General features: G+C 42.0%; 1 long non-coding RNA gene across 1 annotated transcript; it reads left to right on the forward strand.

Moving 5' to 3' along the window:
• The first annotated feature begins 27,098 nt into the window (after nt 1-27,098).
• LOC143773816 (uncharacterized) lies at nt 27,099-53,033 on the forward strand. The gene is made up of 3 exons (XR_013215380.1): nt 27,099-27,214; nt 50,221-50,311; nt 52,935-53,033. It is a non-coding gene; the product is annotated as an uncharacterized LOC143773816 (long non-coding RNA).
• The last annotated feature ends 19,056 nt before the right edge of the window (nt 53,034-72,089 follow it).

A 72,089-nucleotide genomic window follows, 5' to 3' on the forward strand; every position in this document is an offset into this window, starting at 1 on the left:
ATCTGGATGTGTTGTGAGAACTTTGAACCAACAAGTGTTTCACTACAGTTTATAACGCAGAGCCGTGAAAATAAAAAATATTTTTTTTCTCCACGAAAATGATATTTTAGCCCCCACGTTTTTATTTTCCCAAGGGTAACAGGACAAATTGGACCCCAAAAGTTGTTGTCTAACTTGTCCTGAGAACGCTGATACCCCATATGTTGGGGGGAACCACTGTTTGGGTGCACAGGAAGACTCGGAAGGGAAGGAGCACTGTTTTAGTTTTTCAAAGCAGAATTGGCTGGAATTGAGATTGGACGCCATGTCGCATTTGAAGAGCCCCTGATGTGCCTAAACAGTGGAAACTCCCCAATTCTAACTGAAACCCTAACCTCAACCCTAACCCCAGCCCTAACCCTAGCCCTAACCCCAACCCCAACCCTAACCCTAGCCCTAACCCTAGTCCTAACCCTAGCCCTAACCCTTACCCTAATGGGAAAATGGAAATAAATACATTTTTTAAAATTTTATTATTTTTCCCTAACTAAGGAGGTGATGAAGGGGCAATTGATTTAATTTTATAGCATTTTTTTGGTGGATTTTTATGGTTGGCAGCCATCACACACTAAAAGACGCTTTTTATTGCAAAAAATAGCTTTTGCATCACCACATTTTGAGAGCTATAATTTATCCATATTTTGGCCCACATGTGTCATGTGAGATCTTTTTTTTTGCGGGACGAGTTGTCGTTTTTATTGGTACCATTTTCGGGCACATTACATTTTTTGATCGCTTTTTATTCCGATTTTTGGGAGGCGGAATGAACAAAAACCAGCAATTCCTGAAATTCTTTTAGGGGGGGCGTTTATACCGTTCCACATGTAGTAAAATTGATAAAGCAGCTTTATTCTTCAGGTCAGTACGATTACAGCGATACCTCATTTATGTAATTTTTTTATGTTTTGCCGCTTTTACACAATAAAAACTATTTTATATAAAAAATAATTGTTTTTGCATCGCTTTATTCTGAGAGCTATAACTTTTTTATTTTTCTGCTGATGATGCTTTATGGCGGCTTTTTTTTGCGAGACAAGATGACGTTTTCAGCGGTATCATGGTTATTTATATTCGTCTTTTTGATTGCGTGTTATTCCACTTTTTGTTCGCCTGTATGATAATAAAGCGTTGTTTTTTGCCTTGTTTTTTATTTATTTTTTTGCGGTGTTCACTGAAGGGGTTAACTAGTGGGATAGTTTTATAGAGCGGGTCGTTACAGATGCGGCGATACCAAATATGTGTACTTTTATTGTTTTTGTTAATTTACATAAATAAATGGATTTACTGGGAATTTTTTTTTTCTTTTATTTGGGGATTTTTTTAATTTTTTTATGCATTCTATTTTTTATTTTTTTACTTTCTACTATTGTCCCAGGGTGGGAAATCACTGTATTAGATCAGATCGTTGATCTGACAGTGTGCCTAGCACTCTGTCAGATCAGCGATCTGACAGGCAAGTTCAGGTGGCTTTCCGGCACCTGCTCTCAGCATGTTATGACCCCAATGGCAGAGGGTCTCAGAAATAATTACTAAGTCTGCAAACACAAAAAACCAGCTCATAGGGCAGTGGTAACTGAGCTGACCATATATCTAATCCTAGCACCACAAATAGCAGCAGCCGGGGAACGTGCCTACGTTGGTTCTAGACGTCTCGCGCCAGCCGGAGAACTAACTAACCCTAGAAGGGAAAAGAAAGACCTTTCTTGCCTCCAGAGGAAAGACCCCAAAAGTTGGATACAAGCCCCCAACAAATAATAACGGTGAGGTAAGAGGAAAATACAAACGTAAGAATGAGCTAGGTATTTAGCAAAGAGAGGCCCACTAGCTAATAGCAGAATATAGTAAGATGACTTATATGGTCAGCAAAAACCCTATCAAAATATCCACGCTGGATATTCAAGAACCCCCGAACCATCTAACGGCCCGGGGGGAGAACACCAGCCCCCTAGAGCTTCCAGCAAGGTCAGGAATCACATTTAGTACAAGCTGGACAAAAAATGAGAGCAAGCAAATAACCAAAAAACAAAGAAGCAGGACTTAGCTTAATTTTGCACGAACCAGGACCAGCAGACAGGAGCAAACAGAAAGGATCTGATTACAACGATGCCAGGCACTGGACTAAGGATCCAGGAAGTTTATATAGCAACACCCCTGGACTAACGACCCAGGTGGGTGCCAAACTGAGGAAAGACAATCCCAGAGTCATATCACTAGTAACCACAAGAGGGAGCCAAAAAGTCTAATTCACAACACAGCAACTGTCAGCAGGCGCCGGCTAGCCAGGTCATTTCATGACCTGGAAGGAGTCCTGCGGCCATCTTGGATCCGGGGACTCCTTCTGGATCACTGGAGCAATGCGATCTCATCACATTGCTCCAGTGGGAAAGCGCAGGGAGCCCCGTCCCTGCGCGATCCTCCTCTATGCCGCTGTCACTACTGACACCGGCATCAGAGGGGTTAAATGCCTGCGATCGGCGCTAGCGCCGATTGTGGGCACTGCTGCGGGGTGTCAGCTGTCATATACACCCGCACCCGATCACCGCGGCGCTTAGCGCGAGACCGCGGTGATCGGTGCGCCATACTAGTACTGCGGCTGGCACAAATGCAGTGCCGTCAGCGCAGTACTAGTACGGTGCATGTCGCAAAGGGGTTAAACTCACAATTCTCAGATGACTCTAAAAGGTCCTGTATTATCATGTTAAGCCCATGATTTACTAAGAAATTTACTTTATCAGGTGCTGTGCTGTATTAGTAACATCACGCTTTACAAATATTTGGCCCATTAACTACACTCACTGCTTGCTTGATTTGTAATATGCAGAGAGGAAGAGGGCTTATAGGGAATCTGTCAGCAGAATTGTGCTCAGTAAACTACAGACAGTGTCAGGTTGTCTTGTGGTTGTTGTTTAATCTGTATTTGTAGTTTTCTGCTAATGAGGTTCTCGTGCTCCGCGGCGGCCTGTGGGGGTCTCTTTTTGTGGCTCTCTACTTAGATATTCTTCCTTATGGCTTATGACAGGTCACTGATCCATCCCAATTTTACATACTGCATCTACTATTGTGGGGTTATGAAAAAAAATTTAACTTCATCAAAATGGCGGTGCCTGCGCTGTAGCATGATACATGCCTATATGTATTTATGCTTTATACGCTTTAGGCCTATGCTATCGTGGGTTAATGCAAAAAGAACTGATAACCAAAATTAGGGTTGTTGTGTAACCTTAATGGAATGAAGCCTATAACATGACACACAATGTATATAATATAAACAATTCAAATTTTATTAACAAATTATATCACAAATCATTACATGATGAATAAAAAAGGAAAGAGGGAGGGAAAACAACCCAACAAAAAAATTCAAACCAAAAACATAAAAATTAGGGATAAAATGCACAGGAGATGGGTCAAAAAATGAAAATGTTAAAAATCACAATATGGTATCATCCAGCAACAGGTAAGTAAAATAGAAAATAAAATGCATATGTGTCTTAATAAAACCTGTAGTGGTACAGTCCAGACTCACGTAAGCCGATCTAAAATAACCCTCAAAATGAGTCAGCTTATCCCAAATAATTACAGTGTTATAATCAAGGAAAAAACTCTTCAATACAGATTTGATATAACAATTGTAGTAAAAATTATAAAGCGCTAAGTGCTTAAGAATATCCAATATATGGATGTTAGTGATAATAGCAAGGATAGGTAAACATGATGAGGCAAAAACAAAAAATTGTTGCATTTAAAGTGACACGTGCCTACCTATTGCAACTAACCAATAGTATATGTAAAGAGAGGTTTGTCATTGATAAATGAGAAGAATAATGAAAAGGAGGAGAAGACTGTAAATGATACTGACCCAGATGCTCACTGTGTGTGCCCAACGCGCGTTTCGCCTTATGCTTTGACGATGGAATTCAAGTGCCACCTATTGGAGATCACGTTACTTGAAGGTTTGAACACTGATTTTTCAGAAGTTCCCTCCAATAAGTTGTTTTTTTTTCATTTTTTTTTATTCTGGAGAGATCTAATAAATTATGCTAAAAGCCCTTTAAAAAAGTGATTCTTCAAGTTTTAGATAGACCAATGACAAACCAATAAAATAATCACATTTTAGAAAGATTTGTGGAAATTTATAGAATATAAAATGCGAGAACATGTAACTTTCATTGCACATTAATATCTGGTGATCAAATAAACTTCTTTATTTGTAGACCTTCCATGTATAAATATTTCATTGATGTTTCTACATTCAAAGATCTATCTACGGTTTACGTTTTATGAACTTACATTAACTATAATACATATTGCATTCTTCTATTCTTGGCTATTGGCGTTGCACACAAGCCTGCATCATTCATTGCTTTTATTGGTAATGTACACTATTGTGTTTAACAATACATGGGATGTATTACTAGGCCATTGTGATTTCCAGACTATTAAGTGTCAGGCTGATAAAATTGCAAATACCTCTGTTTACTTATGAAACAAATCACATTTAAGGCAGCATTTACTCAATTTCTCATATTGTAAAATGGACTTAAACTTTACTAGGAATCTTATACTGACAATACATTATGATGGTTCCTTAAATAACATCATATTTTGGACCATTAACTTTTCATTTCTATGTGGATTAAACCATTCAACCAGTGGACGTCATTAAAAAATGTCCACTTTGGAATGAAAAGATAATAACATGTTCTTGGCATAACTTAAGTCAAAATGTAAAAATGTCAAAATCACTGTACTCCAGCTTGTAAAATATAGATTATACCTATCTGTATAGCTCGTATGTCAAAACATAGAACAGGTATTTTAATGGACAGCACATGTCTACAAAAATGATTTTTGATGATAAAATAATGACATTTTTTAATACCATATAAAATTATAAAATGTATAGGTTTCAAAAAGTGTGAAACTAAATATTCAAAAATGAAAGGTGCATCTAAATGCAGATGAGCAGAATAGTAATGATCTTACTAGTTGAATCTCTTAGTGTTGGAATATTACAAAGAATGCACAATATCAATCTGTATAAATATATGTAAAGAGTAAGCATCATCTAAAATATTATCTTTCAGTATCTTGTGTATGTACATTACTTAACATAGCAACATAACATAGTTAGCAAGGCCGAAAAAATATATTTGTCCATCCAGTTCAGCCTATATTCCGTCAAAATAAATCCCCAGATCTATGTCCTTATAAAGAACCTAATAACTGTAAGATAAAATATTGTTACGCTCCAGGAAGACATCCAGGCCTCTCTTGAACCCCTCTACTTAGTTTGCCATCACCACCTCCTCAGGCAAGGAATTCCAGATTCTCACTGCCCTAACAGTAAAGAATCCTCTTCTATGTTGGTGGAAAAACCTTCTCTCCTCCAGGTGCAGAGAATGCCCCTTGTGACCGTCACCTTCCTTGGTATAAACCGATCCTCGGAGACATATTTGTATTGTCCCCTTATATACTTATACATGGTTATTAAATCGCCCCTCAGTCGTCTTTTTTCTGGACTAAATAATCCTAATTTTGCTAATCTCTCTGGGTATTGTAGTTCCCCCATACCCTTTGTTAATTTTGTTGCCCTCCTTTGTACTCACTTTAGTTCCATTATATCCTTCCTGAGCACCGGTTCCCAAAACTGTACACAGTACTCCATGTGCGGTCTACCCAGGGATTTGTACAGAGGCAGTATAATGCTCTCATCATGTGTATCCAGACATCTTTTAATGCACCCCTTGGTCCTGTTTGCCTTGGCAGCCGCTGCCTGGCACTGGCTGTTCCTTGTAAGTTTATCATTAACTAGGATCCCCAAGTCCTTCTCCATGTCAGATTTACCCAGTGGTTTCCCGTTCAGTGGGTAATGGGGAAATTGATTCCTTCTTCCCATGTGTATAACTTTACATTTATCATTGTTAAACTGCATCTTCCACCTCTCGGCCCAAGTTTCCAACTCATCCAGATCCATCTGTAGCAGAGTACTATCTTCTCTTGTATTGACTGCTTTACATAATTTTGTACCATCTGCAAATATTGATATATTACTGTGTAAACCTTCTGCCAGATCGTTAATAATAAATATGTTGGAGAACAGGTCCCAAAACCGACCCCTGCGGTACCCCACTGGTCACAGTGACCCAGTTAGAGAATATACCATTTAGAACCACCTTCTGTTTTCTATCACTAAGCCAGTTACTTACCCATTTCCCCCCAGACCCAGCATTCTCATTTTGTGTACCAACCTCTTGTGTGGCACGTTATCAAATCTTTTGGAAAAATCAAGATATACCACGTCCAATGACTCCCTTTGGCCCAGTCTATAGCTTACCTCTTCATAAAAACTGATGAATTGGTTTGACAGGAGCAATTCCTCATAAACCCATGCTGATATGGAGTTAAACAGTTATTCTCATTGCGATAATCCAGAATAACATCCTTCAGAAACCCTTCAAATATTTTACCAACAGTAGAGGTTAGACTTACAGGCCTATAATTTCCAGGTTCACTTTTAGAGCCCTTTTTGAATATTGGTGCTACATTTGCTATGCGCCAATCCTGCGGAACAGACCCCGTCGCTATAGAGTCTCTAAAAATAAGAAATAATGGTTTATCTATTACATTACTTAGTTCTCTTAGTACTCGTGGGTGTATGCCATCCGGACCCAGAGATTTATCTATTTTAATCTTATTTAGCCAGCTTCGCACCTCTTCTTGGTTTAGATTGGTGACCTTTAATATAGGGTTTTCTTTGTCTCTCGGCATTTCACCTAGCATTTTACTTTCTACCGTAAATACCGTGGAGAAGAAGGTGTTTAATATATTAGCTTTTTCCTAGTCATCTACAACCACTCTTTCCTCACAATTTTTTAAGGGGCCTACACTTTCACTTATGATTCTTTTACTATTGATATAGTTGAAGAACAGTTTGGGATTAGTTTTACTCTCCTTAGCAATGTGCTTCTCTGTTTCCTGTTTGGCAGCTTTAATTAGTTTTTTAGATAAAGTATTTTTCTCCCTATAGTTTTTTAGAGCTACAACGATGCCATCCTACTTTAGTAGATGAAATGTTTTCTTTTTATTGTTATTTGCCCCTCTCACTTCTTTGTTTAGCCACATTGGGCTTTTTCTATTTCTGGTCCTTTTATTCCCACAAGGTATAAACCGCTTACAGTGCCTATTTAGAAAGTTCTTAAATATTTCCCATGTATTATCTGTATTCTTATTTCTGAGGACACTGTCCCAGTCAACCAGATTAAGGGCATCTCTAAGCTGGTCAAACTTTGCCTTCCTAAAGTCCAGTGTTTTTGTGACTCCCTTACCAATGCATAGTATGTAGAGAGAATTTAAGATTTAGTCATTACTGCTATACCTTTAAAATTATCATAGGATTAAATATGCAAATTGCTTATTCAGAGAGGAAGAGGACTTGAACTCTAGCACCACCTGTTGGAAGTAGCAAGTAGTGGACAACCCCTTTGATGCATAACCAGAAAATACAGGCTGCTATTCAGCCAGTGATATTCTTAAGGGACCGAACTGGTATGAGATTAGAGATATTTTATCCCTATAAGTTGATTACACTGATGATAGATGGACATAAAATATGCAAATGACCTCCTTAGAGAGGAAGAGGACTTGAACTCTAGTGGCACCTATTAGAAGCAGCAATCCTAAAAGTCAATTACGAGCCATGCCATATGACTTAGGATAAAAGCTAAACCAGAATCTCAATTTGCAAACACAGTGTTTCGGGGTTCTGCCACTTATCAGTGCAAATTACAAGATCTTCTTGTGGAGAGTGACATGCATGGCATGCTAATAGTGGAGGCTCATAAGCCATGCAATCCTCCTCTGGGAAATTAAATATGAAAAAAGTCCTCCTTAGAGAAGACTAGGACTTGAATTCTACTGCCAACTATTGGAGGTAGCAATCCTAAAAGTCAATATTGAACCTTTAACGAGATTTGCTACTTCCAATAGGTGGCACTAGAGTTCAAGTTTTGGAACTGATTTTTAATCCTATAGAAATGGTATTAAATGACCTGAAGCCAACAGTTCATGGAAGAAAACCCACCATAAAAGAGTGGAAGCTGTTTGGCAGAGGAGACTGAGCTAAAATTCCTTCAAGACAATTTGTAATCAACATTTACTGTAAATGTTAAGATGCTGTTATTGCTGCAGAATGTGGTCACAACTGATGCTAAAAGTAAATTATCACATACTTTTCCCATTCAGATGTGATATTAGATTATTTTCCCTGTTTAAAAAGGTGACTACGTTTAAAATTTTTAATTTTTTTTTTTATGCAATAATATGGCAATTCTGAAGGGCTCACAAACTTTCAAGCAGTAATATTTCAGACATTACATGGCCTTCTCATACTAACTTTACATACATACCTTAAAGCTAGATAGGCATCAGTTCATGCACACATGCATTATACTTTGGAGGAATGTGAGGAATTATATCACTGCAAATACTGCATAAAATGGTATATGTTTTCTACTTTTGAATTACAACAATTGAGGTCACTTTTTGGGTCAGAAACTGGAATCCTAGGAAAATTATATCTAAGGCTAGGTTCACATTGCGTTGGTGGGTGGTCGCTAATGGACAGCATTGCACGGCAAAAATGTCGCAATTAATGCTGTGCAACGGGTCCGTTAGCGCACCCATTGACAGCAATGTAAATTTCGCCTGCAGCACATCGCTAGCGCATGCCTTTTTCGGCTCGCGATGTGCCGTCCCTCTGTAGCACGCCTCGGACGCTGCTTGCGCGCCCGAGGTCCGTTCCCTGCTCTCGCAGGTCGGGGATCTGCGAGAGCGGGGACGTTAGCATGACCCCTAAACACGGCCCCTACAAATACATTGCGTTAGCGCAATCCGCTTGGGAGGCTAGAAGCTGGCACAACTCGATCGGCTCTGCTACATAGCAGTGATCATCAGATTGCTTCTATGTAGCTGAAATGCAGGCTTGCTATGATCGCTGACCACAGGGTGGTGCTCACAGCAGGCCGGCATCAGTAACCATAGAGGTCTCAAGGACCTCTATGGTTACCATCCTGATGCATCGCCGACCCCCGATCATGTGATGGGGTCGGCGATGCGATAATTTGCGGCCGGAAGCGCCGGTTAAATGCCACTGTCAGTGTTTGACAGCAGCATTTAACTGGTTAATAGCGGCGGGTGCATCGCGATTTCACCCGCAGCTACTGCGGGCACATGTCAGCTGTTCAAAACAGCTGACATGTCCCGGCTTTGAGGTGGGCTCAGCGTTGGAGCCCACATCAAAGCAGGGGACCTGACCTCCGCAGTAATAGTACGGCAGAGGTCGGGAAGGGGTTAAAAAATATTTTACCTCACAAAATGTATCCTGTGCGATCTCCTGCTGTAATGTCAGTATTGTCTTTTGCTTCCTCCTCTGCCCAGGAGCTGTGGTATGTTCGGTACATGGTCAGACACAGACAATTTTTAAAATGAACTTTTGTTGGTGGGAAACCCCTTTAACCCCTTAATGACCACCAATACGTCTTTTAACTGACCTGAGATATAAGAGAATAGCCTCCCCATAAAGGTGACAATCCAGCAGCTGTTGGCTATACACTATAGCTGACAACTTTCTGCATCAGCCACGATCAGTGTTTGCACCATCCAAATCTGTTTAACCCCTTAGATGCTGCTGTCAATAGTGACTACATCAGTATAAATGGTTAACAGAGTGCGGGGGCTTCCTCTTTATCCAAACTGGTGCCCTCAGATCATGATTTTGTGGTCCTGATGTTTGCCATGGCAATTCATGACCAAATAGTGGCCTTAGAGTCTGACGGCTCTAGTAATCTGTTCAGAAGTTAGAGGCATTTAGGTGGTAAAAATACACATTTCCATTTCTGTCATACCACTTTGCATTAATTCCTGTAAAGCACCTGAAGGGTTAATAAACTACCTGACAGCAGTTTTCAATATGTCTAGGGGTGCTGTTTTTAAAATGGTATCATGTTTGGGGGTTTCTCAATATATGGGACCCCTAAAGTCACTTCAAACATGGATCGGTCCCTAAAAAAATAAATTTTGTAAGTTTCCTTGAAAAAAATGAAAAATTGCTGCTACATTTTTAAACCTCCTAAAATGCTAACAAAATAAAATACCATTTTACAAATGGTGCTGATGTAAAGCCAACATATGGGAAATGTTATTAATGGTTTGCTGTGGTATGACCATCTGGATTAAAGGGATAATCATTCAAATTTAGAAAATTGCTAATTTTTTAACATTTTTCTCAAACTTTTGATATTTTTTATAAATAAACACAAAACATATTGACCTAAATTTACCATTATCATAAAGTACAATGTTTCACGAAAAAACAATCTAAAAATCACTGGGATTTGTTGAAGCGTTGCAGAGTTATTACCACATAGAGTGACACTGGTGAGATTTCAAAAATTTGGCTCCGTCACTAAGGGGTTAAAAAGCAAATATCAATATCAATATGGCTCCTCCTAAAAAGTACACCAATGACAATGAAAGGAAAGCAGCAAAGGCACAACATCGAAGACAACAAAGGGCAAATAAGACTCTTGAAAGGGAACTGCATCGCTGGGACAAAAACAATGCATATAAGCGTAGGCGTCAAGCACATGAGTCCCCTGATGCAAATGTCATTAGATTATCACAGGATGCCATTAGGCAACAACAGCGCTGCATGCCTGCCCCCATCGTGACATTACCGCCCTCCTGATGTGATAGCATCGAGCCTCCATATAGTGTCTTTATAATCGTCAAAGCTAATATTTTACTATTTTTTCTGATTTGGGGATACAATTCCCCAAAAGAGGCAAATTATAAAATGTTCACTGCCTCTACAACCAGAAGAGAATGCAGGAGCCTACCCCAATCTGTTTATACATTGAACTCAATATAGGGACAGTATGGGGTACACTCCCCAGTTCACATGGTGGCTACGGGTGGACAGATTTTTATCTTTAAAAACTATGTCTATGCAGGGGATTTTGAGCTCTGTGTTAGAAAACTTTGCCTGGCATAAAGATGAACAGAGATATTAGTCAGGGTCGACTGTTGGGAAACCAAACTACTTGCTTTTTTCCCGAACACATTTTATAAGTACATATATCAAAGTTATGGTCTTTTCCCTCTACATTTTTAGTTTTGTTTGTGCCAAGAAAACTTCAATGTGGACTACAAGTCTGTTTTTTTTCCTTTTTTTGCTTTATTTTTGGCTGTATGATAGAGGGAAGGCTGCCCTAATTCATAGAGCGGCTTCCAATAAAAAAAAATATATACTGCGCAGAATTTGAAACAGCTTGCTATTAAGCAAATATACATATCGGGATCCAGCAGTATTAGTTTATTAGATGGAAAAATGCAATGCAAAAATGTTACAGTCAGATATGGAAAAAAAATTGTTGTGCTCTGAGGGATTATCAATTAATTTATCTCATGTAAGAGTCTATTGTAAAAAAAATAGCATTAAGATGTCTGTCGCTAATAGCTTTGGATAAGCTGCATCATATTACTGCTAGGTAAAGTAATTCCCAGAGAGTATACATTCAATAATATTCTAGTAAATCATTTGGCTTTAATGTCACTGCAATAAAAATAAGATGGGAGATGTAGACAGACTTTAGGGTTGTGAGAACATCTTCGTTACCGCAGAATATGTGTAAAATCTACCTTAAGCTTCTTTTCGATTGTAATAAATGAATGAGGAGCAATTTCAAATATTCCCTGCCTAATGCCGGATCATTAGTTTATGGAGCTGCTAAGTACCATTTACATGATTTTATGAAACCATCAAAGCAATCTTACATCTTTGAAATTGCTCTGACTAAATATGTTTCATGGCAACGTGTGAAGATGAAAGTTGTGTAGTGTGAAATGAAACCGCTTTATATGTAAGAGGCACAATCTCTGCTGCTCTTCAGATGTATACAACCCCCTACATCCACAGGTGACTTGGGAACATCTCTAAAAAGTAACATGGACTGGAGGCAAAAACAAAGTACTGTCTTTTCCTTTACAGATTGTTTAGTAGGTCACTGAGGTCATTAGGCAGTTTTATCTAGCAAAATTACAAAGTAGACATTTTAAATATCTTTATGTGCTTTTTGATGCAATCCATATCAGCCAAAATTAGGGATTACAGTTCAGTGACCATATTTTATTGTGTTAATCATAATAGGTTGATAAGCCAGATAAATAAAGGGATATCAATCTATTTATCTATCTATTATCTATATATATTATCTATTCTACCTATTCATTCTATTTATCTATCTATCTATCTATCTATCTATCATCTTTCTATCCATTATCTATCTGTCTATAGCTCTATCTATCTATCTATCTATCTATCTAGTAGAAAAAAATGGAACAGCACAAATCCTCTACTTATCTTCGGGTGCAAAGCCCAGACAACCCATCCATTGGTTGCTTTCAGTCCATATATTTCAAAAGCAGGCAGCACTCCATGTTCTTAAAGACAATATGCAGGTGTTTATTGAGCCCACATCTCCATGCAACGTTTCATCTCTGACTGAGTCTTTCAGGCTTGAGAAAGACTCAGTCAGAGCCGAAACGTTGCATGGAGATGTGGGCTCAATAAACACCTGCATATTGTCTTTAAGAACATGGAGTGCTGCCTGCTTTTGTGAGATCTATCTATGTATCTATCTATCTATCTATCTATCTATCTATCTATCTATCTATTGTCGTAGCTGTTTTCATTCTGACCCAAATGTCAGCTCCACGTGGAAAAAGATAGAACCGGAGGATAGAAGCCGCGCAGACCACAATAAAGGTAACAGAGTTACACACACACTCTGTTTATTAGCCTACGCGTTTCATGGCAAACAGGCCACTTCATCAGGGCATCAAGATTCATCAGTAAAACCAGGTATATATACCCACAAATACAATCAAAAAAACACAAAACATGTATAAGCCCCACCCTCTTATGACATCACTTCTGGTGGGAACACCCACTTTAGATCAAAAATTTGTAAATACACCCATAATATTGGATACAAAACATTAAAATACATTGAAACACAATGATCGATCTTTAAAACCATATATATTCATCAATAAATAATAAAAACAAATGTAAACATTTCTGGTATCCAGATAAACCAGGATTAGAACTCACGCTGGAAGAAACCTAAAAACTATCCTCCAGAGATTAAACCTCCGTCTTATACCACTAAACCACCAAGTGGTCTTAGGGGAGGTTTAAAAAAAGTCAGTGTGAGCTCACATGCCTAACAGTAATACAGCAGTTCTTACAACACGGACACACGTAGGAGACCCTCTAATCACTGGGTCTAATTGTGCTGAGTAGTAAGCTATTAGTCTCTGTTCCTCTCCAAGTTGCTGTGTCAGTATGCGGTAGCATGTCCTCCCTGCTCTGTTCAAAATAAGAAAAAATGGCTGATCATAGTTTGGAATGCCTAAGGCCGGGGCTTGACACAATGAGCAGCTTCAGAGAATAGAAGGAATCAATTGCTTTTTGATTGTAGGGGTTTGATGACAACCTGTCATAGAGTGGTTGCATCATTTGTGAAGCAGACCTTATCCAAGGCCTACAGTAGGTCACCAAACCTAGGAAAATACGTAGATGCTGGTGTGACCTGGGAAAAGGGAGATTTTGTATTGCCTGTTTTCTGTCTTCAGTCAGGTGTCTTGTACATTCAGCAATACAATGTCCTAAAAATGTCACCTTTTGTTTGTAATACTGTAATTTGTCACGTGAGACCTTGCAACCCTTCTCTGCCAAAAACACAGCAAGGAACCTATAGCTGTAGCAGGACGTCTGGTCCGGGCAGCAGAGCAAAAGGTCATCCACGTACTGCAATAGTACAGTCTGTGGATGAGGTGGTTGCCACTGCTCAAGAATCCCTGCCATCGCTGTTGAATAGATGGTTGGGGAGTTCTTTCCCCCTTTTGGGAGGACCGTCCAACAGTATTGTTTACCTTCGCAAGTAAAAGAGAAAAGATGCCGTCAGTCAGGGTGCAGGGGTATAGAAAAGAATGCATTTTGCCAAATTAATGACTGTGAAACATTTTGTGACCGTACGGTGTGTGTATTAGGGACAATTGAGATGACACTCACTGTAACATCATTAATGGCCTGTAAGTCCTGAACTATTCTGTGTCAGGGGAACCCTTGGGTCCTTTTTTCTTCTTAATGGGATACAAAAGGGTGTTGCTTTAACCAAAGAGGAGTGGTTCCTTCTTTTAATTTAATCAAAACAAGGGGAATGGGCAATCGACCCACATCCGATTTTCCCCTTGCCCAAACGGTGTCTGGCACCTGACTCTTTTTCCTGTCCTCAGACATTCTGGTGTCAGGCATTACCTTCACCACTCTTGGCATATACACCATTTGTGAAATATTACACAAGTGTTTATATAAATCAGACACTAATGTCCAAATACTATTTATACCCGTATTTGATTGGGTAGAGTACCTCTTAAGAAAACTAAATTTGATTCACAAAATATGTTACCAAAAGAAAATTATATATATGAAAATATATATATTTACGAAAGATACTGAGTCGTAAAATGGGAGAGCACAATGCCATAGGCCACAGCAAAGCACAAGCTTATTTTAAGAAGGTAGAAGCCCTATGTAAATCCATAACTAACAGTTCCAAATATAAAAAGAAGGGATTTGAAAACTACCAAATATCAATACCAGTTGCTTGCGATAAGGTATAGGAAGTGGAAAAGACAAATAAACAGTGATTATGGGTTGAGCCAATATAATGAATGGCTAAAAAAACTATATATCATATGAAGACAACCTAGAAATACACGGTAACTATACAATCTTGTGTAAGGAAACTACTAAACTGGCAAATGAATGGAATTAAGTGTAACTATAATAGGGCATGATTTACCTGTGGTATAATGTGCACGTGGAAGACCCTGACGTCCCTCTGCACCAAGTGTTTATATGAAAGGGGACTTGTGACTGTAATACCCTCAGGAGAGTACTGTATGATGGCCTAGCCAGTACTCATGGCTTTTGTCACTAACAATAAGTTTGTAAGCACTTCTTGGCTGTCTCGTGATTCTAGTCTTATTTGTTTAGTCATAGGACTTCAGTCGCTTGTCCTTCTACACTCACGCATTCCACAGTCTCGTCAGTAATCATGTCTGGCATTATCAAGTCTCACACACAGTTCCGGCTGCTCCAGTGTCAATCAAAAATTCTGTCTCTTTCCCTCCCGGCATTGGTATGGTGGCCATCAAGGACGGACCAGGTCCGGAGGGGACAATAACAGGGCACACATTTGTCACTGGGTTGTCAGTTTCCTAGTCTGGAGGTGAAGAAGGTGGAAGATTGGTCTGAGTGTCCATTTTCTCCACAATTCCAGCACTTTACGGTTTCTAAGTCTTTAGGCCTCTCATTACGTCTCTACTGTTTTCCTTGTACTCCAGCATACATGACACGTCGTCTTATTGTCCTAGTTTGTTCAACTCCTTTAGCAACTTTCAGGAGATCTTTTGGATCTACATTCCTCCATTCAGGTCTAGCTGTCTGTACTGCGTCTCGTAAGTCTTTGGTCATACCGTCAATGAATGTATTTACCAATACTTTAACATCAAGTGGGTTTACTGGACTGTACCCCATGTCTTCCCATTTAAGCTGTAACCGTCTAAAGTACATCTCTACACTCTCTCCTTTTGTCACATCCGTAAAAGTCTTAATTTGCATCTTAGTACGTCACCTTCTTTTGTGCTCACTAACTCCCTAGGCCTGCCCAGGTGGGTGCACTTATACGTCCATCATATTGTCTTTATCTGAAAAATGGGAAAGGTTGGTTCTTAGAGTCAGCCAATTGTTTTAGCGTAGCTAGCTAATCAGAGGGCCTCCAGGGATAATACTCCTGTATCTGCCTTACCCTACCTGATGTGGTTGGTTCTCTGGTGGTGGGGGTGACTAGATGACCGGTTGGGGGTGACATGACATGCTGGTCTACAGCTACTTCCCAAAAGGATTACTGTCAGCCTACTCCCAAAAGTTAATGTCCCCACTATCCACCAACCACAATCCTGTGTCAGCTTCTTATGTCACTACATGTGATCTTGTCTGGACAGGATTCAGTGTAATTCTCTTAGGTCGGGTTGTAGCACAGATCATACAAGTATTTCTCCAATCTGGGATTGTCTGACCAAAGTCCATCTGTCTTGTCTGGGTCTCTGGTTATACAAAGGTATAACAGTAGCAGTAATGTGTCAGTCATAGTCGGACTTTTAAGCATCAAAACATTCATAATACACCTTACTTCCGTCCTGCTGCACTCTCTCAGACACCATTTATTCATTTGCTATTTTCCTCCTTTGTCTGTGCCTTTTTGAACAACAAAACATCCACTCACTGGCATTTTTGCCTTTTTTCAATATTGGTTTTACATCTTTCACTGCTTCCTTTTTCAATCTGTATAGCGGATCCCATTGGGGCACTGACTGCACGCACACAGAACAAGTTGCCCATGGCTTCAACTTATTCCTCAGACAGCTCACCTTTATTCTGCAAATGCCCTTTTTAGTGTGCCTTACCATCTACGGGCGGCCACACGTAGCAAGTCAGAGCGAGTGTCAAGATTTAGCGGGAATGGTTACATCCACCTATTACCCGATAGACCTAAAGGATTTAACGGGGATGGTTCCATCCACCTATCACCCGGTAAATCAGCTGGCTAGCACAGCTCCATGGAATGGCAAGGTTCCATCCACCTAGCCGTGCAGTTGGCTACCTCCTCTGTTGATCCTCACTTTGCTATATCAATCACTCAACTTGAAGCAGGTGAATTCTTTACCAATCTTTTCAATCACTTACAAGTTTCCTCTAAAATAGGCACAATTCTTTTTCACTTTCAATTTCATACAGTACTTATTGCTTTAAACACAAATCTCTCAACGTGTACTAAACCAAAGACAGAGAAACTTAGAATGCAATACATGGCCCCCCTTCCTCTGACCCACAACGCAAAGGGGAGAAAACTCAAGCAAGTAGCGCAGGGGTGCACTACCCTCCTCCCATCTGGTATTTCGCGCTGATCAGAGCTTTGTGCCTCACACACACAGAAGCAGTTTACAAAACATTCATCCTCTCGGAATTAAAAACAATTTCTCTATACAGGCAAATCACTGCACAACTTGAAAAAGCTGATTCTGACCGCGTCCGGCCAAACCACATATAGACAAACATAGAAACCTATCCAGTGTCAAACCATATATAACACAGGTTTCACTGAATCTCAGATGTAAATTAAATGTACATTAACCCCTTCACCCCCAAGGGTGGTTTGCACGTTAATGACCGGGCCAATTTTTACAATTCTGACCACTGTCCCTTTATGAGGTTATAACTCTGGAACGCTTCAACGGATCTTGGCGATTCAGACATTGTTTTCTCGTGACATATTGTACTTCATGATAGTGGTAAAATTTCTTCGATATAACTTGCGTTTATTTGTGAAAAAAATGAATATTTGGCAAAAATTTTGAAAATTTTGCAATTTTCCAACTTTGAATTTGTATGCCCTTAAATCACAGACATATGTCACGCAAAATACTTAATAATTAACATTTCCCACATGTCTACTTTACATCAGCACAATTTTGGAACCAAAATTTTTTTTTGTGACGGAGTTATAAGGGTTAAAAGTTGACCAGCAATTTCTCATTTTTACAACACCATTTTTTTTTAGGGACCACATCTCATTTGAAGTCATTTTGAGGGGTCTATATGATAGAAAATACCCAAGTGTGACACCATTCTAAAAACTGCACCCCTCAAGGTACTCAAAACCACTTTCAAAAAGTTTATTAACCCTTCAGGTGTTTCACAGGAATTTTTGGAATGTTTAAATAAAAATGAACATTTAACTTTTTGTCACACAAAATTTATTTCAGCTCCAATTTGTTTTATTTTACCAAGGGTAACAGGAGAAAATAGACCCCAAAATTTGTTGTACAATTTGTCCTGAGTACGCTGATACCCCATATGTGGGGGTAAGCCACTGTTTGGGCGCATGGCAGAGCTCGGAAGGAAAGGAGCGCCATTTGACTTTTCAATGCAAAATTGACTGAAATTGAGATGGGACGCCATGTTGCATTTGGAGAGCCCCTGATGTGCCTAAACATTGAAACCCCCCACAAGTGACACCATTTTGGAAAGTAGACCCCCTAAGGATCTTATCTAGATGTGTGGTGAGCACTTTGACCCAACAAGTGCTTCACAGAAGTTTATAATGCAGAGCCGTAAAAATAAAAAATCATATTTTTTCACAAAAATGATCTTTTCGCCCCCAATTTTTTATTTTCCCAAGGGTAAGAGAAGAAATTGGACCAGAAAAATTGTTGTGCAATTTGTCCTGAGTACACTGATACCCCATATGTGGGTGTAAACCATTGTTTGGGCGCAGGGCAGAGCTCGGAAGGGAAGGAGCGCCATTTGACTTTTCAATGCAAAATTGACTGGAATTGAGATGGGACGCCATGTTGCGTTTGGAGAGCCCCTGATGTGCCTAAACATTGAAACCCTGTACAAGTGATACCATTTTGGAAAGTAGACCCCTTAAGGAACTTATCTAGATGTGTGTTGAGCACTTTGACCCAACAAGTGCTTCACAGAAGTTTATAATGCAGAGCCGTAAAAATAAAAAATCATATTTTTTCACAAAAATGATCTTTTCGCCCCCATTTTTTTATTTCCCCAAGGGTAAGAGAAGAAATTAGACCACAAAAGTTGTTGTGCAATTTGTCCTGAGTATGATGATACCCCATATGTGGGGGTAAACCACTGTTTGGGCGCATAGCAGAGCTCGGAAGGGAAGGAGCGCTATTTTACTTTTCAATGCAAAATTGACTGGAATTAAGATGGGATGCCATGTTGTGTTTGGAGAGCCCCTGATGTGCCTAAACATTAAAAACCCCCACAAGTGACACCATTTTGGAAAGTAGACCCCCTAAGGAACTTATCTAGATGTGTTTTGAGAGCTTTGAACCCCCAAGTGTTTCACTACAGTTTATAACGCAGAGCCGTGAAAATAAAAATTCTTTTTTTTTTCACAAAAATGATTTTTAGCCCCCAGTTTTGTATTTTCACAAGGGTATCAGGATAAATTGGACCCCAAAAGTTGTTGTCCAATTTGTCCTGAGTACGCTGATACCCCATATGTGGGGGGGAACCACTGTTTGGGCGCATGACAGAGCTCGGAAGGGAAGGAGCGCCATTTGGAATGCAGACTTAAATGGATTGGTCTGCAGGCGTCACGTTGCATTTGCAGAGCCCCTGATGTACCCAAACAGTACAAACCCCCCACAAGTGACCCCATATCGGAAACGAGACCCCCCAAGGAACTTATCTAGATGTGTTGTGAGAACTTTGAACCCCCAAGTGTTTCACTACAGTTTACAACGCAGAGCCGTGAAAATAAAAAATCTTTTTTTTCCCACAAAACTTATTTTTTGGCCCCCAGTTTTGTATTTTCCCAAGGGTAGCAGGAGAACTTGGACCCCAAAAGATGATGTCCAATTTGTTCTGAGTACGCTGATACCCCATATGTTGGGGTAAACCCCTGTTTGGGCACACGGGAGAGCTCTGAAGGGAAGGAGCACTGTTTTCCTTTTTCAACGCAGAATTGGCTGGAATTCAGATCGGATGCCATGTCCTGTTTGGAGAGCCCCTGATGTGCCTAAACAGTGGAAACCCCCCAATTATAACTGAAACCCTAATCCAAACACACCCCTTACCCTAATCCCAACAGTAACCCTAACCACTCCTCTAACCCAGACACACCCAACCCTATTCCCAACTGTAAATGTAATCCAAACCCTAACCCTAACTTTAGCCCCAACCCTAACTGTAGCCCCAACCCTAGCCCCAACCCTAGCAATAACCCTAGCCCTATCACTAGCCCTATCACTAGCCCTAACACTAGCCGTAACACTAGCCCTAACCCTAGCCCTAACCCTAACCCTAGCCCCAACCCTAGCCCCAACCCTAGCCCTAACCCTAACCCTAGCCCCAACCCTAGCCCCAACCCTAACCCTAGCCCTAACCCTTGCCCTAACCCTAACCCTAACCCTAACTCTAGTCCTAACTCTAGTCCTAACTCTAGTCCTAACTCTAGCCCTAACCCTAACCCTAATGGGAAAATGGAAATAAATACATTTTTTAATTTTTTAATTGTTCCCTAACTAAGGGGGTGATGAAGGGGGGTTTGATTTACTTTTATAGCGGGTTTTTTAGCGGATTTTTATGATTGGCAGCCGTCACACACTGAAAGACGCTTTTCATTGCAAAAAATATTTTTTGCATTACCACATTTTGAGAGCTGTAATTTTTCCATATTTGAGTCCACAGAGTCATGTGAGATATTGTTTTTTGTGGGACGAGTTGACGTTTCTATTGGTAACATTTTCGGACACGTGACATTTTTTGATCGCTTTTTATTCCGATTTTTGTGAGGCAGAGTGATCAAAAACCAGCTATTCATGAATTTCTTTTGGGGGAGGCGTTTATACCGTTCCGCGTTTGGTAAAATTGATAAAGCAGTTTTATTAGTCGGGTCAGTACGATTACAGCGATACCTCATTTATATCTTTTTTTTATGTTTTGGTGCTTTTATACGATAAAAACTATTTTATAGAAAAAATAATTATTTTGGTATCGCTTTATTCTCAGGACTATAACTTTTTTATATTTTTGCTGATGATGCTGTATGGCAGCTCGTTTTTTGCGGGACAAGATGACGTTTTCAGCGGTACCATGGTTATTTATATCAGTCTTTTTGATCGCGTGTTATTCCACTTTTTGTTCGGCGGTATGATAATAAAGTGTTGTTTTTTACCTCGTTTTTTTTTTTTTTCTTACGGCGTTTACTGAAGGGGTTAACTAGTGGGACAGTTTTATAGGTTGGGTCGTTACGGACGCAGCGATACTAAATATGTGTACTTTTATTGTTTTTTTAATTTTATTTAGCAAAAGAAATTTATTTATGGGAATAATATATATATTTTTTTTCTTTATTTAGGATATTTTTTTTATTTATTTTTTTACACATGTGGGGAATTTTTTTTTAACTTTTTTACTTTGTCCCAGGGGGGGACATCACAGATCATTGATCTGGCAGTGTGCACAGCACTCTGCCAGATCTGCGATCTGCTGTGCAGGGCTGCAGGCTTACCAAGTGTCTGCTCTGAGCAGACACTCGGTAAGCCACCTCCCTCCCTGCAGGACCCGGATGCCGCGGCCATCTTGGATCCGGGACCTGCGGCGAGGAGGGAGGTAGGAGACCCTCGGAGCAACGCGATCACATCGCGTTGCTCCGGGGGTCTCAGGGAAGCCCGCAGGGAGCCCCCTCCCTGCGCGATGCTTCCCTATACCGCCGGTACACCGTGATCATGTTTGATCGCGGTGTGCCGGGGGTTAATGTGCCGGGGGCGGTCCGTGACCGCTCCTGGCACATAGTGCCGGATGTCAGCTGCGATATGCAGCTGACACCCGGCCGCGATCGGCCGCGCTCCCCCCGTGAGCGCGGCCGATCGCGTATGACGTACTATCCCGTCGGTGGTCATTCGGGCCCACCCCACCTCGACGGGATAGTACGTCAGATGTCAGGAAGGGGTTAAAAATATCCACAACTCATTCATCCTGGACCCTCAACAACACTTAGATAAGTAATGATACTTATGTGATCATTCATTCATACGTGCTCAGGGATTGTTTTTTTTTCTTTTCCTTTCACTTTTTAGTTGTTTCACAAGAAGAAAATCCCTTATCTCAATCACTCCACCTCTTATCTCATTCAGAGGTTCTCATAGACACACACACATACAAGGCTCACACAGCCTGTCTATTCTGCACTTTGGAATTAACACAACTCTATATAAATAAAACTGCAGCAGTGTCCACTGACACTCTGAAAACACTTTAAGGCCAAACAACAAAAACCACAGCCTTATACAAAATACAGCTTCATATAATGTACTGCCAATCCAAAATGACCAAAATAACAACACTGCACAGAGTCTATCCCTATCTATCTATCTATCTATCTATCTATCTATCTATCTATCTATCTATCTATCTATCTATCTATCTAGTAGAAAAAAATGGAACAGCACAAATCCTCTACTTATCTTCGGGTGCAAAGCCCAGACAACCCATCCATTGGTTGCTTTCAGTCCATATATTTCAAAAGCAGGCAGCACTCCATGTTCTTAAAGACAATATGCAGGTGTTTATTGAGCCCACATCTCCATGCAACGTTTCGTCTCTGACTGAGTCTTTCAGGCTTGAGAAAGACTCAGTCAGGGCCGAAACGTTGCATGGAGATGTGGGCTCAATAAACACCTGCATATTGTCTTTAAAGGGAAGGTGCCATAAAAAAAAAATTTTTTACAGCAATTGTAAAAATGTAAAGAATTAATGTTTAAATTTTCTTAAAAAATATTTTCATTTGTTTATAATTTAGTAAAATATGAAAAATAATTTGAAAAGTTTTGGAATTTCCACTTTTAAACACTAGGGGGAGCAGCTGCTGAAATTTCAGAATAACCTAGTGTACAACTAGCTCACATTACTGCACTGCAGTAATTATGGGCGGAGTCTGCTGACGTGTGTGATGTCACTCCTCCCCTTCCATGCGTTTGCTAAGGGATAAGAGAAGATGATATTCAGGAACCCAGTGAGCAGCCATTTTGTTGGTGACTGCAGAGTAAGGCTGCCGTCACACTAGCAGTATTTGGTCAGTATTTTACCTCAGTATGTGTAAGCCAAAACCAGGAGTGGAACAAATAGAGGAAAAGTATAATAGAAACATATGCACCACTTCTGCATTTATCACCCACTCCTGGTTTTTGCTTACAAATACTGAGGTAAAATACTGACCAAATACTGAATGTGTGACGGCAGCCTTGTACTGACAAGTAGACAGTCACCGAGGATGGCAGGCAGCAAGGATCCTGGGAGATATGTGGTGAAGGGAGCAGGGTGACAGCAGCACAGAGTATTTCAGGAGAGCAGTGTGCTGGTCTATGGGGGGCACCATGTTCAGTGCGCAGAGCAGCCAGGGATTGTACATAGAACGCTGTCTTTTATACACATGGATGGACCGTCTGCTCCACAGAAATCCAGGAAACATTTCTGTGGATTGATGGCCTGTTCTGATCCAGACTTTGCATGCAGACCCCATTCCCCTCCTCAGATCCTGTCTTCTCCATCCTGTCCTGGCGATGTGTGAAAGCGAGGCGACAGGCGCAGTCCAGGGTGATGCTGGGAAGGAAATGTAGCCATATAGTAACGATAAAAATGAGACCCCTCTCTTCAGCTGCCTCACTAGCCCTGACTGCACCTAACTGGAGGTCATGCTGCCCCCTCTATTACCCCAGACCCGCGTGCAGGTGCTCAGCCAGAACCACCATAGAATGGGTCCGCTTTCTGAAGATAATACTGCCATAGTGTTCTCACATAATGCCACCATATAGATCACACAATACCGCCATATACATCACACACAATACTATCAAATAGATCACACAATACTGTCATACAGTTCTCACATACCACCATATAGATCACACATAATACCGTCACATAGATCACACAATACTTGGCGGCATAATGTGTGATATTATATATATATTATAATATCCCGGCATAATGTGTGGTCTTTATGGGAGTATATATATATATATATATATATATATATATATATATATATATATCGACATTATACGTGATCCATGTGGTATTGTGCTGCTCTAGGGAGGGGAGAGACTATGGTGGAAGGAGCAGGGTGACAGGAGCACAGTATTTCAGGACAGCAGTGTACTGGTCTGTGGGTGGGAGGGTGTGCTCACACTCACACGCTCGCAACTGTATACTTATAGCCATTTACTGGCTATTAAAATGTTTGACACCCCCAAAAAAAAGACGTTGGGCCCCCTTATAATTAATAACCATCAAATATTATGCAGACAGCTGCAGGCTGACATTAATAGCCTAGGAAGGGGCCATGGATACTGTCCCCCCCCCAGGCTAAAAACATCAGCTCTCAGCCGCCTTTTACATGCGCCTTTTCTGGCGCTTTGCCTGGCAATTTCCACTTACCCTGTAGCGGTAGCAAGTGGGGTTCATATTTGTGGGGTTAATGTCACCTCCATATTGTCCGGTGACATCAAGACCACGGCTTAGTAATGTAGAGGCGTCTATAAGGCACCCATCCATTACTAATCCTATAGTTGTATTGTAAATAAAGACTCGGCCAGAATAAAGTCCTTTATTAATCTTTTTTAAACCATACCGAACGCATAATCCTCGACTCCCTCATCTCCCACAGCAAAAATAATAAACCACAATGGGAAAAGACACGCAGGGGGGAGAGTGCATAGGAGAGGATTAGATACTGACTGCTGAGCCGTGTATCTAATCCTGGCCTGTGTGATACCGACAGCTGAGCCGTGTATCTAATCCTGTCCTGTGTGATACCGACTGCTGAGCCGTGTATCTAATCCTGTCCTGTGTGATACCGACTGCTGAGCCGTGTATCTAATCCTGTCCTGTGTGATACCGACTGCTGAGCCGTGTATCTAATCCTGTCCTGTGTGATACCGACTGCTGAGCCGTGTATCTAATCCGGTCATGTGTGATACCAACTGCTGAGCCGTGTATCTAATCCTGTCCTATGTGATACCGACTGCTGAGCCGTGTATCTAATCCTGTCCTGTGTGATACTGACTGCTGAGGACACAGTACACGGGACAGGATTAGCTACCCAGGACAGAGGTAGCAGTGGTAGGTGTATATAGAGGCAGGCAGGCAGTGGTATACAGAGGCAGGCAGTGGTATACAGAGGCAGGCAGGCAGTGGTATACAGAGGCAGGCAGGCAGTGGTATACAGAGGCAGGCAGGCAGTGGTATACAGAGGCAGGGAGGCAGTGGTATACAGAGGCAGGCAGAGAGTGGTATACAGAGGCAGGCAGAGAGTGGTATACAGAGGCAGGCAGAGAGTGGTATACAGAGGCAGGCAGAGAGTGGTATACAGAGGCAGGAAGAGAGTGGTATACAGAGGCAGGCAGAGAGTGGTATACAGAGGCAGGCAGAGAGTGGTATACAGAGGCAGGCAGACAGTGGTATACAGAGGCAGGCAGACAGTGGTATACAGAGGCAGGCAGACAGTGGTATACAGAGGCAGGCAGTGGTATACAGAGGCAGGCAGTGGTATACAGAGGCAGGCAGGTAGCAGTGGTATACAGAGGCAGGCAGGCAGTGGTATACAGAGGCAGGCAGGCAGTGGTATACAGAGGCAGGCAGTGGTATACAGAGGCAGGTAGCAGTGGTATACAGAGGCAGGCAGGCAGGTAGCAGTGGTATACAGAGGCAGGCAGGCAGTGGTATACAGAGGCAGGCAGGCAGGCAGTGGTATACAGAGGCAGGCAGACAGTGGTATACAGAGGCAGGCAGTGGTATACAGAGGCAGGCAGACAGTGGTATACAGAGGCAGGCAGACAGTGGTATACAGAGGCAGGCAGACAGTGGTATACAGAGGCAGGCAGACAGTGGTATACAGAGGCAGGCAGTGGTATACAGAGGCAGGCAGAGAGTGGTATACAGAGGCAGGCAGGCAGTGGTATACAGAGGCAGGCAGTGGTATACAGAGGCAGGCAGACAGTGGTATACAGAGGCAGGCAGGCAGGTAGAAGTGGTATACAGAGGCAGGCAGGCAGTGGTATACAGAGGCAGGCAGTGGTATACAGAGGCAGGCAGTGGTATACAGAGGCAGGCAGGCAGTGGTATACAGAGGCAGGCAGTGGTATACAGAGGCAGGCAGGCAGTGCTAGGTGGTATATAGGGGCTGGTAGCAGTGGTAGATGCATAAGAAAATAAAAACGCTGTACTTACCTTCTTTCCTCTACCAGGAAGTGCTGAGTCATGTTCAGGGCAGAGCATTGTGACGATCTCCCTGCTCTGCTCTGAACAGGTCGGCAGTGATTGCAGCCTGTACTGTAATACTAAGTACAGGCTGCAATCACAGCTCCTCGCGGCAGATACTTACCCTGGACCCTCGGCAGCAGCTTCTCCCAGCAGCAGCTTCTGCCATCGCACGCACTGAGCTGTGTGTGCGATGGCAGAGGGAAATAAACAAAATGGCCGCGATCTCCTCTCACAGCTGTGACGTGGCAGCTCAGTGGGCGTGGCCAAGTCACAGCTGAGAGGCAGGAGATGGGGTCGGAGCCCGACCGTTGGCTCCTATGTACATGGCTGCCGTAAGTGAGGTGTGCAAGTGTCGTGCCCAGACACTTACACCCACACTAATGAAAATGGCGGCCTCCAGTGGTGAATGTAAAAGTGAATAAACAAAAAAGTATGAAAGAGGTACATTTACTTTTGTATTAAAAATAATTGATTGTATAATCAATAATTATTAATACAAAAACTAAAATCACGGCACCCTCCCTTTAAGAACATGGAGTGCTGCCTGCTTTTGTGAGATCTATCTATCTATCTATCTATCTATCTATCTATCTATCTATCTATCTATGTATCTATCTATCGCTATATCTACAGTATCTATCTATCTATCTATCTATCTATCTATCTATCTATCTTCTATCTATTATCTATCCCATATCTATCTATCTATCTTTCTATCTATCATCTATCTTTCTATCTATCTCATATCTATCTATCTATCTGTCTCATATATATCTATCATCTTTCTATCTAGCTCATATCTATCTATCTATCTATCTATCTATCTATCTATCTGTGGCTATATCTATCGTATCTATTATCTATCTATCTATCTATCTATCTATCTATCTATCTATCTATCTATCTATCTATCATCTTTCTATCTATCTCATATCTATCTATCTATCTGTTATCTATCTACCTATGTATCTCATATCATATGAGTGCAAGAACAGTATATTTTTGATCTCCTCGGAATACCCCTTTAACATGTGTCATTGTGAGAATAAATCACATTTCTATCATGATTGATTGTAGGTTCTTACAGAAATTTAACATAAGGCAAAGGTGGACACATCTTTACATTGCCGTTTTTGTACTCCTGTGATCACCAGTAGGAGAGCAACTACAGCTGATGGCCCTACTGCCACAGTAAGTAATGTTTTATGTATGAATGGCGTAAACACCAGAAAAGGTGGCAAAGTGTATTTTTTGTTGCATAATTCCACGAATACAAGTTTACATGCGTTACATGCTTGTTTATGTTTGCCCACAAATGGTCATAGTGCAAAAATATCATCATATAAAACTATGAGGACATGCAAATAATAACGTTTAATAATGAAAAAGCTCTGTCCTCAAGGGTTACTCTGCTGCAAATAGGAGGCTGATTTGTAAAAAATGTGAAAAATTTTCTGTCATGAAATTGTTGGGTAGCCAGGACAGAGCAGTTCATGTAGATAACATTATCTAAGATTTTAAAGAATTTGGGCTCACCTAACAAACAAATTGCCATTTCTGAAAATAAATTACCTGTTTCCACTGTTTAGAAATATGCCCATACTGTATATCAATATACAGCTTTGAAGGAAATAGAAAAAAAGACATAATTTAGTGCTGATTGTATAGTTTGCTTGTAGCTATGGTGGGGAATGAAATGCATTTCAGCACTATGGACAGTTCTTATTACCCACATGGTTATCTAACACCAGTCGCATCTATATGTTGACTTTGTTCCTTTTTCCACAGGAATCAAAGATTAGCGTTTTGTAGGTAAAATTGTTCTTCTCTTGTTGGTGGAAAGCAAAATTAGTAACAGACTAGTATAACGTTCGTTCCTATAACAACACATTACTAATTAACCCCTGAGAGAAGATATTGTACAATGATGGGAAGTTGTAAAATAGAGAGAAATCATTGCCAGCTGACTTGTTGACCAGGTATTAATATCTGACCCAATGTATTTGCATTGTGTATTATAGTTTAAACTTTTGATTTAAATGTAGTATATTGAAGAATTCTATTGAAAACATCAATACAAACGGGCAATTTTGCCAAAAAACAGAAATGGACTCCAAATGCTCACAAAGCAATAACGACGGGCAACCAAAAAAAAATATGTGAATCACCTATTATGATATACTAAAGGTTTACCTAAAAATGTTGTTAACAATGTAAGCAAAAATAGAAAAACAATGTGTGCAGCATATGTGTAGTGACTAACATGATTATAAAAAACTTTTTTTTATCAGTGGTCTTTAGTGTGTAAACTAAGGATTTGTGGGAAAAAGTGCCGTAAAATTAAAAGAATGAATGATTGTGTAATATTATACTAAAGTTCAGGGACTGAGTTCTTAACCTAATGGTATCAATAAGGACTGTCAAATTTATCTTTGATTGCTTGCATCTTGATACGGTTTAAAATAACATTTTTTTTTCAGTTTTAATATTTGCAACCTGTACATTTATGTGTCAAACTCAATTCCCATGTGCTGCCGATCCTTCTATGTCCACCTTCTGTGGGTCCCTAAACAGAGCGGTGTGGAAGTGCACCCTGTAGCTTACAATTCAAGATGGCAGCCACTCTACCAAATGCTATACGCAATTTGATTAAAAAGCATTGGTTTATCCATGAAGGGGACCCTATATTATCAATGCACATACCTGCACAACCTAGAATGATCTTTCAAAAAAATCGTACTCTTAGGAATCTTGTCGCCCCCAGCAATATAACTCTCAAGTCCTCATCTTCTTGCACAACCCAGGTATGCCCTAGACCAGGTTGTTTTGCATGCAGGACCCCTAAGTGCCTGTGCTGTGATTCCATACTGAATGGGACACAGGAATTCAAGTCCCATACTACAGGTACCAGCTTCAAAATCAACTGCCATGTTAGCTTTTTGTTTGTTCCTCCTGCGAGGCATCCTGCTGGAGCTGCAGCGTATCTTCCGGTTTAACCACCCCTAACACCTGCTTGGTGCTCCTGTGAAGCCGTTCATCATTTCCTTTTTTCTACAACCAACCCAGCACAGCTCTGGCAATCCTATCCAGGCACCATAGCCCCATTCAAGATAGGATGCTCAGTGCTAAAGAGGTGGAAGGGGCGGATATTATCTGACTTGGTCCTAAAGGATATCTTGACCTTTTACTAAGCAGGTGGCATACCATATCATCTCTAGTGGGACAATTTGAACTGCTTTATCAGCAACCAAGAAAAAGGTACATACACTACAGAAACTTTGCTGGGAAACTCCAGCTTGGTGCATAAGACATCCCCTGAAACTCCTGCCCATTTACACCCTGTGCCTCAAAACCATCATAGCATACAGAGCCAAGCTCCCTAGCCTCCTTTAATTCCTTTCCGACATTGGTCATAAATGTAGGCCGATTTTCAGACACCCTCCCTTTTATGTGGGCTCAGGGGCTAAGCCCACATCTTTTCTGGTACATGTCAACTGTATTGAACAGCTGACATGTGCCGCTAACAGCCATGGGATGAATTGCGATCCTCCCATGGCTGTTAACCCATTAGATGCCGCTGGAAAACTCTGACAGTGGCAATTAGCACCCGATTCCGGCAAGCATGCCGAAAATCCAACCCATCTGCGCCCATGTCACATGACCAAGGGTCGCCGATGGGTCGGCATGACAACAAGAGGTTTCCAGAAGACCTCTATGGTTGTAGCTGGCGGATTGTTATCAGCGCCGCTCGGTGGTCGGCACTCATAGCAATCAGCAATTTTGCTACATACAGGTGATCTGATCATCGCATGTATGTGGCAGAGCTGATTGGGTTTTGACTATTGAAGCATGTGAAAAGTAACAAAAATATATATAAAAGTTCAATTCACCCACCTTTTGCCCCATTCAGAATAAAACAATGAAAAAAAAATCAAACATACACATATTTGGTATCACCGCATTCAGAATCGCCCAATCTATCAATATAAAAAAAAATAACCGATTGCTAAACGGCGTAGCGAGAAAAAAGTCAGAATGCCAGAATTAAGTTTTTTTGGTCGCTTCAACATTGCATTAAAATGCAATAATGGGCGATCAAAAATCGAATATGCACCAAAAAGGTATCTCTAAAAATGTCAGCTCGGTGTGCAAAAAATAAGCCCTCATTCAACCGGAGAACACAAAAAATGGAGACGCTCCAGGTATCCGAAAATGTCACAAATTCTTTTTTAACAAATTTTGGAATTTTTTTTTCGCCACTTAGATAAAAAAGAACCCATACATGTTTGGTGTCTATGAACTCGCAATGACCTCAAAAATCATACTCGCAAGTCAGTTTTAGAATTTAAAGAACATAGTGAAAGGCAAAACAAAAAAAAATTGTGGAATTGCACTGTTTTTGCAATTTCACCGCACTTTGAATTTTTTTCCTGTTTTACAGTACATGATATGTTAAAACTAATGGTGTTGTTCAAAAGTACAACTCGTTCCACAAAAAAAGAAGCCCTCACATGGCCATATTAACCGAAAAATAAAAAAAGTTATGGCTCTGGGAAGAAGGGGAGCTAAAAACGAAAACGCAAAAACAAAAATACGTCAGATCATGAAGGGGTTAATACATCTGTTACTGCATCTCACACTACACTACACTAAAGTATTTTCACGTTAATGTTTAAGTAAGGCAACACATAAAGTTTAAATAATCCCAAAATGCCCAACAAGAGAAAAATTGATGCAAAAGGAAGACAATTTAATGTAACATGGGAAAGCAAATACATGTTTGGGCTTCAAAGAGATAAAACGTACATTTGATTGGCTGGGCTTGCATTTTGTTTTGTGTTTGTTATTAGTTTCAGGACTAGTGTTGAGCATTCCGATACTGCAAATATCGGGTATCGGCCGATATTTGCTGTATCGGAATTCCGATACCGAGTTCCGATATTTTTGCGATATCGGAAATCGGAATAGGAAGTGTGCGGTGCATATGGTTCCCAGGGTCTGGAGGAGAGGAGACTCTCCTTCAGGCCCTGGGATCCATATTCATGTAAAAAATAAATAATAAAAATAAAAAATATGGATATACTCACCCGTCCGGCGGCCCCTGGACCTTACCGATGTAACCGGCAGCCTCCGTTCCTAAGAATGCAGGGAGTGAAGGACCTTCGATGACGTCGCGGCTTGTGATTGGTCGCGTGAGCGGTCACATGAGCGGTCACGCGACCAATCACAAGCCGCGATGTCATCGAAGGTCCTTAACTCTGCATTCTTAGGAACGGAGGCACCGCTAAGAGCAGGGGCCACCGGAGGGGTGAGTATATCAATATTTTTTATTTTTATTATTTATTTTATACATGAATATGGATCCCAGGGCCTGAAGGAGAGTTTCCTCTCCTTCAGACCCTGGGAACCATTCCAATATTTTGTGTCCCATTGATATGCATTGGTATCAGGTATCGGTATCGGCGATATCCGATATTTTTTGGATATCGGCCGATCCAATCCGATACCGATACCTTTCCATATCGGAAGGTATCGCTCAACACTATTCATGACATGATGAATGGTCACGGATAGTGTGTGATTTGATGTCTCAGGTTACCAGCAACCGTTGTTTCAATTTTTATTTCAAAAATCAATAGTACACATGAAAATAAGAAACTTTGTGAAATTTCTTATGAGAAACATTTGCTGTTTTCCCCTCCTGGATTGAGATTCCAAGAAAAGGGGAGAAGTTGAAGGGGGAGAAGGAGGGCAAAACTAGAGAAAAAAAACTCTCCTTCTAAATAGGATCTTATCAGTAGAAGCTGTCATCTCCTATTTAAGAAATGGGAAAATCTGTCTTCATTGAATACAGATTTTACCTCAGAATTGAGAGTTTTTAAAGTGAATGATTGGTCCAGCAGGAGAAAGCAGCAGATATATCTGATATGATATATCACTAAGTTGTTTAATTTCTTGTATACTATATATTTATGAAATAAAAATTATAATGATTGTTACTCTTGAAACAGTAGTTATATTTATGCAGTCTTACAATTGTAAATGGCCCTTTGAAGCATGGTCCGCGTGTTTGGCTGGGCTGAAGCGTTTATGTCATGTCAACAGCATGGCAACCAATCGGTGAGCTCAGCAGCTCTGAGCGTAAAGTTTTGACTACATGGTTATACCCTGCTCACAGCTGCTGAGTTCACTAGTTGGCTTCCTCCAGATATCAGGAGAAGTGTCGAGACTCGCCGGTGGACTTGGTGAAGATGAATACCATGTGTGTCATGGTTCCCAATGGCAAGGGAACGTCAGAGAACATAAATAACAGAACAGCTCTTGGGTGATGGAATCTCGAGCTGACCGTGAGCTAAACCTACCACACAACTAACAGTGGCCGGGTGGCGTACCTACGTTTTATCCCTAGACGCCTAGCGCCAGCCGGAGGACTAACTAACCCTAATAGAGGAAAAGACAGACCTGGCTTACCTCTAGGGAAATTCCCCCAAAAAGGAGACAGAAGCCCCCACATATATTGACGGTGAGTTCAGAGGAAAAGACATACGCAGTATGAAGGTAGGTTCAGCAAAGCGAGGTCCGCTTACTAGATAGCAAGAAGATACAATAGGGAACTTCACGGTCAGCTGAAAACCCTATTAAAGTACCATCCCGAAATTACTTTAAGACTCATGTGTCAACTCATGACACCGGAGTGGCAATTTCGGCCCACAAGAGCTTCCAGCTACAGAAAAATAACATAACTGTGAACTGGAACAAAAATGCAAAACAAACTTAGGACTAAGAGTCCAACTTAGCTGATAGTAGTCTAGAAGCAGGAACATGCAACATAAAGGCTCTGGTTACATTGATGCCCGGCACTAGAATAACTGAGCAGCAAGGCTAAATAGGATACACCCATATCCTAATGGAAACAGGTGAACAGAGAAAGTGAAGCACACAAGTCCAGTACCACCAGTGACCACCGGGGGAGCCCAAAAACCAAACTCACAACAGTACCCCCCCCTCAAGGAGGGGGCACCGAACCCTCACAAGAACCACCAGGGCGATCAGGACGAGCCCTATGAAAGGCACGGACCAAATCAGAGGCATGAACATCAGAGGCTGTCACCCAAGAATTATCCTCTTGACCGTAGCCCTTCCACTTGACCAGATACTGAAGTTTCCGTCTGGAAACACGGGAGTCCAAGATCTTCTCCACAACGTACTCCAATTCACCCTCAACCAACACCGGAGCGGGAGGCTCAACGGAAGGCACAACTGGTACCTCATACCTGCGCAATAATGACCGATGGAAGACATTATGGATAGAAAAAGATGCTGGGAGGTCCAATCGAAAGGACACGGGGTTAAGAATCTCCAAAATCTTATACGGGCCGATGAACCGAGGCTTAAACTTAGGAGAAGAAACCCTCATAGGGACAAAACGAGAAGACAACCACACCAAGTCCCCAACACGAAGACGAGGACCAACACGACGACGGCGGTTAGCAAAATGCCGAGTCTTCTCCTGGGACAACTCCAAATTGTCCACCACCTGTCCCCAAATCCGATGCAACCTATCCACCACAGTATCCACTCCAGGACAATCCGAAGACTCCACCTGACCGGAAGAAAAACGAGGATGAAACCCCGAATTGCAAAAGAAAGGAGAAACCAAAGTGGCAGAACTAGCCCGATTATTGAGGGCAAACTCCGCCAACGGCAAAAAGGCAACCCAGTCATCCTGATCCGCAGACACAAAACACCTCAAATAAGTCTCCAAGGTCTGATTAGTTCGCTCAGTCTGGCCATTAGTCTGAGGATGGAACGCAGACAAAAAAGACAAATCAATGCCCATCCTAGCACAGAACGCCCGCCAAAATCTAGACACGAACTGGGTCCCCCTGTCAGAAACGATATTCTCCGGAATACCATGCAAGCGAACCACATTTTGAAAAAACAGAGGAACCAACTCGGATGAGGAAGGCAACTTAGGCAAGGGCACCAAATGAACCATCTTTGAAAAACGGTCACACACCACCCAGATGACAGACATTTTCTGAGAAACAGGGAGATCAGAAATAAAATCCATAGAGATGTGAGTCCAAGGCCTCTTCGGAATAGGCAAAGATAACAACAATCCGCTAGCCCGAGAACAACAAGGTTTGGCCCGAGCACAAACATCACAAGACTGCACAAAAACTCGTACATCTCGAGACAGGGAAGGCCACCAGAAGGACCTAGCCACCAAATCCCTGGTACCAAAGATCCCGGGATGACCTGCCAACACAGAAGAATGAACCTCCGAGATGACTCTACTGGTCCAATCATCTGGAACAAACAGTCTACCAGGCGGGCAACGATCAGGTCTATCCGCCTGAAACTCCTGCAAAGCCCGTCGCAGGTCTGGGGAAACAGCAGATAATATCACCCCATCCTTAAGGATACCTGTAGGTTCAGAATCACCAGGGGAATCAGGCTCAAAACTCCTAGAAAGGGCATCCGCCTTCACATTTTTAGAACCTGGTAAGTATGAGACCACAAAATTAAACCGAGAGAAAAACAACGACCAGCGCGCCTGTCTAGGATTCAGGCGCCTGGCAGACTCAAGATAAATCAAATTCTTGTGATCGGTCAATACCACCACCTGATGTCTAGCCCCCTCAAGCCAATGACGCCACTCCTCAAAAGCCCACTTCATAGCCAAAAGCTCCCGATTACCAATATCATAATTTCACTCGGCGGGCGAAAATTTTCGAGAAAAGAACGCACAATTTCTCATCACGGAGCAGTCGGAACTTTTCTGCGACAAGACCGCCCCAGCTCCGATCTCGGAAGCATCGACCTCAACCTGAAAAGGAAGAGTAACATCAGGCTGACGCAACACAGGGGCGGAAGAAAAGCGGCGCTTAAGCTCCCGAAAGGCCTCCACAGCAGCAGGGGACCAATCAGCAACATCAGCACCCTTTTTGGTCAAATCAGTCAAAGGTTTAGCAACATCAGAAAAACCAGTTATAAATCGACGATAAAAATTAGCAAAGCCCAAGAATTTCTGAAGGCTCTTAAGAGAAGAAGGTTGCGTCCAATCACAAATAGCCCGAACCTTGACAGGATCCATCTCAATGGAAGAGGGGGAAAAAATGTACCCCAAAAAAGAAATCTTTTGAACCCCAAAAATACACTTAGAACCCCTCACACACAAGGAATTAGCCCGCAAAACCTGAAAAACCCTCCTGACCTGTTGGACATGAGAATCCCAGTCATCCGAAAAAATCAAAATATCATCCAGATACACGATCATAAATTTATCCAAATATTCACGGAAAATGTCATGCATAAAGGACTGAAAGACTGAAGGGGCACTTGAAAGACCAAAAGGCATTACTAAATACTCAAAATGGCCCTCGGGCGTATTAAATGCGGTTTTCTACTCATCCCCCTGCTTAATTCGCACCAAATTATACGCCCCACGGAGATCAATCTTAGAGAACCACTTAGCCCCTTTTATTCGAGCAAACAAATCAGTCAGCAGGGGCAGAGGATACTGATATTTGACTGTAATTTTATTCAAGAGTCGATAATCAATACACGGCCTCAAAGAGCCATCTTTTTTAGATACAAAGAAAAAACCGTCTCCTAAGGGAGATGAAGAAGGACGAATATGTCCCTTTTCCAGGGACTCCTTAATATATTCTCGCATAGCAGCATGTTCAGGTACAGATAGATTAAATAAACGACCCTTTGGAAATTTACTGCCCGGAATCAGATCTATGGTACAATCGCATTCTCTGTGAGGAGGTAGTGAACCAAGCTTAGGCTCCTCAAAAACATCACGATAATCAGATAAAAATTCCGGAATCTCAGAGGGAATAGATGACGAAATGGAAACCAAAGGTACGTCCCCATGAGCCCCCTGACATCCCCAGCTTAACACAGACATTGCTTTCCAGTCAAGGACTGGGTTATGAGATTGTAACCATGGTAATCCGAGCACCAAAACGTCATGTAGATTGTACAACACAAGGAAGCGAATCATCTCCTGATGGTCTGGATTCATACGCATAGTCACTTGTGTCCAGTATTGTGGTTTATTACTAGCCAATGGTGTAGAGTCAATACCCTTCAGAGGTATAGGAACTTCCAGAGGCTCTAGATCAAACCCACAGCGCCTGGCAAAGGACCAATCCATTAGACTCAAAGCGGCGCCAGAGTCGACATAGGCATCCGCGGTAATTGACGATAATGAACAAATCAAGGTCACAGACAGAATAAACTTAGACTGTAAAGTGCCAATTGAAATAGACTTATCAACCTTTTTTGTACGTTTAGAGCATGCTGATATAACATGAGTTGAATCACCACAATAGAAGCACAACCCATTTTTTCGCCTAAAATTCTGCCGTTCGCTTCTGGACAGAATTCTATCACATTGCATATTTTCTGGAGCCTTCTCAGAAGACACCGCCAAATGGTGCACAGGTTTGCGCTCCCGCAAACGCCGATCAATCTGAATAGCCATTGTCATGGACTCATTCAGACCTGTAGGTGCAGGGAACCCCACCATAACATCTTTAATGGCATCAGAGAGACCCTCTCTGAAATTCGCCGCCAGGGCGCACTCATTCCACTGAGTAAGCACAGACCATTTACGAAATTTTTGGCAGTATATTTCAGCTTCATCTTGCCCTTGAGATAGGGTCATCAAGGCTTTTTCAGCCTGAATCTCTAAGTTAGGTTCCTCATAAAGCAACCCCAAAGCCAGAAAAAACGCATCCACATTGAGCAACGCAGGATCCCCGGGTGCCAATGCAAATGCCCAGTCTTGAGGGTCACCCCGCAGCAAGGAAATTACTATCCTAACCTGCTGTGCGGGATCTCCAGCGGAGCGAGATCTCAGGGAAAGAAATAATTTACAATTATTTTTGAAATTCAGGAAACGAGATCTATCCCCGGAGAAAAATTCTGGTATAGGAATTCTAGGTTCAGATATAGGAGCATGAATAACAAAATCCTGTAAATTTTGAACCTTCGTAGCAAGATTATTCAAACCTGTAGCCAAACTCTGAGGATCCATTTTAATCAGGTGAGATCAGAGCCATTCAAGGATTAGAAGGAGAGAGAGAGAGAAAGGCTGCAATTAGAGCAGAAATGCAACTAAGTCAACTATAGAGCAAGCTCAGAGGGAAAAAAAAAAAAAATCTGCAGACTTCTTTTTCTCTCCTTTCTTCTGCCAACGGTTTTAACACTGGGCCGGCCATACTGTCATGGTTCCCAATGGCAAGGGAACGTCAGAGAACATAAATAACAGAACAGCTCTTGGGTGATGGAATCTCGAGCTGACCGTGAGCTAAACCTACCACACAACTAACAGTGGCCGGGTGGCGTACCTACGTTTTATCCCTAGACGCCTAGCGCCAGCCGGAGGACTAACTAACCCTAATAGAGGAAAAGACAGACCTGGCTTACCTCTAGGGAAATTCCCCCCAAAAGGAGACAGAAGCCCCCCACATATATTGACGGTGAGTACAGAGGAAAAGACATACGCAGTATGAAGGTAGGTTCAGCAAAGCGAGGTCCGCTTACTAGATAGCAAGAAGATACAATAGGGAACTTCACGGTCAGCTGAAAACCCTATTAAAGTACCATCCCGAAATTACTTTAAGACTCATGTGTCAACTCATGACACCGGAGTGGCAATTTCGGCCCACAAGAGCTTCCAGCTACAGAAAAATAACATAACTGTGAACTGGAACAAAAATGCAAAACAAACTTAGGACTAAGAGTCCAACTTAGCTGATAGTAGTCTAGAAGCAGGAACATGCAACAGAAAGGCTCTGGTTACATTGATGGCCGGCACTAGAATAACTGAGCAGCAAGGCTAAATAGGATACACCCATATCCTAATGGAAACAGGTGAACAGAGAAAGTGAAGCACACAAGTCCAGTACCACCAGTGACCACCGGGGGAGCCCAAAAACCAAACTCACAACACATGTGGTTTGTTTCTTTAGAATAAACTACAGCCAGGGATTAGCAGAAAGGAAAACCTCTTTAAATGCTACTTCATGGCTTGTATAGGCCCTATATGACAATAAATATCACCCTTTACCAAAAGCATTTAAGAAAACACAAAATTAAGTGTTAGAGGTTTTATATACCGTTTTTTTTTCATCATTTTTCATTGCTCATGATACCAACACTAATGCTTAATAAATGTATTATATGGAATCTGGAGGTAAAAACCTTCCATACATGGACCCGGCCATAGGAGCATAGATATACAGTAATGCCGGAAGCCAACCCATGAAACCAAGTCACCATATCACCTAAAAACAGAATGATGTAGTAGTCCAATATTATAGGTATGTAATGTATAGATGGCAGCATTTTCATTATTGTTCAGACAATACACAGCAGTCCATGAAACCAAGTAACATACAGGTCTCTTATACAACCCCTGGCAAAAATTATGGAATCACCGACCTTGGAGGATGTTCATTCAGTTGTTTAATTTTGTAGAAAAAAGCAGATCACAGACATGGTACAAAACTAAAGTCATTTCAAATGGCAACTTTCTGGCTTTAAGAAACACTAAAAGAAATCAAGAACAAAAAATGTGGTAGTCAGTAAAGGTTACTTTTTTTTAACCAAGTATAGGGGAAAAATTATGGAGTCATTCAATTCTGAGGAAAAAATTATGGAATCACCCTGTAAATTTTCAATCCCAAAACTAACACATGCATCAAATTATATCTGCTCATTAGTCTGCATCAAAAGATGAGTGACTACACCTTGGAGAGCTGTTGCACCAAGTGGACTGACATGAATCATGGCTCCAACACGAGAGATGTCAATTGAAACAAAGGAGAGGATTATCAAACTCTTAAAAGAGGGTAAATCATCACGCAATGTTGCAAAAGATGTTGGTTGTTCATAGTCAGCTGTGTCTAAACTCTGGACCAAATACAAACAACATGGGAAGGTTGTTAAAGGCAAACATACTGGTAGACAAAGGAAGACATAAAAGCGTCAAGACCGGAAACTTAAAGCAATATGTCTCCAAAATAGGAAATGCACAACAAAACAAATGAGGAACAAATGGGTGGAAACTGGAGTCAACATCTGTGACCGAACTGTGAGAAACTGCCTAAAGGAAATGGGATTTACATACAGAAAGCCTTCATTAACACCTAAACAGAAAAAAGCAAGGTTGCAATGGGCTAAGAAAAAGCAATCGTGGACTGTGGATGACTGGTGAAAGTCATATTCAGTGAAGAATCACGAATCTGCATTGGGCAAGGTGATGATGCTGGAACTTTGGTTTGGTGCTGTTCCAATGAGATTTATAAAGATGACTGCCTGAAGAGAACATACAAATTTCCACAGTCATTGATGATATGGAACAAATAGAAGAAAAAATCCAGCTTCCAAAAATATCAAAATTTATTGAAGATAAAATCCAAGATCCAAAAACATGGTTCACAGGAGAAGAAATGGCAGCATGCTACATGTTTCGAACAATAAGTTCTTTTTCAAAGCAGCTTTGAAAAAGAACTTATTGTTCGAAACATGTAGCATGCTGCCATTTCTTCTCCTGTGAACCATGTTTTTGGATCTTGGATTTTATCTTCAATAAATTTTGATATTTTTGGAAGCTGGATTTTTTCTTCTATTTGTTCTATTACCTTACGTGAAGACTGCACGTTATCCGGGCTTCCCCACAACAAATGCCTAGTAGGTGAGCTGGTTTTGTCACATTTTTTTTTTTCTTCTGTTATTGATGATATGGGGCTGCATGTAAGGTAAAGGCACTGGGGAGATGGCTGTTATTACATCTTCAATAAATGCACAAGTTTATGTTTCTATTTTGGACACTTTTCTTATTCCATCAATTGAAAGGATGTTTGGGGATGATGAAATCATTTTTCAAGATGATAATGCATCCTGCCATAGAGCAAAAACTGTGAAAACTTTCCTTGAAAAAAGACACATAAGGTCAATGTCATGGCCTGTAAGCAGTCCGGATCTCAATCCAATTGAAAATCTTTGGTGGAAGTTGAAGGAAATGGTCCATGACAAGGCTCCAACCTACAAAGCTGATCTGGCAACAGCAATCAGAGAAAGTTGGAGCCAGATTGATGAAGAGTACTGTTTGACACTCATTAAGTGCATGCCTCAGAGACTGCAAGCTGTTATAAAAGCCAGAGGTGGTGCTACAAAATACTAGTGATGTTTTGGGGTGTTTTTTTGTTTGTTTGCTTTTCATGATTCCATAATTTTTTCCTCAGAATTGAGTGATTCCATAATTTTTCCCCTATGCTTGGTTAAAAAAGTAACCATCACTGACTACCACATTTTTTGTTCTTTGTTTCTTTTAGTGTTTCTTAAAGCCAGAAAGTTGCCATTTGAAATTACCATATATACTCAAGTATAAGCCAAGATTTTCAGCCCAAATTTTTGGGCTGAAAGTGCCCCTCTCGGCTTATACTCGAGTCATGGTCGGCGGCAGGGTCAGTGGGTGAGGGGGAGAGAGGACTGTCGCATACTCACCTGCTCCCGGTGCTCCTAACGCGTCCCAGCTTGTCCCATGGTCTCCTGCGCTGCAGCTCTTCCTCTATTCAGCGGTTATGTGGTACCGCTCATTAAAGTAATGAATATTGACTCCACTCCCATAGGGGTGGAGCCGCATATTCATTACTGTAATGAGCGGTACCAGTGACCGCTCATTACAGGAAGAAGCTGCGGTACCATGGGACAGCCAGGGACTGCATCAGGAGCGCCAGGAGCAGGTGAGTATTTCAAATTCACCTGTCCACGTTCCACCCGCCGGGCGCCACTCCGTCTTCCCATCCTCTTGCTGTGACTGTTCAGGTCAGACGGCGCGATGACTTATTAGTGTGTGCGCCACCCTCTGCCTGAACAGTCAGTGCGGAGTAACGGGACGCTGAGGAGCAGCGGGCAGCTACGAGAGGTGAGTATGTCTTTTTTTATTGCAGCAGCAGCATTACATGTGGCACAATGCTATATGGAGCGTCTATGGGGCCATAAAGAACTGCATGGAGCATTATATGGGGCATCTATGGGGCCATAACTGCATGGAGCATTATATGGGGCATCTATGGGGCCATAAAGAACTGCATGGAGCATTATATGGAGCATATATGGGGCCATAACTGCATGGAGCATTATATGGGGCATCTATGGGGCATAAAGAAATGCATGGAGCATTATATGGGGCATCTATGGGGCCATAACTGCATGGAGTATTATATGGGGCATCTATGGGGCCATAAAGAACTGTATGGAGCATTATATGGGGCTCCTGATTCAATATGGATATTCAAAAACACTTAACCTACTGATGTCTCAATTAATTTTACTTGTATTGGTATCTTTTTTTTTTTTTTAATTTACCGGTAGCTGCTGCATTTTCCACCCTAGGCTTATACTCGAGTCAATAAGTTTTCCCAGTTTTTTGTTGCAAAATTAGGGGGGTCGGCTTATACTCGGGTCGGCTTATACTCGAGTATATACGGTACTTTAGTTTTGTGACCTGTCTGTGATCTGCTACAAAATTAAACAACTGAATGAACATCCTCCAAGGTCGGTGATTCCATAATTTTTGCCAGGGGTTGTACATTAACATTGGTCCTGCAATCTTTTTTTATGCCAGAGGTGTTATAAACAGCATTGCTTCCAATATAAATGACAATGAGAAAGTTAAACAGCAGACAAAGCTGTAGATTATGTTTTAAAAATTTCCATAGCGAGTACTTGAAAATAGATCAAATACAAGGTTTTATGGTACTGTAGTGCAGTAATAGATTATTGCAGGATGACATATTTAATGTGACAAAGCATAGAGAGATTGGATTTTTGGAAGCTTCTAATTCTGTCAGAAGATCTAGTAAATTCTTTTCAGAAGTATGCATCAAACTGTAAATAGCAATACCATCAGATAAAATGCTGGATACATATAAAAGGTTTTTAAGTTTCCAGAATCTAAAGTGATGCTCAAAGGAAATGTTCAGAAAATCACAAATGTCAAAAAGTATTACAAAAATATCAAGTTGGTAGAATTAGCTCAGTTTCACATAAAGATAAAAAGTACAGAATTATTTCTGCATCTGGCACAGTCTAAAATCTGATTCCATTACTGGCCAAATTAGTACCATTCATTGAATTTTTTATTTGATGTCACCAAACAATATTTGTAGAAAAAGAAGCTACCATAAAAACTAAAGAAATGGGACTTTTACTTTAATGCCCCCGTCCTGAGATCTGTATGTAATAATGTCCATGTCCTATAATTTTCCCGGCCTGGGCCCTGTATGTAATAATGTCCCCACCCTGGGCTCTGTATGTAGTAATGTCCCTGTCATCGGCCCAGTATGTAATAATGTCCCCGTCCTGAGCCCTGAATATAATGTTTACGTTCTATAATGTCCCCTTCCTGGGCCCTATATGTAATAATGTCCTCATTCTGTAATGTCCCCATCCTGAGCCCATCATGCAATAATGTCTTGCCTTGTAACAATGTCCCCGTCCTGGGCCCTTTATGTAATAATGTCCCCTTCCTGGTCCCTGTATGTAAGAATGCCCTCGTCCAGATTTTCATCCTGTAATAATGTCCCCATCCTGTAATAATATTTCCATCCTGTAATAATGCCTTCATCCTGGCATTGTCCATCAAACATATTTAAACACAAAAAAATAAACAATTCCTCTTACCATTCCTCATTCCCGCAGTGAAAAGCATCTTTCTTCTTCACAACAGGCTTAGCAGGGGCGAACGATACATAGCAGTGACATTATGCGACATACGCAACAGGCATGCCTACGTTACCTGCCACCTCTGATAGGCCAGCAGTCACTAGAGCACATTCAGCTGCAGACTAGTCAGGCATCAGTGGGCCCCCTAACTCCACGAGCCTGGTTGTGTTTACACCCTCTGCGACCACAACTATTCATGCCTACTCAGATATGATATACAGGATAATACATGGCTAGTATAATATCTGATGTTCTGTAGTCTGTTGTGAATTCTGTTCTCGAGCTCCCTCCTGTGGTTATGAATGGTACTTCGGCGAGTTCTGTCCATGGACTCCCTCTGGTGGCTGTGAGTGGAGCTGCTGGTTCTGAGGTTCCTTCCCCAGCTGATCTCGTTTAGGCCTTGGCTGGCTGCTCTATTTAACTCTAGTCAGATCGTTACCTGATGCCAGCTGTCAATGTCCTAGTACTGGTTCAGTTTTCTTGGAACTTTCAGATGACCTGTCTACTTCAGCAAAAGCTAAGTCCCTGCTAGCTTATTTGTTACCATTGTGTTTTTGTCCAGCTTGCTATTATGATTTTGTCTTGTTAGCTGAAAGCTCTGGGATGCAGAGTGGCACCACCGCGCCGTGAGTCGGTGCGGTGCTCTCTTTTGCACACTCTGCGTGTTTTTTTGTTAGTTTTTTTATGCTGACCGCAAAGATACCTTTTCTATCCTCAGTCTATTTAGTTAAGTCTGGCCTCGTTTGCTGAAACCTATTTCATTCCTGTGTTTGTGACTTCCATCTTAACTCACAGTCAATACATGTGGGGGCTGCCTATTTCTTTGGGGAATTTCTCTGAGGCAAGGTAGGCTGTATTTTCTATCTTTAGGGGTAGTTAGCTCTTAGGCTGTGAAGAGGCGTCTAGGCAGAGTCAGGAACGCTCCACGGCTATTTCTAGTTGTTGTGATAGGATTAGGGGTTGCGGTCAGCAGAGCTCCCACTTCCCAGAGCTCGTCCTGTATTACTAGTTTGCTCATCTGGTCATTTCTAGTGCTCCTAACCACCAGTTCAATCATAACAGTAGTCACAGCATATCGTATACCAATAAAGATAAGCAAATCTATTAGCTAGACAGCAGTCACATTGGTAGTCCAAGGCGGGCACCCTGCGGACCTCCTCCTTCTTGCCAGTATCTCCTCTTTTGATTTTTTTTCCCTGGCGCAATGACATTTTTGCAGTATAACACATACATGACATCGGACCAGGCTACAAATTAAAGAAGCAACCATGTTTGCCAGCGGTTGGTAGGAGGTTTACAGGGCTCCTGCTCAGCAGCCACTGAATATTGACCTAGCCCCCTTACCAGGGTCATACAAATTAATTCACTCTTCTCTATACAGTATACCAGTCATGCATTCTCCAGCATATGTGCTATACTATGTGTACTGTGTGCACAGACACAAGATATTTTATACAGGATAATATGAGACTGATGTAATAGCTGATGTCTGCAGTCCCTTTATAGAAAAAAATGCAACAGCTTTTTTCCCAGTGTTTTTTAAGCATTTTGGTGAATAAAAGTAACTTTATTAAACTTGTACTGCAGTCAAAGCACACATATAATCCACACCCATAAAGTCTGAAAAATGGGTGTTTTCACTGCCAAGAGAGCAGATTTCGGTTACAGGAAAAGAAACTGCTGCATGTGAACATAGCCTACGTTTGGTTGTGGTACCATATCTGAGTAGTAGACTTGGATCTTTTACTGCTTCTATGTAGTTAGCTTGGTTCTAGTACCATTGCTGTGCATATCTTTGGTGAAGATGCTTCTGTATAGAGTCTGATAAACACAATAAGGATGGGCTGCTACTCATGGTCCACTGCTGTGTGCTTGACCCCAGGTCAAAATTTGCCAACCAGCCCCTGCCAGTAATTGTACTGACCCAAAGAATAAAGCTGATTTATCACTTTTAGCACATAGTGAACAGCATAAAGAAGACCCCTAAAAAACAAAAAACTATTCTTAAATTTCTGGTTTCTGGCCATTCTGGATCCCAAAAAGCAGAATAGACAGCAATCAAAAATTGTTATGTTCCTCAGTATGGTACCAATAAAAATGTCAACTTGTCCCCCAAAAACAAGCCCTCACATGACAATGTCAGCAGAAATATAGAAAAATTATAGCTCTCAAAACATGAGGATGCAAATTTTTAGCGTGTTATAGCAGCCAAACATAAAAACTATATAAATCTTATATTGCTGTAATTGCACCGACCCAAGGATAAAGTTGTCTAATCACTTGTACTGCATAAGATATGGCTTAAAAAATAAATAAAAACAATTCTTAACCTACTGTTCAGTCTGCTTCCAAAAGATCGCAGTAAGGCTCGGCTCACAGTTATCCTGCGCTCTACGCTGAGCACCTACATGGGCTTTTCAGTGTCAATCTCTTAAATAACTGTTTCAGACACAATCCCCCAACATAAGATTCCCTATAATGAGGCAGATGGAGACATTGTGGATGCTGTCTAGTCTATGATCCAGCGATGTCTTTCTTTGTAGTCGTGCATAACACACGGACTACAACAGTTTTGTACACTTCTGAAAAGAAGGAATCTAGTAATGAGCGAGCATGCTCGCCAGTGCCCAATACTTGATTGAGCCTAGTGGTGCTCGGGTAAGTTAGGTACTTGTTCGAGTATCTCAGGTGCTCGAGCACCACGCTCGCATTCCTACTCCACTTATTGCGCTGCTGTTATGCTGTTAGGTTGCATACCCACAATCAGTAATGCTAGTGTATTTTTGCTGCGCCAAAAACACTGCATTGCACAGTACAAGCAGAGTGGATGAGATTAATAGCGCAAACTGTCCCCAAACTATGCTGCCAATCTTTTTGCATTGCTGCACGGACATCTCCTCAATGTTCTGCAGCTATGAAACCAGGTGGATTGTCATACCCTCTACAGTTGTGGTCAGTACCTTACTCATCACAGAGCAATGGTTCACTTCACACCAAAGCACAGTTTGAATTGCAGAGTCATTTTCCATCATCAGAGTTACTGGGTAAGTATCTCTATACTGTAGAATGTAAACTCTTATGGTCAGCAGGGTTCAATCTCTATTTCTCACTTGTATACAGTGAAAGCTCTTATGGTCAGCAGAGTCATCTTTCTCCTGTAGAGTGTAAGCTCTTATGGTCAGTAAGGTCCTCTACCTCTCTCACCTATAAAGTGTTAGCTATTATAGTCAACAAAGTTCACCCGCTCTTTCTGATCTGTTGAATGTGTATTTTATGAGCAATACTAAAGTCCTCATAAATTTATTCGTTGTGAATCAAATTTTGGGGGAAAATTTGCCACAGTTGGGCAGTTCGATTTTCCAAAAATCTATTCATCTCTACTTGTCAGTTTTACAGCAATTTTTTACAGTTTCGAAAAAGTTTCCGAAACCTAATTATTTTATGGCCAATTAAATTCTCAAGTCCTTTTGGTAGACCTATATATTGGATATAGGACCTATATATTAGGCTCAATCTTGATCTTTTAACTCATGTTCAGTGGTGGTGTAATTTCAGCTTTACTTACCTTGGCCATGTCCCTAAGCACTGAGCATCTTTTACTTTTGGGCTCTCCAGTTGCAGTTCTGGAATATGACAGGATAATGGGTTCCTGGTCTCTCCACATTTGATTCTTCTCAGATATTTGTTAGTTAATGTCTGTCTTTTTTTCTCAACACATTTTTGCAACCCTGTTGACTATTTGTAACAAAACTTTTTATTTTCCTGTGTTCATGTCCCAATATCTTAGCAATTTCAAGAGTGCTACATCTCTTTGTAAGACTTTTAAAAATATTTGACATTACAGAGTCAGTTAATTCTCTTTTTTGGCCCATTTTGTCTGCAAAAAAAAAGAGCTGCCTAATAATTCTGCCCACCTTGATAAAGGGAGTTGATATCTAAAAAAGAGCTGCCTAATAATTCTGCCCACCATGATAAAGGGAGTTGATATCCTAGGAACCTGTAAGCAGGATTGTGCACAGTAACCTACAGACAGTATCAGATCAGCGCCGTTATACTGATTAAAATGATACATTGGTTGATGAAATCCATTTTATGGTTATTGTTTAATCTTTATTTTCAGTTTTTAGTTAATGATATGCCCCAGCTGCAGGGCGGGCCAGGAGGGGGGTCTACATGTTGTGCTCTGATTAGGTATTCGTAATGCTGACAACTGACAGGTCAGTGACCCCCTCAGTCACCTAACCCCTAGTTTGTATAATGAATATCTGTATGCAAATTGCCTCTTCTGAGAAAAAGAGGACTTAACTCTATAGCGCCACCTGTTGGAAGTAGCGATCCTACAAGTCACAATCAACCCTCTAACGAGTCGTGCAATATGACTTAGGATAAAAGCCAAATCAGTATCTCAATTCGCAGACACGGTGTTTTGGGCTGTTTGCCCTCGTCAGTGCGAAGCATGAGAACTGATTTGGCTAGGTGAGAGGCTCTGGACTGGGGTCTAAGGGCTATCGTTTCTCCTTATGGAGAGTGACATACCATCTCTGGCTTGTCAAGGTAAGGAGGCTTATTTGCCGTACAATGCTCCTCTGGGAAATTAAATATGCAAATTGCCTCTTCTGACAAAAAGAGGACTTAACTCTATAGCGCCACCTGTTGGAAGTAGACCCCAGTCAAGAGCCTCTCACCTAGCCAAATCAGTTCTCATGCTTCGCACTGATGAGGGCCAACAGCCCGAAACACCGTGTCTGTGAATTGAGATACTGATTTGCCTTTTATCCTAAGTCATATTGCACGACTCGTTAGAGGGTTGATTGTGACTTGTAGGATCGCTACTTCCAACAGGTGGCGCTATAGAGTTAAGTCCTCTTTTTCTCAGAAGAGGCAATTTGCATATTTAATTTCCCAGAGGAGCATTGTACGGCAAATAAGCCTCCTTACCTTGAAAAGCCAGAGATGGTATGTCACTCTTCATAAGGAGAAACGTTACCCCTTAGACCCCTGAATATCTGTACACACTTAAAAAAACAAAAACCTCTGCAGGCAGCAGGAAATAGCTGAGAGCTGTTACTGCGCAGTCGTGGGCAGCGCTATATTGGAGGAGGAATTTTTTTTTCTTCTCCAGTAAGATGGTGCCGCCAGCACTTGCGCAGTAGCAGCTATGGGATCACAGCTATAAACACCGATAGCTACTGCGTGGGCACCATTTTCAAATAGATTTTTTTTTTTCTAGCTGAATAACATCAAGATCATGTATTATTAGGATATGCAACATGTGATTATGCTGCATGCAGAAGGTTTTTTCTTCACAGATATTCATTATGCAAACTAGAGGGCATTAACTAAAAAGTGAAAATAAAGACTAAACCACAACCACAAGACGGATTTCATCACCAGGTATCATTGTAATCAGTATAAAGGCACCGACCTGAAACTGTAGGTTAGTGTGCAATATCCTGCTGACAGGTTCCATTTAACCCCTTCATGACCTTGGGATTTTCCGTTTTTCCATGTTCGTTTTTCGCTCCCTTCCTTCCCAGAGCCATAACTTGTTTATTTTTCCATCAATATGGCCATGTGAGGGCTTATTTTTTGTGGGATGAGTTGTACTTTTGAACTAAATCATTGGTTTTACCATGTCATGTACTAGAAAACGGGAAAAAAATTCCAAGTGCGGTGAAATTGCAAAAAAAGTGCAGTCCCACACTTGTTTTTTGTTTGACTTTTTTGCTAGGTTCACTAAATGCTAAAACTGACCTGCCATTATGATTATCCAGGTCAGTACGAGTTCATAGACACCTAACATGACTAGGTTATTTTTTATCTAAGTGGTGAAAAAAAATTCCAAACTTTGCTAAAAAAAGAGAAAATTGCGCCATTTTCCGATACCCGTAGCGTCTCCATTTTTCATGATCTGGGGTCGGTTGAGGGCTTTTTTTTTGATTGCCGAGCCAGCGTTTTTAATGGTACCATTTCTGTGCAGATACGTTCTTTTGATCGCCCGTTATTGCATTTTAATGCAATGTCGCGGCGACAAAAAAAAACGTAATTCTGGAGTTTTGAATTTTTTTCCTTCCTCTGGATCAACATGTTAGGGCATGTTAGGTTAAGCTATGGGTTTAACTAGACGGACTTAAAGTCTTCCTTCAACCTTACTATGTTACTATGTTACTTACCTAATAATTTTGCACACAGTGTGCAGGGAGATCCCCATGGTGCAGTAACATGCATATGATTAGTATTATTGGAGAGTTTCTCACATAATTTCGCATGACTTATGACTGAGCCCTAGCGTTTGCATGGGGATGAACAAACCAGGGGAAATGTTAAACTTGCACACCACAGGTTCCTGTACAAATTATGCAAATTCCTAATTTGACTCTGATTTGTCCCTACCTGACCACAGAGGTTGGCACCCTAAAATCACACAATGACACCCCCACTCAACGTTTGCTGACCCTAAGTGTCCTTAACTGAACCCTGAACTATACCTAGAGTGTAAGCCAAATCTACAACAACAGAACATGGTGCACACAAAGTGAGGGTGAGGCACATGGCTAAGGATGTGTTCACACAGTCATACGTAAGACAGAAAAAAAAAATAAAGGAACCCCATTAGACCTTCGGTATATGTGGAAATGCCAGGACCCTAAATGTGACAAAATGGGAAGATTGCTGGGAAGGGGAAGATGCATACAAACTGTAGGGGAAGCAATACAGAAAACGTCTGCAAGATAATCCTTACCTTGATAGCTGGGACTCCAAAGATCCATCTATCTTGGAATATAGCCAGCAAAGACTGCATGTGCCAGGAGAATATAAATAGCCTCTTCCAAGATATGATAGGGCAAACCAAAGGAGGAAGCGAAAACACCTGCACAGAAGCAAAACAGCAGCAAAGCATAGGAAAAACAAGAGCATTATCAGCAGTTGGACAGAGACAACAAAGGCTGTGGTCCAACAGAGAGAGAAACAGACCACTCAGACAGATTTCACCAGATCGGGCCCTGGAATGACATCCTTATTGCCAACTACTCCAAAAGCCAGGCTTTAATTTGGACAGAGAGTTGTAGAATGATTCCCTCACTTCTGTGATGATAATGCACATAGAGAGTAGTTTACTTAGAGTAAGTTAAAAAAATATGTAATGAAGGCAAACCACTCAATTTTCTTAAAGGAATAAGTTAATGGGGAAAATTTGACTGAAGTACTCATTTAAAGTAATATTATTCAATGAATATATCCTAATTAGGAGAAAATGAACAGAAGCATTCCCTTACTGTTTAAAATACTTGTCTGATAAAATAGAGACAATCCCTGCAAAACATTTCATTTTACTATTAATAACAATAATGTCACTAAACAATTTTCTGCTTCTCTAAGCAATTTGACTATGGGATCTTTGTAGCTTCGGATAATTTGACATCATTTTCTTTGTTTTGCAGTGATTAAAAAGAGAACACGTTGCTGGAAAAGAGGCATTCTGGAACAATTACCTGCGGTTCCTATCTGTATTTGTCACATTTTACATCAGATGTAAGTCATTATGTCATTAAACACTGAAATCCCATTGAAGGTCAGTTTATAGTTTAGGATTTCCTCGTCTGAATGATTAAGGTTGGTACTTTACTGGGCCCTGCTCTTTGGAGATATTTTGATGGATTTGTGACTGTAGGTTTTTGGCAATGTGATGGTTCCTCTTCGGATAATTATGTTTCACTTGGGCCTCCTGGCATGAATGATAAATGGAAAATGAATAAATTGAATAAATCAAAGCTAAAGAGGTTAATTAGTCCTTTTACTTTAAGTGCAGAAGTCAAAGGTTTGGTTTTGTTACATTAAGTTCAGCTAATAATTCTCTTTGTCTACCTAAATTACCAAAATCTTCAGAATGAGATCCTTAGAGACATTTTTTGGGTTCATCATAATTTAATGTGTTACAATTACATTTAAATATTACATGATGCATTCTAGATTCTATTAAGCATCTTGGCAGGATTTAGGGCGGTATATTAAAGGGAATGCATCTAAGAAGCACATGTACTTTTAACAGTACATTAGGCAAGTTCCATTTACATCCACTAGTGTCCAGAAGAACGAATCACTCCATTACCCTCCAAGCAAAATGAATAATGTATGTCAAGTGCATTTTACAGAAGTAACAGAATTTTGTACAAGATACTGAAAACACATTAAAGAGTAAATAGTTTTCTGACATGTGATGCAAGTATACCTGAAAAGGATATTTCTATGCACATTTTTAAAGGAGGTCTGTCAGCCCTGGAATCCATAGTGTGCAGTTCAGAGCACATTTCACTTCAACAGAGACTCAAGTAGAGCCAGCGCTATTAGTCTAAGCAGGAAGCTAGCTGGAGAAAGTGTCAGAAAAAGAGTGTCCTTGACCACACAGGTCCTCCCGCAGTGCATGGAGCACCTTATGTGCATTTTAATATATAGGTGGTCTTCTTCAAAACTATCTAGCAAATTCCTCTTAGTGCAAGGTTGCCTACAACGGAACCATGCTTACCTTGATATGGATGTCATAACTCACAGACACTCTTTAAGGACTCATTCCGACATGGTATGTAAAGGAGGTTATGTTTTCTACCCAAGTTAGTAATCCGAGATGTGTTCCTTTTTGTTTAAGTCCTTTTTTTGGCAACGGCAAGTTATCCATGTTTCACATACATGAAAAATACAAAAGGTGGCCTAATGGTTGATTAGTGTATTAAACAATGCTGTGAAAGTTTTTTTGTTTCCTTCAGACTACAGATGAAATTGCTCATGGCATTATCAGTGTTGGCTTTGTGTTTTGTAGTTGATTGGTAGCTAATTTTTACTTGCAAACATGCTGCTTCCATCTGTGTTGGGTATTTTGCTGTGGTGGCTCATTTCTCATCGTTTTAGTTTCCAGTAGCAGATGCTTGCTGATGGTCTGTGTAGGAGGGCTAGGCTATGGGTTCACCCAATAGTTCAGCATGGTTTTTTGGGGGCCACTTCTACATTTTATATGGTGATCTTTGGCAGCATTCTGAAAATCTGTAACTTTTTATCGCATGTGAAGCCACATTGTCTCTAGTTGTATTTCTATGCCATAAACTTTGTGCGTACTTAAGACACTTCCCAACAAATTGCCAGCGTATCCACAAATGAATTGTCTGCAAGGTACTGGAGTGACAGCTAATGTTTATTTATTATTCAAAATACATAATCAAGCCAGAATGCGATCTTTTGGCCAACAAGGGGCCTTTCTTAAGCCAAATGAACAGTGTCACTAATATACAAGTAAACAGAAGTATTTATATGTGTTTATCTAATTCCAGACACCTGATGCTGGAGTCACCCCCTGACGAAGGAACTTGTTGGGTCCGAAACACGTGTCGGGGAGCACATTATCAAATTGTGGCGGTTCTGGAGATAATTTCCCTAGCTTTATAAGTAAGTAGTATTGGATCATATGCACAATCAGCACTTTCTTTGTGGAATCTTTTGTCTTTGCACATTATATTTGCACTAGTTGGCACTATTTGCACTTTTTCTCTTTACATGCTATACGTGCATGGTTGCATATATATTTTTAATTAATTTTTTTTATATATTTCACTTTTTATTCAATTTTCTCAAATTTGTATGTTGCATGTGATCCCTACTTTATTTATTATTATTATTATAGGGATATCCAGTATATATATATATAAACCAGCCCTATGCAATGATATATTGTATTACACATAAAATATGCATATATAAAACGTCTTTCTTTTGATATGTGCCCGTGAAAAAACGTATATATAAAAAAAGTATACATATATATATATACATAACATTGTAATTTTTTAATATTGTTTTTATATTGTACCTCTACTCTTACCATTGAATAAAATACATATATATCATAAATATTTCTCTGCTATTCTTTCCACTGGCATGGTCCATACTTGGTGCAGGTTATCCTTTATAGCAACTGTGCAGAGTTACACGGCTTTATGTGCCGGTCATTTCACTCCACATCATAATGTATCAGTAGTGCCTGGTCACATTGTATGGTATGTCAATCATCTAATTAGATACCATATTTATTTAAAAAAAACAAAAGCGTGCTCTTACACATTGCAAGTATACCAACTTATGCTCTGACTCATTTCTTTGTTTTTTTTAGGTACTATCTTATATCAGCTGTGTTTGAAGAAAAAGTCCTTTATTTGAAAAAATCATTGCCCGATAATGTCCACAGCCAGTCAACAAGCTTTTAGGCTGTGGGCACTTCCAGAGTCATCACAGCCATGCCAAGAATTGTGTTTGATCATTAAGACTGAAAACATTAAACTCCAGGAATTGGAGATTACTATCTGTAAATTACAAGAATCCATCAAGGAATTCTCCAATGATCCAAAAAGAGTCAGTTTTACACCTTCTCGGATAGTCATTCTGATCTTTCAGATTCTGTTTTTAATTTTTCAGGCTTATCATGCTATATTTTCTGTTCTACTCACAGTGCCAGCAATGTTGAGTTATCAAAAATTGCAAGTGACATAGAGCAGGTTGAAAACATAAATACAAAATGCAGATATCCGATGCGGTACCACAAATAGACACTGTCCCTGATGATTCACCATAATTCACTGTTATTAATTTTTTGCTCAGGTTATACCAACCACACAACTCCATATGTTGGAGAAGGGTCTCAACTTTACTCCTGCATCCAGAGATAATATCTTTCAGACCAGTAAGGACAGTAACAGATTCATACGTCTTCTCCCTTTAAAACACATCTTTATAGGTCCTAACTGGATAATACAAATAATTCTAACTTAATTCGGTATGAATATACAGTAATTGAAATATTCCTTTGTCTATGGAACTTTCAGATCAGATTTCTACCCTCACTCTGATGGATCTGGAGCATCACTCTATTACACCTAACAAATTATAATCTACTAATCATCTGCGACCAATTATCTCATCCGGACTCTTATCCTGTGGCATCAAAACTCCCTGCTATGGATATGTGAGAGAGTACCAGGGCCGTAGTCATGGCTGAGGAAACTGGGGTGTCTGTGCCCTGGCCTCTCATCACATGAAAATAATGTCCATTATTTTGCATGCCTGTGACTCCACTTTCTGCGCCATCAGGGTCCCCTCTGCTCTGCTGTAGGCTCCCGTTAGACGGTGTTGTGTGGATTTAGACACAGTCCTTTTCAACTTTCAAATAAACAACTTTACTATTTTTTTAACACGGCACAACCATATTCTTCACAGCATTTACAACAGGTTTCACATTGCACATTTTTCCTCTTTCCTTGCACTTTCCTTTCTGTCACACAGCACATACCCAGGTCGGACCATCTCACACAGTTCCTCAGCATCCTCCCTGTTCGGCTCTGCTACGGTTAGACCTTCTCTAGTCTGTTTTGCCCCAGACATGAGAGTATCAGCCTCTGAAGTCAGTTGCCACATGGTGAGTGACTTGCCCATCTGTACTGTCTCTTGCGATGACACAGCATCCTTTTGGTCCAAATTTACTGAATCTGAAAACTCCCGCAGCTGTTTCGCACCGGATCTGAGGGCATCAGCCCATGCGATAAGTTGCCACATAATGGAGCCACCTTCATCCCCGTACTGTCACTGCTTCTGTCCTAAGCTTCTTTTCCTGATGCTGTTCTGGCCTACTACTGTCCAGGCCTGGTGCTGTGGATGGCTGGGCTTCTCCCTTAATTAATGTTGCGTGGTCACTGCTATCATTCTGGGCACGTAAGCTCATGCAGGCTTTCTTGGCACCCTGGCTCGACTGACTGAAATGAGGAAGTTCTCCCTCTCTTAGCTGCAGCTGACCCCTCCTACATTAACTATTTACTATACTAAGCTTCTATTATCTAATTCTACTGTGCCCCAATTATTGGTACTGCACTTTCCCTAAGCAACCATGTACATTACATGACACATTAGAAATATATACGTTTAGCACATTGAAAGGCATAACAAATATACAAGTAAGACAATATATAAACTTATGTAGATAGCAGCATATTGGGACATAAAAGCAATTATCATATATCAAGAGTACAATAAGAACCAAGTCGGTTCTTAAAGGGGTAGGGGCGAGTACCAGACCTTAGATCCCCTTACAGATACATATCAAAGTAAACTGGAGAAAGAAATCAAAACTTTTTTGGAGACTGATAAAAAGTTACAAACTTATAATCTTCATCACAATGAGTAGAAAGCTCTTTAGCATTTGTCAAACAATGAGCATATTATTATTCGACCCTCGAACAAAAGGGGATCTGTGGTTATTTTGGACAATAGGCTTGTACCAAGTCATGTCTCTTTTGTCAGATGCCATGACTTATTTACAATTCTCACAGGATCATAGGAACTTGATCAAACAGCAGTTGGACTTCATTTTGTCTGAGGGTGCCTCGTTGGGTTTGATAAACATCAAACAGAAAGAACACATTTTGATAGAGGATTCCATTTCCTGTATCTTTCATGCCCTAGCCAAAACTCATAAAGCACATTCCACCCCTGCTGCATCCCATAGTTGTGGGTATTGGTTCACTTATAGAATGACTATTAGCTTGGTTAGATGATCGGCTCCAACCTATGCTACAACGTAACGCTGGCCATGTACAAGATACTAAACACCTATTGTCCAGATTACAGATCATCAAATGGACTAAAGATTTCTTTTTGGTCACTTCAGATGTATTTCAATACCTCATGACATTTACCTTTACATACCATCTCTCCAGATTCAATGATTATTCAGATAATCTGTGTCAGTTCATTCTCATTGTTACCAGCTTATTGTTAAAAAATATTTTTTCTCCTTGATGGTTTACTTTTCTTTCAGGTGTGTGGATGCCAGATGGGGGTAAATTCTCACCATCCTTGGCAAACCTTTGAATGTCATAGTGGGAAACTAAATTATTTTTTTCTGTACACAACCCCTTTCGGAGGTTTGGGAGATATATCAATGATCTGACTATGATCTGGCAGGTTAAAGAAATATCTCATTCTCATCGTATTGCCTCCTTTAAGTATCATTCAATAAAATGAAAAGCAGCACTCACCATAACCTAAAATTCAGTCCTTTATTGAGTCACACAAGGAAATGCTTGCGGTGTGAGGTGGAGTATGGGCAAATCAATGGAAAATGGTCATTTCACGTCTGGCACAATGCTACTACAGGTCCAGGTAAACCAGGTGATCACTCGAAAAAGCTTTGTGCCAGACACGAAACAGCAGTCGTTCATTGATTTTTCCTGCATCCTCTGGAGGCCACCTGCTTGTCCTGTGTATCACAATAAAGGACTGATTTTTAGAATATAGTGAGTGCTGCTTTTATTTTTTTCAACGATTTTTGCATTGCTTTTTGCTAAACACCTCCGTATTTCTTATCTTTATACCGCATTGGTTCATAGAAGGGTGAATGTTCACATGAAATCGTATGGTGCCAAAGACTAACTTTTCTTGATTACCGCATTTAAAGATTACTTGAACAATAATCATTTGAATTTTCATTTTACAGTTGGTTCATTTAATAATATTGCTCCTTTCTTAGATATTTATCTTATTGGAGATGTGTCAATGGGTGTTATGTGTAATAAAAACCTCACATATTATAGAACCTACACTTGGCAATAAAATCCTTCATGTCACAAGTTGCCATCTTCCACATATGGTCCATAATATCCTGATTGGATAATTCATCAGTGTACGTCGAGCATGTTCTACTGAATCATCATGTCAGACAGAATGTTTGAATATTAAATAATGTTTCCTCAAGAGGGGTTATAATCATACTACTATAAATAGAGCTATGTCCATCACGTGCCTTAAAACTCGTGATTCGTTGCTGATGAGTTCACATGTTAAAAATAGACATGTTACTAGTGTTAAACAATGCATCACTTTCTCAACCCCTTTCAGTACTGATTATTCTGATATTACTAAAGTATTGCTGAAATATATGCCAAAACTTTATGATGATGAAAAATTGCATGACATTTTGCCTTAGGGTACCAGATGTGTTGCTAAAAAAGCTCCTAATGTCAGTTAGTATCTCATAGTTTTTTCTCTAGTAATGTACCTCAAAAATATACTTGGCTTGATTTCAAGGGTTCTTATAGATGCGGTGGTAACAAATGCAATTTATGTAAATACATGCTGAAAATTAGCTCCTTCACCAGCAAAACTAACATCACATAATAGTATTAAATCTTTTGATCTCTGCATCACACATGTGATTTACATGGCCATTTACATTTTACATGGCCATTGTAAACCATGGTTTACATGGCCATTTGTAATAAATATTACAATGAATGTACGTCACTCTTGTTAAAAAGAAGAGTTCTGGAACATATCACTGCATCTTCATCTGAATCAACCCACTCAGCCGCTCCTCCTCTGGAGTATCCAGACACTTTCTAGACACTCACCAGGGTATTAGTTCCCATTTAAAAGTTAAAAAGCCTTACTCTCAAGTGAAGCTTATTGAATACTTTTATTGAATGCATGCATATGAGCTTGAATTTTCATTTTGACCTTACGTTTTTGTAAGGGTCGGGGGCCAGGGAGGTAGCCATGGCCAACAGCAATCCCTGTATCACTCCCTGGACCCCTTCCCACATGGGACCACATCTCTCTGTTGCAGTACCTTGTAACGGGCTCTCTGCGTTATCTGGACTCGCTCGGTACTGGGAAGTATTCCTCACAGATGGTTCAGCAACAAAGGAGACACACTCCGGCTTAATTTCAATGTTAACTCTTTTACTCAGCACAGCTTGTTCAAATACAGGCACTTCAAGTATTACAGTTGGTTTCTTCCTTTCTGTCCCTTTTCTGTCCTTTCCTTCTGTATACTCAGCCCTGGGTTGGACCATATCTTCCGATCCCGCAGAATCTGTTCCATCCGGAATTCTTGCCTCACATGAGGGAGTCCTACACCGTTTCACCCCAGTTCTAAGAACTGCTGCCCAGGCAAAGACCTGCCACATCTCATGTGTAATACCCGTGCTGACCAGACTTCTCTCCTTGCAGGGACAGACTTCTATCAGCTGCATCCGCAGTGCTTCCGTGCTTCTTTCTCCTAGAGGAACCTTTAGTGTAGCTGTTCTATGCTGGGCCCCTTTCTTTAACATTGAGGGGCACAGTGACTTCTCGCTAGGCAGCCCAGTGAGCTGCACGGGTACCCAGGCCCTGTCTCACTTAACCAGGAAGCTATAACTATACTTATCCCACTGTGCCCCTCCTATGCTAACTATTCCTTAAAATGCCCCCTCTAGTGGCCAACTAGGGACACTACTCCCCTATTACTATACTGGGCCTGGGGACTTACTTTCCCTATCAAAAGTGTGCAAATAACTGTGCATGTAAAGGCATACATATATCAAGAGAAATACACAAGGGGTGTAGCAATAATCTTATACATGGTGGTCATACACTTTATGTGTAGCAGTACCAATGTGTATGAACACACTTTTTGGAAGTGCATTGAACAGCAAGGTGGATTGCTGCTGAGGGGAAAAAGAAAAAAAAATCTTTAAATCTTCAGCTTAGCGAGTGTGAACGAGCTGAGTGTGACCTGAGCGTAAGTGTGAACGGCGGTAAGTGTGACTTGTGATTCAGTGAAGAGGTACAGTACAGACCAAAGTTTGGACACACCTTCTCATTTAAAGATTTTTCTGTATTTTCTTAACTATGAAAATTGTACATTCCCACTGAAGGCATCAAAACTATGAATTAACACATGTGGAATTATATACTTAACAAAAAAGTGTGAAGCAACTGAAATTATGTCTTATATTCCAGGTTCTTCAAAGTAGCCACCTTTTGCTTTGATGACTGCTTTGCACACTCTTTGCATTCTCTTGATAAGCTTCAAGAGGTAGTCACCGGGAATGGTCTTCCAACAATCTTGAAGGAGTTCCCAGAGATGCTTAGCACTTGTTGGCCCTTTTGCCTTCACTGTGCGGTCCAGCTCACCCCAAGCCATCTCGATTGGGTTCAGGTCTGATGACTGTGGAGGTCAGGTCATCTGGCGTAGCACCCCATCACTCTCCTTCTTGGTCAAATAGCCCTTACACAACCTGGAGGTGTGTTTGGGGTCATTGTTTGGTGCCACACAAAAGTTTGATACATAAAATGAGAATAATAGGGATAGGGGAAAATATGTGTAAGTGGGTTGAGAGCTGGCTCCGGGATAGGAAACAAAGGGTGGTTATTAATAGAGCACACTCGGACTGGGTCATGGTTAGCAGTGGGGTACCACAGGGGTCAGTATTGGGCCCTCTTCTTTTTAACATAGAGTAGAATTTCAATATTTGCAGACGACACTAAACTCTGCAGGGTAATCAATACAGAGGAGGACAATTTTATATTACAGGATGATTTATGTAAACTAGAGGCTTGGGCTGATAAATGGCAAATGAGCTTTAATGGGGATAAATGTAAGGTCATGCACTTGGGTAGAAGTAATAAGATGTATAACTATGTGCTTAGTTCTAAAACTCTGGGCAAAACCGTCAATGAAAAAGACCTGGGTGTATGGGTGGATGACAAACTCACATTTAGTGGCCAGGCAGCTGCTACAAAGGCAAATAAAATAATGGGATGCATTAAAAGAGGCATAGACACTCATGAGGAGAACATAATTTTACCTCTATACAAGTCACTAGTTTGACCACACTTAGAATACTGTGCACAGTTCTGGTCTCCGGTGTATAAGAAAGACATAGCTGAACTTGAGCCGGTGCAGAGAAGAGAGACGAATGTTATTAGAGGACTGGGGGGTCTGCAATACCAAGATAGGTTATTACACTTGGGGCTATTTAGTTTGGAAAAATGAAGGCTAAGGGGTGATCTTATGTTAATGTATAAATATATGAGGGGACAGTACAAAGACCTTTCTGATGATCTTTTTACTCATAGACCTGAGACAGGGACAAGGGGGCATCCTCTACGTCTGGAGGAAAGAAGGTTTAAGCATAATAACAGATGCGGATTCTTTACTGTAAGAGCAGTGAGACTATGGAAGTCTCTGCCGAATGATGTTGTAATGAGTGATTCATTACTTAAATTTAAGAGGGGACTGGATACCTTTCTGGAAAAGTATAATGTTACAGGTTATATACACTAGATTCCTTGATAGGGCGTTGATCAAGGGAACTAGTCTGATTGCCGTATGTGGAGTCGGGAAGGAATTTTTTTCCCCAATGTGGAGCTTACTCTTTGTCACATGTTTTTTTTTTGCCTTCCTCTTGATCAACATGTTAGGGCATGTTAGGTTAAGCTATGGGTTGAACTAGATGGACTTAAAGTCTTCCTTCAACCTTAATAACTATAACTATAAATACTATGCAACATGTAAACAGGGGTAGAGGAGAAAAGGGAACAACAATACTTTCACATGCCCTACATTGTTTTCATTGAGTCTATGTCTTTGTCTATGTACTATTAACTGATTGTCAAAAATTTCTATTTGCTTTATAATTGTTTTTTTATGTCTGTTTTCAAACACTTCCACCCACACTCATCAAAGACATCACGTGTTAATTCCATGATTGAATGAATCAGCCATTTTCTACGTATACATATTGGTTTATTTGATTCTTTATACCTATGACTAAGGACATGTTTGTCTGAAGCACGTAAGCTTCTATAGCCCCATTTTTCCTGTTTTCTCCCCTCCCTTTCTTTGCAATCTGTGTCATTATGACCATTTTACTACTTTAATAAACATTTCACTTTTATATAAAAAAATTTTGGTGCCGGAATACTTTTCAATTTTTAATGTGGTTCCTACAACTGTGATGCTGGCCATATTAACTACATTAATCAATACTTGGATTCCATATCTCCGCTACCTACAATGGTGTGCTGATAAAATCCCTTTCTTCTTTTTTTTGAGAGTACTAATTGGCACACTACTCGCAACAGTTATTACTTTTACTCGCTATTTCATTTGCTTAGCACACTTCTCCTCTTGTAGTTCATTCACACTCTGCCCTCTGGTTCTTTAGTAGGAACGTGAAACAACTCAATGGTTGTTTAGGTAGTTTAAGTCCTATACAAAAACTAATAAGTGAAAGCGGCGCTGGTGACACAAGATGTTGGTAACCTGCAGCGAATGTAACAATCCCCACAAGATTGTAAAAAACAAAATAAAGAAAAGCATAAATGAAATTCGCGCTGGTATATCCTGTGTATATATCCTCAGGCCAAATAGATCACTGTAGGTAATAAAATCCGTCACATGGACATCTAAAATAAAGTAACATATTGGACGGTCGCCACAGGTGTTCAGAATAAATATTTCAGCCTAACGCTAGGTCTGCAATGCCTGAAGTAAAATAGTTCTTGATGCACAAAGTCAATTAATAAGAAAATAATCAGTACCTTGAGAGGTATCGATGAATAGTCTCCAAGAGGTTCACCGAGATGCTGGATCCTGTGAAAGAAGTCTTCACAGAGATCGTGCTGGAGGGCTGCCCCGGCTGGCGGCAGCGTTTCAATGTATGAGCTCCAGTAAGGGGCGGACACACCACATACTAGGTTGAAGACGCCACGAGGTGCAAGTGGTGAGAGCAGTGCGTCTAGGACCTGCGTGACGTAATGGATCAGGTGACCGCCCGTGTGACTAGGAAATTAGCTACGGATCGCGGTAAAGACCAGAAAGCCTACGCGTTTTGGAAACAACTGTTTCCTTCCTCAGGGCTCCGCCCCTTACTGGAGCTCATACATTGAAATGCTGCCGCCGGCCGGGGCAGCCCTCCAGCACGATCTCTCTGAAGACTTCTTTCACCGGATCCAGCATCTCGGCGCACCTCTTGGAGACTATTCATCGATACCTCTCAAGGTACTGATTATTTTCTTATTAATTGACTTTGCACATCAAGAACTATTTTACTTCAGGCATTGCAGACCTAGCGTTAGGCTGAAATATTTATTCTGAACACCTGTGGCGACCGTCCAATATGTTACTTTATTTTAGATGTCCATGTGATGGATTTTATTACCTACAGTGATCTATTTGGCCTGAGGATATATACACAGGATATACCAGCGTGAATTTCATTTATGCTTTTCTTTAGTTTAAGTCCTAGTTTAATTCTTCGGTTAGGGCTATTTCTGTACCCTCACACACCACTAGGGATTGCTATGTCAGGATCTCTAGTCTGTATAAGAACTGGCAGGCTCAGTTGCAGTTTTCTAGTGTCTAACCTATTAACTGTTGCTACAAAGGCATAAGCTAAAGACTGACTTCCGCTAATACGGACCCTACCAGATGTTGGTGCTGAATGTTGCGGAATGCTGAGTAAGCTTTTACACATTTCTGCCATGTTAACCCTTCCTTCCAAGGTGGTTGCGGTTCCCCAGCTGTGTTGACAACTTCATCCTCCTCTTCCTTTTGCTTCCACTGTGCCTCCACTGTCAGCGAAGGATGCAGCCAGTACTGCATCTACCAGCGTGTGCTTGCATTCCCACATAGATCACGCTCTGGTGACTAAAGTAAGGATGACATGTTGTGCTTGTAGCAGTGATACAGCAGGGTAGCCACACAGTAATCAGCATTTGTAACAATCCGGGCAACTTGGTGGTCCTTGCCAAGCACAGTACCATGTATTGCCTCACGTGCGTCAAGTTGCCCAGAGGCAAGAACAAGCTGTCCTCAGTAGGAGATGTATCATTGGCCTCCTCTTTGTCATCTGTATCTTCTGTATTCCCTCAGCTATGCTTCACTGATGCCTGTGAGCTGCACTCTTGACAGAGTACTACTCTGCTGTGATCACAGCTGTTCTTCATTCTCATCCTACGCCTCCTCCTTCTCCTCCAAAACGTTCTCTTGGCTAGACATTTGTGCACCTAGCCGCTATTGTTACAGGAACCCATCCTCCAAGATATGTGTGCATGCCTGGCCTGATATTGGTATGAATGGTCCCTGTTCCTCATCCTCTTCCTCCTGTGCCACCACCTTATTCATCATCATCTGAAGCTTTGTTTTTCCAGGAAGCATAGAAGTGGGATAGTAATGCTGATGATGGCGTCATCAGCACTGCCCATGTTTGTGGAGTCTCGAAGCAGCGCAACAAAGCAAACACATCCTGCATTGAGGCCCCCTCATTGGTTGTGAAGTTTTGTTGTTCTGTATAAAAGCTCGCCTGTGTGTGCTACAGCTGAAACTCAGATATCACCTACTGCTGCTCAAATAATCTCTCCAGCATATGCAAGATGGAGTTCCACCTCGTGGGTACGTCGCATATGAGGTGGTAAGTGGGAAGGCAAAAGTGAAGCTGCAGTGATGACAGGCGATCAGCAGCAGGGTGTGAAAAAAGTTGAAGTGACTGCTTATAAATGAATGCTTGCCTGATTTGTAAGGGAATGAGGTATAAATAAGATGCTCATGGGTCACAGAAGCAAAATCTGCCCTCTCAGCATGGGACCATTGTTATAGAAATTTGGCTCGGGGTGAATTTAACCCCGTGTGTATGCTGTGTCCATTCCCAATTATTATCAGATCAGATCTATTGAGCGCTCAAGAAAGAATGAACTCTGACACAAAGTGACAGTATAACATTCCATCCAGATCTCTGGTTTATTCATTGATACATGATCTTATAAAACCATATAAAATGGGAGTGGTTAGTAAATTAACATTCAATTTAGCTATTATTTCATTGGTTGACTGAGTACATAATGCATTTAACTGAGTACATGGCATCTTCGAACTATGGTCTACCTAGCAACAAGCTGATTTTGTACTTTCGGAAACATCTGCCACCTTTATCCTGCTAGTCAGCAACATTCTGGGACATTAGTTTCGAACCATCTGCTTTAACTTCCCTGTTCTCTGGCGATCTGGACATACCAGAAAGTCCCGAGGTCCGTCTTGCCTAACTCATGTGATTAAGTTGAGCAATTGATCATAAAATAGCTGAATATATTTGCTTTTAAGCTAAGACATGATTTAAAGGGATATACATGCAAGTGAGATCTACATGATATATATATTTCTATCACAAGCCCCCCTTAGATATCACTTGCCCTAATCCTAGCCTCCTGTCCCAAAGCGCTGCAACTCTTTTGTGCTGTCGGCGAACTGACATATACCTAATGCACATGCCCTACACCGTACAGACTTTTCGCAAATGGGCGGTCAGGAGATCTGTCCCTAAAGGGGGTGGAAGCATGCATAGTCTCATATTGGCGAAGTTCTCCAATCAGTTCCACATATTCATCCTCATCGGGGTGGGGTGCGTCGTCAGGTGGGTGAATCTGGATTCGGATAGGTTCGTCCAGGAGGAGATGTGGCATCAGGTTTGTGGTTTCCTTGACTGTCTTTTCCATCATCCTGCGGATACAAGGGATTACACAACAACCAGAAATTATCACAAGAACAAAAATAACAAGTATGGCTGCCCCAATCTGTGCTAGCAACCTTTGCCACCCATTCATCCATCCAAAGTACTGGTCCCAAGGATCTTTCACTCCTGAGTTTTGTTTCAATTCCTCTGATAGCTCGGTGAGTTTCTGTATCGCCACCGTGACTTTACCATTGGGACCAGTATTGTCTGGGATGTAGGTGCAACAGGTGTCTTTGATCATTTTACAAACACCTCCTTTTTCAGCTAGAATCATGTCTAGGGCCATCCTGTTTTGGAATGCCATGATGGAAGTGGGGCCCAACTGGTCTGCCAGACCTTTTAGAGCATCTCGGGTGTAGTTAACAAATCTCTGCTGGTTGTAATACACATAATTTATCCAATCAACATTTTTGTTCACAGTTATTATTGGCAACAATGACTCAAATCCTGCCTTGATCTGGTCCCTGGCTTTAAATTCATCAGGTACCCCCTAGGCACACCTATGTTGTCTATATAAACATGTGGATCAAAACTGCCTTTTGGGGCACTTGCCCGCTTTGGTCTGCTAACTGCAGTACTGGGTGAGGACTCATGGGTGTAGGGAAACAGGTGGAAGGGCATTAGAATTTTTGCCAGTGCACATTGGCCTACCCAAACACCTTCCAGTCTGCTACGTATCTTCATATCACCACAGATCCAGTATATGTCACCTAGGGAGACCACATGATTAATTAGGTTGTCAGTGGTGGTACTGTACTCTGAGCAGAACCCCTTAGTGAAGTTTTTTTCATCCCTGCCAGCCCCTGTGCGTGTGTAACAGGTGTAATTACCAGGGTATATTGTTATTCCAGTCCCTGGTGGGGTGTCTTTAGTCATGAGTGGGTACTTAGACTTCCAGTGTTCACAGGATGCAGAATGAGATGAGTTAGTGTATATGCTGAGAAAACAGGCCTGCTGGGATTCTGGGATGTTAAGTGGCACTGTGCCCAGATGGGGTCTGGCTCCGGCACATGCATAACAGCCACTCCCATTATGCTGTTGGGCTGTGTATCTTACCCACTCTAGCCAGTAATTGGTTTCAGAGAACCCAGTCTCTACTGCTAAAGTCTCCTCATAGGTCGGGTCTGTCAGTACCTTTACGTTACTAGGGGTCTCCTGAGTCACATTGGGCTTGTCAGCTGCATTTGCCAGCTTGAATTTTCCTGAGTACTGCACAGGGGGTTTGCGTTCACCACTTGGAGGTGTACTGCTCATTATGTAAGTACCGGCATCACCTGGGGAGGGGTTTTCAATGCTAAGTATGAGTCGGTTGCATTCCCCCCTGGTGCTGCACCCTTTCCTGAAGGCCTGCTTTGTTAGGCGCATACGGTCAATTAAGGACTTGCCATCTTTATCTTTTCTGTTTAGGGCTGATGGGGGTTTGTATCCCCAACTGTCACCAGTGTTCCATGCTGCCGCTCCCCAGTATTCACATTTGTCTCCCCAATATTTATCTGCAACACAAATATACTGAGTCCCATGCCCCAAGCTGTCCAGCTGTGTGGGTGGGCAGTGTACCACATCGCAGTAATCAAACAGGTATGTAATTATGTGTGCTGATGTATCGAACCAGAAAATGGTGTAGTCCCCATCCTTGGTGATCTCCCCTCCCAGATGTGGGGTGCGAGGAGCTTCTGCCCCCAGGATATGTATCACACAGAGGATATACAGGATCATTCTGGCTTTGGCGTATCTTCTGGTACGGGAGCCTTCTTGCAATGCGATGCGTGGATCCAAGTGGGTTTTCCCTCTAGTTTCACAGAGGTTGGTGTTGTCAGCAGCACTTGGAAGGGACCGTCAAATCTGGGGTCGAGTGTTCTCCTCACGAACTTCTTTACCAACACCCAGTCTCCTGGTTTCAGGGAGTGCGTACCGGGTACCGCTCCTGGATCTGGTAATGAAGAGAAAACTCGAGAATGGACATCAGCTAGTTTTTTGGACAGTTAAATTACATAAGCAGACAAAGTATCATATTGCATTGCCAACTGCTGAGGGAAGAATACCCCTAACCTAGGGCTGGACCCAAACAGAATCTCATGTGGTGACAGCTTTTCTGGGCCCCGGGGAGTGTGCCTTACACTAAACAGTGCAATGGGAAGGGTTTCGTGCCATGGTTTGCGTGCCTCTTGGGCAACTTTCAACATCCTGTTCTTAAGTGTCCCATTTAGCCTTTCTACTTTCCCGCTACTCTGAGGGTGATAGGGAGTGTGTAGGCCTAAGTCTGACCCTACTGCTGACCAGATCTCCCTTGTGAGGTTTGCTGTAAATGCGGGACCCTGATCACTCTCTATCACTTCTGGGACCCCGTATCTGCACACGATCTCTGAAAGCAGCTTCTTCGCAGTAGTCTTTGCTGACTGATTCCTCACTGGGAAAGCTTCTGGCCATCCTGAAAACACGTCCACGACCACAAGGGCATATTCGAATCCTCCACTTGGCGGCATCTGGATATGGTCTATCTGGATCCTCTGGAAGGGGTATAGTGGTCTGGCAAGATGATGGGTGGGAACTTTCTCCATTCTTCCAGGGTTGCATTTGCCGCAGGTCAGACAGCTGCTTGCGAATTTGGCTGTTAGGGTGGAGATCCCTGGAGCGAACCAGTAGGCACCAATCAGATCATTCATCTGTGTCTTTGATCTGTGGGTGGGTCCATGTGCCCACTGGACCACCGTAGGGTACATGCTTCGGGGTAAACAGGGTTTATAGTCCATTGAGTATACCCTTCCTTCTTGATGTGTTGCACCCTTCCGCATCCAACTCTCTTTCTCCTCCTTTGGAGCTTGCTCTTGCAACTTCTTGAATAGATTCCAAGACGTCATCTCATCTGGTGTCTTGTCCTCAGTTGCCACGTAGTAGCCGTCCGGCTCTACGACCTCTCCCAGTTCTCCGCATTGTCTTCCTTTGGCGGCTTCTTTGGCTGCCATATCGGCCATGTTGTTGCCCCGTGCCTCTACTGTGTTCAGTTTTCCATGCGCTTTGACTTTCAGTACGGCCACCATTTTTGGAAGTAGAAGTGCGCTCAGCAGGTCCTTAATGGCTCCATGATGCTTCACGGTTGTTCCGCTTGCTGTGATGAAGTCTCTTGCAGCCCAGATGGGTCCAAAGTTGTGTGCTATGCCATGCGAGTACCTTGAATCGGTGTATATGTTCGCAGTCTTGCCCTCTGCCATCCGGCAGGCCTTCGTCAGTGCTATTAGCTCTGCTTCCTGGGCTGACAGGCTAGGCGGCAGACTTCTGGACCACAGGATTTCTTGATTGCTGGTCACTGCACATCCCGTGTGGAATCTTCCTTCATCATCTGCAAATCTGGAGCCATCTACGTAGAGGATCAACTCTGGGTTGGTCAGCGGCTCTTCTGCCACATTGGGTAGTCCTGCTGTTTCCTGTTGCATGATGCTGAAGCAGTCATGGTCATCTGTCCGGAGCAAATCCAGATCCTTGTGGAAGGTATCGTGCAGATTTTGATCTGAGGGGTCCGTATTCATATCCCCCCTTGGGAGTGGGAGTAGAGTGGCTGGATTGAGGACTGTACATCTGGAGATAGTGACATTGTCAGGCAGTAGTAGGGAGCACTGCAGGCGAAGATGTCTTGCGGTGGAGAGATGTTTTGGCTGGGTTTGGTTGAGAATTGCTGAAATGTCATGTGGAGCCAGGATTTCCAGTGGATGTCCAAGAATGATGTCAGCAGTCTTGTCCAGGAGGGCGTGTGCTGCAAATACTGCTCTCATGCAGGAGGGGGCTCCCCTTGCGACTGGATCCAGGCGAGCTGAGAAGTAGCCTAGAGGTCTCTGTCTTCCCCCGTGAGTCTGTGTCAGGACTCCAGTAGCATGGCCTTCTTTCTCCATCAGGTAGAGACGGAATAGCTTCCTGTAGTCAGGTAGGCCTAGTGCTGGCGCTGAGACTACGGAGTCTTTTAGCTTTTTGAACGAACTGAAGGCCACATCTGTTAGCAGGAACGGGGTTGCATTGACGCAGTCATACAGAGGTTGCATTAGGACTGAGGCATCAGGGATCCAGGCTCTGCAATACGAAACCAGACCAAGGAAAGCTTGTAGCCCCTTTGGAGTTGTTGGAGGGGCCATCTTCTCCACTGTGGTCTTCCGATCATCTGTCAGGTGTTTCGTCTGATGAGCAATGCAGTGCCCAAGGAATGTAACTCGCTTCAGACACCACTGGATTTTGTTCTTTGAGACCTTGCAGCGCTGTTCTGCCAGGTAGAGTAGGAGAGACACGGAATGTGTTTTACACGTGTCAAAGTCAACTGCACAGAGGAGTAGATCATCCACGTATTGTAGCAGGGTCACTTCTGCATGTTCTGTGATCCAGTTGGCGAGAACTGTGGACATTGCTTTGGTGAATTGTGAGGGGCTGTTCTGGGCCCCCTGAGGCATCACCGCCCATGTGTACTGTGCTCCCTGATGCGTGAAGGCAAACAGGAACTGATCGTCCGGATGGAGGGGAACACTGAAGAAAGCATTAGCCAGGTCAATCACCGTGAACACTGTTGCTGTGGAAGGCACATTTGAGAGCAGAGTGTGCGGATTCGGCACAATTGGAGTTTCGAACACTGTAGCGTCATTCACAGCTCTTAGGTCATGTACCATTCTGAACTTGGCTGGCTCCCCTTTTACAGTCTTTTTCTTGATGGGGAAAAGCGGGGTGTTGCAAGGAGAGGTGCAAGGGACAACGACCCCTATTTCCAGAAACACCTTCAATTGGTCTGAGACAGCTTGACTCTGGGCGATGGACAAGGGATACTGGACCTTACGAGGATATGGAGTGCCTGCCTTGAGTGATACCCGCACCGGGGCAACTTGAAGTTTTCCCACATCTTGGGGTCCCTTGGACCATAGACTTTCTGGTACTACATCCAGTACCTCCTTGGGCAGGCCTTCATCAGTTGCCTGAGGTTCCTGTAGGGCCGCCAGCATCACTGACTCTTCCTGGGTCAAAGGTGAAGAAAGGGTTACGGTCCCATCTTCCTGGAACACTATGGTTGCTTTCAGTTTTTGTAGTAGGTCCGCCCCCAGCAGGTTGAGTGGGCAGGTTCTTGACACCACAAACTGGGATAGGATAGAGTGTCCTGGCTGAGTGCACACGCTCAGAGGCTTTGTAAGCCGAGAATGTCTGACTTGACCATCAATGCCTACGCAAGATACAGAGGATTCTGATAGGCAGGTAGGGTCAGGGAGTTCCACATGTCTCATCACACTTCTGGCTGCACCAGTGTCCACAAGAAAAGATCTGACAACGCCATCCACTTCCAGGGTAATTTGAGGGGTTGGTCCTGCTGATGGGGTTTTGCATGTCAGGAGCGTGGTGTCTTGCGGACCTGGCTTGCCCCTGTCCTATGGACGGGGCTCTTCACTGTTTACCTTGTCTGTTCCTTGGCCTGCTCCTCTGGGCAGGGTCTTGGGTTGTGGTGGAGCCCTGCACCGGCTCTGGTAATGACCCAATTTACCGCAGTTGAAACATCTGACATTCCTTCTGTCTCGGTGTTGCGGTGGCTCTCCAGAGTCTATGGCCGCCATGAGGGGCGTTGTCTTCCGCACTCCTGGTTGGGACTCGATCCCTTTGGCTACTGTGAGCAGGGTGTCCATTGCTATTGACCTGTACTCGGGCCTAGCCACTATCAGCGGCTTCCTGATTGGCTCTCTGAGTCCATGCACAAAGGCCTGTGCCAACATTTGCCTGTGTATCTGGTCATGAATGGTGAAGCCAAGGTCCTGGAAGACCTGCATTACTCTGCCATGAAACTTCTCCACAGACTCTGTCTTCTCCTGACTCATGTCGTGTAAGCTGAGGGCCTGTCCGGCCAGCCTGCCTTTAGCCCACTCTCTGAGTTGTTCAATCAGCTTCGGCCCTGACTCCCAGGCATGTACATCTAGATCTGCTGCAAGCTTGAAATGTTCCTTCATGATTGGCCAGAAGGCATCACCTGCCTTTATCTCCATCACAGCCCACAGATCATTCCAGGTGGCTGCATATGTGCGCTGGTTCTGCTGCATTCTTCTGTAGAATGGCATGGGGTGCATCTCTGGGTCTGGAAGATTGTTAAGGATACTGGTCACCTGACTTGGGGTGAAGTGCACATAGTGTAAAGGTGGTGCTTCTATGTGCCCCTGTCTTCTGAGTGCCTGTGGGTTCTTCTTTCTAGTGCTGGGCAGCATGTATGAGGTCCCTTCTTCATCTTCATCAGATGAATTGCTGTGATATCGTGTACTGGGGTCATGCAGTGGCTGATGGGTGGTTCTGGGAGTTGCCTTTTTGCGAGAAGATGTCTCTCCACCCTGCTGAAACTGAGGAGGATTATAGTTCCATTGTGGTGTGAATGTTGGCTGCTCTGACCGGGGATACTGATCATTATCAGATGGTGGTGCCTGTGACCTCCCCCCTGTCCCCGGACCTGAGCTGCCTGCTGCTGGTTGAGGGGTGCTTTCAGCAGGGGGATCTCCACTTTCTTCCCCTGATAACATGACTGGTAGAGGCTGAACTGTATTTGGCACATAGAATGTCCCTTGTGCGGTGAGCACCGGATACAGAGAGACCACACTGCCCGAATCTGGCACTCGCCCAGCAGGCAGCAAAGCAGGAGAAGGAGAGTGTGAAACAGGAGTAGATGCATGGTGCAGAGGAATGGAGGGAAATAGAGATGTAAGGTGCGCAGAAGGTGGGGGTGAGGAGTGAGAGAGAGAGAGAGAAGGAAGCAAAGGGTGTGGTGGAAGAGAAGGGGGAGAGCATGAAGAGTGTGAAGAAGAGGGTGGGTGTGATGTAAGAGGGGGGGGATGAGGGAGCAGAAGGACGGGGTGTGGAGTAATGAGGAGGAGAGAGAGGAGGGGAAAGAGAAGGAGAGAGAGGAGGAGAAAGAGGAGGAGAGAGAGGAGGAGAAAGAGGAGGAGAGAGAGGAGGGGAAAGAGGAGGAGAGAGAGGAGAGGAGGGAGGAGGGGAAAGAGGAGAGGAAAGAGGAGAGGAAAGAGGAGGGGAGAGAGGAGGGAGAGAGAGAGAGGATGAGGAGAAAGATGGCGGAGAAAGACAAGGAGAGAATTCCTTCCTCTTTAATGCAGGCCGAGACGGCATTGCCAGAGTAACAGTGCCATCTCCCTGTACAGCGGTTGGGCGGGGCGCACCACACACTGAGCAAGTCTCCCTGAACAATGGATTCTGTTGGGAGCAGACTGTACATACCCAATATTTTTCATCCCCATATGGGGGAGGTGCTGATGGTTTGACACCTTTCCCCACTTTGTACACATAAAAATCACTTCCTAACTCTTTCACATAACGTTCAGTGCTTCCTAATCGATGCAAATCTGTAGCCACTTTATACCATGCTGCTGCAGCAGACAGCAAATCAGTGTCAACTAGCTTCCCTTTCTTCCTTTTCAAAACATCATGCCACTCTGCAGCTTGAAGCCTGCCTCCCTGATGGATTTCACATATTTTCATGAGCTGCTTGTAATTCTTCACATATTTTACACCTTCGTGCTCTGCCACGATCTGGGGGGCCGTTTTCTCATCAGGGAGCAAAAGGCACTCCTGGCGCTTGGCCACTCTATTCCCCATTGCAAAAAGGCAAATGAAAAACACAAGAAAAAAGACCTCTAGGAGGTGTGTATATAAAAAAACGAAAAATAAAAGGAAAAACACACCTTCAAAAAATTGATGTAAAAAGTTGAGACCAGAATTAAGGAAAACCATCAGAAAAACTCAAAATCTTTATACAAAAAAAGGAAGATATAAAAAACTATCCCCTTTTAAACAAAGACAAAAGGTGAAGAGACAGGAAAGGAAAAACTTTTTGAAAAAAAAAAAAAAAAAATTTGAAGAAAAGAAAAAGAAAACCTAAATTACTAAAAAAAAAACCTTTACTTTAATAAAAAAAACTTAGAACAAAAATCTTCAAATGA

This window comes from Ranitomeya variabilis, chromosome 5 (genome assembly GCF_051348905.1).
Source record: "Ranitomeya variabilis isolate aRanVar5 chromosome 5, aRanVar5.hap1, whole genome shotgun sequence".
Taxonomy (NCBI): domain Eukaryota; kingdom Metazoa; phylum Chordata; class Amphibia; order Anura; family Dendrobatidae; genus Ranitomeya; species Ranitomeya variabilis.